Source organism: Gnatocerus cornutus, unplaced genomic scaffold (genome assembly GCF_029298725.1).
Source record: "Gnatocerus cornutus isolate USDA-ARS CGAHR unplaced genomic scaffold, icGnaCorn1.1 ctg00000106.1, whole genome shotgun sequence".
NCBI classification, from domain to species: Eukaryota; Metazoa; Arthropoda; class Insecta; order Coleoptera; family Tenebrionidae; genus Gnatocerus; species Gnatocerus cornutus.
In genome coordinates this window covers 90,526-162,278 of record NW_028275446.1, presented here as the reverse complement: position 1 = coordinate 162,278, position 71,753 = coordinate 90,526, and positions in this window count along the sequence as shown.

The following is a 71,753-nucleotide window of genomic DNA, read 5'->3' as shown; positions in this document are numbered from 1 at the left end:
TGTAGATTTCGTGCTCTTCTTTGCGAATTCAAGCCAGAAAACAACGAAAATCGGCGAGAAATCGTCGTTTTGCATCAAAATATGCGGTTTTCTGTAAGAATTTTGATGATTTCGTGCAGAGTTCTGCTGTTTTCTTGCAATTCAGCCGTTGAATCTTGGTAAAAAGTCATGATTTTGTAGATTCCGTGCTCTTCTTTGCGAATTCAAGATAGAAAACAACGAAAATCAGCGAGAAATCGTCGTTTTGCATCGAAATATGCGGTTTTCTCTAAGAATTTTGATGATTTCGTGCAGAATTCTGCTGTTTTCATGCAATTCAGCCGTTGAATCTTGGTAAAAAGTCATGATTTTGTAGATTTCGTGCTCTTCTTTGCGAATTCAAGCCAGAAGACAACGAAAATCGGCGAGAAATCGTCGTTTTGCATCGAAATATGCGGTTTTCTGTAAGAATTTTGATGATTTCGTGCAGAATTCTGCGGTTTTCTTGCAATTCAGCCGTTGAATCTTGGTAAAAAGTCATGATTTTGTAGATTTCGTGCTCTTCTTTGCGAATTCAAGCCAGAAAACAACGAAAATCGGCGAGAAATCGTCGTTTTGCATCGAAATATGCGGTTTTCTCTATGAATTTTGACGATTTCGTGCAGAATTCTGCTGTTTTCTTGCAATTCAGCTGTTGAATCTTAATAAAAAGTCATGATTTTGTAGATTTCGTGCTCTTCTTTGCGAACTCAAGCCAGAAAACCACGAAAATCGGCGAGAAATCGTCGTTTTGCATCGAAATATGCGGTTTTCTCTAAGAATTTTGATGATTTCGTGCAGAATTCTGCTGTTTTCTTGCAATTCAGCCGTTGAATCTTGGTAAAAAGTGATGATTTTGTTGATTTCGTGCTCTTCTTTGCGAATTCAAGCCAGAAAACAACGAAAATCGGCGAGAAATCGTCGTTTTGCATCGAAATATGCGGTTTTCTCTCAAAATTTTGATGATTTCGTGCAGAACTCTGCTGTTTTCTTACAATTCAGCCATTGAATCTTGGTAAAAAGTGATGATTTTGTAGATTTCGTGCTCTTCTTTGCGAATTAAAGCCAGAAAACAACGAAAATCGGCGAGAAATTGTCGTTTTGCATCGAAATATGCGGTTTTCTCTAAGAATTTTGACGATTTCGTGCAGAATTCTGCTGTTTACTTGCAATTCAGCCGTTGAATCTTGGTAAAAAGTCATGATTTTGTAGATTTCGTGCTCTTCTTTGCGAATTCAAGATAGAAAACAACGAAAATCAGCGAGAAATCGTCGTTTTGCATCGAAATATGCGGTTTTCTCTAAGAATTTTGATGATTTCGGGCAGAATTCTGCTGTTTTCTTGCAATTCAGCCGTTGAATCTTGGTAAAAAGTCATGATTTTGTAGATTTCGTGCTCTTCTTTGCGAATTCAAGCCAGAAAACAACGAAAATCGGCGAGAAATCGTCGTTTTGCATCGAAATATGCGGTTTTCTCTATGAATTTTGACGATTTCGTGCAGAATTCTGCTGTTTTCTTGCAATTCAGCCGTTGAATCTTAATAAAAAGTCATGATTTTGTAGATTTCGTGCTCTTCTTTGCGAACTCAAGCCAGAAAACCACGAAAATCGGCGAGAAATCGTCGTTTTGCATCGAAATATGCGGTTTTCTCTAAGAATTTTGATGATTTCGTGCAGAATTCTGCTGTTTTCTTGCAATTCAGCCGTTGAATCTTGGTAAAAAGTAATGATTTTGTGGATTTCGTGCTCTTCTTTGCGAATTCAAGCCAGAAAACAACGAAAATCGGCGAAAAATCGTCGTTTTGCATCGAAATATGCGGTTTTCTCTAAGAATTTTGACGATTTCGTGCAGAATTCTGCTGTTTTCTTGCAATTCAGCCGTTGAATCTTGGTAAAAAGTGATGATTTTGTTGATTTCGTGCTCTTCTTTGCGAATTCAAGCCAGAAAACAACGAAAATCGGCGAGAAATCGTCGTTTTGCATCGAAATATGCGGTTTTCTCTAAGAATTTTGATGATTTCGTGCAGAACTCTGCTGTTTTCTTACAATTCAGCCGTTGAATCTTGGTAAAAAGTGATGATTTTGTAGATTTCGTGCTCTTCTTTGCGAATTAAAGCCAGAAAACAACGAAAATCGGCGAGAAATTGTCGTTTTGCATCGAAATATGCGGTTTTCTCTAAGAATTTTGACGATTTCGTGCAGAATTCTGCTGTTTACTTGCAATTCAGCCGTTGAATCTTGGTAAAAAGTCATGATTTTGTAGATTTCGTGCTCTTCTTTGCGAATTCAAGATAGAAAACAACGAAAATCAGCGAGAAATCGTCGTTTTGCATCGAAATATGCGGTTTTCTCTAAGAATTTTGATGATTTCGGGCAGAATTCTGCTGTTTTCTTGCAATTCAGCCGTTGAATCTAGGTAAAAAGTCATGATTTTGTAGATTTCGTGCTCTTCTTGGCGAATTCAAGATAGAAAACAACGAAAATCGGCGAGAAATCGTTGTTTTGCATCGAAATATGCAGTTTTCTCCAAGAATTTTGATGATTTTGTGCAGAATTCTGCTGTTTTCTTGCAATTCAGACGTTGAATCTTGGTAAAACGTCATGATTTTGTAGATTTCGTGCTCTTCTTTGCGAATTCAAGATAGAAAACAACGAAAATCAGCGAGAAAACGTCGTTTTGCATCGAAATATGCGGTTTTCTCTAAGAATTTTGATGATTTCGTGCAGAATTCTGCTGTTTTCTTGCAATTCAGCCGTTGAATCTTGGTAAAAAGTCATAATTTTGTAGATTTCGTGCTCTTCTTTGCAAATTCATGCCAGAAAACAACGAAAATCGGCGAAAAATCGTCGTTTTGCATCGAAATATGCGGTTTTCTGTAAGAATTTTGATGATTTCGTGCAGAATTCTGCTGTTTTCTTGCAATTCAGCCGTTGAATCTTGGTAAAAAGTCATGATTTTGTAGATTTCGTGCTCTTCTTTGCAAATTCAAGCCAGAAAACAAGGAAAATCGGCGAGAAATCGTCGTTTTGCATCGAAATATGCGGTTTTTTGTAAGAATTTTGATGATTTCGTGCAGAATTCTGCTGTTTTCTTGTAATTCAGCCGTAGAATCTTGGTAAAAAGTGATGATTTTGTAGATTTCGTGCTCATCTTTGCGAACTCAAGCCAGAAAACAACGAAAATCGGCAAGAAATCGTTGTTTTGCATCGAAATATGCGGTTTTCTGTAAGAATTTTGATGATTTCGTGCAGAATTCTGCTGTTTTCTTGCAATTCAGCCGTTGAATCTTGGTGAAAAGTCATGATTTTGTAGATTTCGTGCTCTTCTTTGCGAATTCAAGCCAGAAAACAACGAAAATCGGCGAGAAATCGTCGTTTTGCATCGAAAAATGCGGTTTTCTGTAAGAATTTTGATGATTTCGTGCAGAATTCTGCTGTTTTCTTGCAATTCAGCCGTTGAATCTTGGTAAAAAGTCATGATTTTGTAGATTTCGTGCTCTTCTTTGCGAATTCAAGCCAGAAAACAACGAAAATCGACGAGAAATCGTCGTTTTGCATCGAAATATGCGGTTTTCTCTAAGAATTTTGATGATTTCGTGCAGAATTCTCCTGTTTTCTTGCAATTCAGCCGTTGAATCTTGGTAAAAAGTCATGATTTTGTAGATTTCGTGCTCTTCTTTGCGAATTCAAGCCAGAAAACAACGAAAATCGGCGAGAAATCGTTGTTTTGCATCGAAATATGCGGTTTTCTGTAAGAATTTTGATGATTTCGTGCAGAATTCTGCTGTTTTCTTCCAATTCAGCCGTTGAATCTTGGTAAAAGGTCATGATTTTGTAGATTTCGTGCTCTTCTTTGCGAATTCAAGCCAGAAAACAACGAAAATCGGCGAGAAATCGTCGATTTGCATCGAAAAATGCGGTTTTCTGTAAGAATTTTGATGATTTCGTGCATAATTCTGCGGTTTTCTTGCAATTCAGCCGTTGAATCTTGGTAAAAAGTCACGATTTTGTAGATTTCGTGCTCTTCTTTGCGAATTCAAGCCAGAAAACAACGAAAATCGGCGAGAAATCGTCGTTTTGCATCGAAATATGCGGTTTTCTGTAAGAATTTTGATGATTTCGTGCAGAATTCTGCTGTTTTCTTGCAATGCAGCCGTTGAATCTTGGTAAAAAGTGATGATTTTGTAGATTTCGTGCTCTTCTTTGCGAATTCAAGCCAGAAAACAACGAAAATCGGCGAGAAATCGTCGTTTTGCATCGAAATATGCAGTTTTCTCTAAGAATTTTGATGATTTCGTGCAGAATTCTGCTGTTTTCTTGCAATTCAGCCGTTGAATCTTGGTAAAAAGTCATAATTTTGTAGATTTCGTGCTCTTCTTTGCGAATTCAAGCCAGAAAACAACGAAAATCGGCGAAAAATCGTCGTTTTGCATCGAAATATGCGGTTTTCTGTAAGAATTTTGATGATTTCGTGCAGAATTCTGCTGTTTTCTTGCAATTCAGCCGTAGAATCTTGGTAAAAAGTGATGATTTTGTAGATTTCGTGCTCTTCTTTGCGAATTCAAGCCAGAAAACAACGAAAATCGGCGAGAAATCGTTGTTTTGCATCGAAATATGCGGTTTTCTGTAAGAATTTTGATGATTTCGTGCAGAATTCTGCTGTTTTCTTGCAATTCAGCCGTAGAATCTTGGTAAAAAGTGATGATTTTGTAGATTTCGTGCTCTTCTTTGCAAATTCATGCCAGAAAACAACGAAAATCGGCGAGAAATCGTCGTTTTGCATCGAAATATGCGGTTTTCTCTAAGAATTTTGATGATTTCGTGCAGAATTCTGCTGTTTTCTTGCAATTCAGCCGTTGAATCTTGGTAAAAAGTCATGATTTTGTAGATTTCGTGCTCTTCTTTGCAAATTCATGCCAGAAAACAACGAAAATCGGCGAGAAATCGTCGTTTTGCATCGAAATATGCGGTTTTCTGTAAGAATTTTGATGATTTCGTGCAGAATTCTGCGGTTTTCTTGCAATTCAGCCGTTGAATCTTGGTAAAAAGTCATGATTTTGTAGATTTCGTGCTCTTCTTTGCGAATTCAAGCCAGAAAACAACGAAAATCGGCGAGAAATCGTCGTTTTGCATCGAAATATGCGGTTTTCTCTATGAATTTTGACGATTTCGTGCAGAATTCTGCTGTTTTCTTGCAATTCAGCTGTTGAATCTTAATAAAAAGTCATGATTTTGTAGATTTCGTGCTCTTCTTTGCGAACTCAAGCCAGAAAACCACGAAAATCGGCGAGAAATCGTCGTTTTGCATCGAAATATGCGGTTTTCTCTAAGAATTTTGATGATTTCGTGCAGAATTCTGCTGTTTTCTTGCAATTCAGCCGTTGAATCTTGGTAAAAAGTGATGATTTTGTTGATTTCGTGCTCTTCTTTGCGAATTCAAGCCAGAAAACAACGAAAATCGGCGAGAAATCGTCGTTTTGCATCGAAATATGCGGTTTTCTCTCAAAATTTTGATGATTTCGTGCAGAACTCTGCTGTTTTCTTACAATTCAGCCGTTGAATCTTGGTAAAAAGTGATGATTTTGTAGATTTCGTGCTCTTCTTTGCGAATTAAAGCCAGAAAACAACGAAAATCGGCGAGAAATTGTCGTTTTGCATCGAAATATGCGGTTTTCTCTAAGAATTTTGACGATTTCGTGCAGAATTCTGCTGTTTACTTGCAATTCAGCCGTTGAATCTTGGTAAAAAGTCATGATTTTGTAGATTTCGTGCTCTTCTTTGCGAATTCAAGATAGAAAACAACGAAAATCAGCGAGAAATCGTCGTTTTGCATCGAAATATGCGGTTTTCTCTAAGAATTTTGATGATTTCGGGCAGAATTCTGCTGTTTTCTTGCAATTCAGCCGTTGAATCTTGGTAAAAAGTCATGATTTTGTAGATTTCGTGCTCTTCTTTGCGAATTCAAGCCAGAAAACAACGAAAATCGGCGAGAAATCGTCGTTTTGCATCGAAATATGCGGTTTTCTCTATGAATTTTGACGATTTCGTGCAGAATTCTGCTGTTTTCTTGCAATTCAGCCGTTGAATCTTAATAAAAAGTCATGATTTTGTAGATTTCGTGCTCTTCTTTGCGAACTCAAGCCAGAAAACCACGAAAATCGGCGAGAAATCGTCGTTTTGCATCGAAATATGCGGTTTTCTCTAAGAATTTTGATGATTTCGTGCAGAATTCTGCTGTTTTCTTGCAATTCAGCCGTTGAATCTTGGTAAAAAGTAATGATTTTGTGGATTTCGTGCTCTTCTTTGCGAATTCAAGCCAGAAAACAACGAAAATCGGCGAAAAATCGTCGTTTTGCATCGAAATATGCGGTTTTCTCTAAGAATTTTGACGATTTCGTGCAGAATTCTGCTGTTTTCTTGCAATTCAGCCGTTGAATCTTGGTAAAAAGTGATGATTTTGTTGATTTCGTGCTCTTCTTTGCGAATTCAAGCCAGAAAACAACGAAAATCGGCGAGAAATCGTCGTTTTGCATCGAAATATGCGGTTTTCTCTAAGAATTTTGATGATTTCGTGCAGAACTCTGCTGTTTTCTTACAATTCAGCCGTTGAATCTTGGTAAAAAGTGATGATTTTGTAGATTTCGTGCTCTTCTTTGCGAATTAAAGCCAGAAAACAACGAAAATCGGCGAGAAATTGTCGTTTTGCATCGAAATATGCGGTTTTCTCTAAGAATTTTGACGATTTCGTGCAGAATTCTGCTGTTTACTTGCAATTCAGCCGTTGAATCTTGGTAAAAAGTCATGATTTTGTAGATTTCGTGCTCTTCTTTGCGAATTCAAGATAGAAAACAACGAAAATCAGCGAGAAATCGTCGTTTTGCATCGAAATATGCGGTTTTCTCTAAGAATTTTGATGATTTCGGGCAGAATTCTGCTGTTTTCTTGCAATTCAGCCGTTGAATCTTGGTAAAAAGTCATGATTTTGTAGATTTCGTGCTCTTCTTTGCGAATTCAAGCCAGAAAACAACGAAAATCGGCGAGAAATCGTCGTTTTGCATCGAAATATGCGGTTTTCTCTATGAATTTTGACGATTTCGTGCAGAATTCTGCTGTTTTCTTGCAATTCAGCCGTTGAATCTTAATAAAAAGTCATGATTTTGTAGATTTCGTGCTCTTCTTTGCGAACTCAAGCCAGAAAACCACGAAAATCGGCGAGAAATCGTCGTTTTGCATCGAAATATGCGGTTTTCTCTAAGAATTTTGATGATTTCGTGCAGAATTCTGCTGTTTTCTTGCAATTCAGCCGTTGAATCTTGGTAAAAAGTGATGATTTTGTGGATTTCGTGCTCTTCTTTGCGAATTCAAGCCAGAAAACAACGAAAATCGGCGAAAAATCGTCGTTTTGCATCGAAATATGCGGTTTTCTCTAAGAATTTTGACGATTTCGTGCAGAATTCTGCTGTTTTCTTGCAATTCAGCCGTTAAATCTTGGTAAAAAGTCATGATTTTGTAGATTTCGTGCTCTTCTTGGCGAATTCAAGATAGAAAACAACGAAAATCGGCGAGAAATCGTTGTTTTGCATCGAAATATGCAGTTTTCTCAATGAATTTTGATGATTTCGTGCAGAATTCTGCTATTTTCTTGCAATTCAGCCGTTGAATCTTGGTAAAAAGTCATGATTTTGTAGATTTCGTGCTCTTCTTTGCGAATTCAAGCCAGAAAACAACGAAAATCGGCGATAAATCGTCGTTTTGCATCGAAATATGCGGTTTTCTGTAAGAATTTTGATGATTTCGTGCAGAATTCTGCTGTTTTCTTGCAATTCAGCCGTTGAATCTTGGTAAAAAGTCATGATTTTGTAGATTTCGTGCTCTTCTTTGCGAATTCAAGCCAGAAAACAACGAAAATCGGCGAGAAATCGTCGTTTTGCATCGAAATATGCGGTTTTCTGTAAGAATTTTGATGATTTCGTGCAGAATTCTGCTGTTTTCTTGCAATTCAGCCGTAGAATCTTGGTAAAAAGTGATGATTTTGTAGATTTCGTGCTCTTCTTTGCGAATTCAAGCCAGAAAACAACCAAAATCGGCGAGAAATCGTCGCTTTGCGTCGAAATAAGCGGTTTTCTGTAAGAATTTTGATGATTTCGTGCAGAATTCTGCGGTTTTCTTGCAATTCAGCCGTTGAATCTTGGTAAAAAGTCATGATTTTGTAGATTTCGTGCTCTTCTTTGCGAATTCAAGCCAGAAAACAACGAAAATCGGCGAGAAATCGTCGTTTTGCATCGAAATATGCGATTTTCTGTAAGAATTTTGATGATTTCGTGCAGAATTCTGCTGTTTTCTTGCAATTCAGCCGTTGAATCTTAATAAAAAGTCATGATTTTGTAGATTTCGTGCTCTTCTTTGCGAACTCAAGCCAGAAAACCACGAAAATCGGCGAGAAATCGTCGTTTTGCATCGAAATATGCGGTTTTCTCTAAGAATTTTGATGATTTCGTGCAGAATTCTGCTGTTTTCCTGCGATTCAGCCGTTGAATCTTGGTAAAAAGTCATGATTTTGTAGATTTCGTGCTCTTCTTTGCGAATTCAAGCCAGAAAACAACGAAAATCGGCGAGAAATCGTCGTTTTGCATCGAAATATGCGGTTTTCTCTAAGAATTTTGACGATTTCGTGCAGAATTCTGCTGTTTTCTTGCAATTCAGCTGTTGAATCTTGGTAAAAAGTCATGATTTTGTAGATTTCGTGCTCTTCTTTGCGAATTCATGCCAGAAAACAACGAAAATCGGCGAGAAATCGGCGAGAAATCGTCGTTTTGCATCGAAATATGCGGTTTTATCTAAGAATTTTGACGATTTCGTGCAGAATTCTGCTGTTTTCTTGCAATTCAGCCGTTGAATCTTGGTAAAAAGTCATGATTTTGTAGATTTCGTGCTCTTCTTTGCAAATTCATGCCAGAAAACAACGAAAATCGGCGAGAAATCGTCGTTTTGCATCGAAATATGCGGTTTTCTGTAAGAATTTTGATGATTTCGTGCAGAATTCTGCTGTTTTCTTGCAATTCAGCCGTTGAATCTTGGTAAAAAGTCATGATTTTGTAGATTTCGTGCTCTTCTTTGCGAATTTAAGCCAGGAAACAACGAAAATCGGCGAGAAATCGTCGTTTTGCATCGAAATATGCGGTTTTCTGTAAGAATTTTGATGATTTCGTGCAGAATTCTGCTGTTTTCTTGCAATTCAGCCGTTGAATCTAGGTAAAAAGTCATGATTTTGTAGATTTCGTGCTCTTCTTTGCGAATTCAAGCCAGAAAACAACCAAAATCGGCGAGAAATCGTCGTTTTGCGTCGAAATAAGCGGTTTTCTGTAAGAATTTTGATGATTTCGTGCAGAATTCTGCGGTTTTCTTGCAATTCAGCCGTTGAATCTTGGTAAAAAGTCATGATTTTGTAGATTTCGTGCTCTTCTTTGCGAATTCAAGCCAGAAAACAACGAAAATCGGCGAGAAATCGTCGTTTTGCATCGAAATATGCGATTTTCTGTAAGAATTTTGATGATTTCGTGCAGAATTCTGCTGTTTTCTTGCAATTCAGCCGTTGAATCTTAATAAAAAGTCATGATTTTGTAGATTTCGTGCTCTTCTTTGCGAACTCAAGCCAGAAAACCACGAAAATCGGCGAGAAATCGTCGTTTTGCATCGAAATATGCGGTTTTCTCTAAGAATTTTGATGATTTCGTGCAGAATTCTGCTGTTTTCTTGCAACTCAGCCGTTGAATCTTGGTAAAAAGTGATGATTTTGTTGATTTCGTGCTCTTCTTTGCAAATTCAAGCCAGAAAACCACGAAAATCGGCGAGAAATCGTCGTTTTGCATCGAAATATGCGGTTTTCTCTAAGAATTTTGATGATTTCGTGCAGAATTCTGCTGTTTTCTTGCAACTCAGCCGTTGAATCTTGGTAAAAAGTGATGATTTTGTTGATTTCGTGCTCTTCTTTGCGAATTCAAGCCAGAAAACAACGAAAATCGGCGAGAAATCGTCGTTTTGCATCGAAATATGCGGTTTTCTCTAAGAATTTTGACGATTTCGTGCAGAATTCTGCCGTTTTCTTGCAATTCAGCCGTTGAATCTTGGTAAAAAGTCATGATTTTGTAGATTTCGTGCTCTTCTTGGCGAATTCAAGATAGAAAACAACGAAAATCGGCGAGAAATCGTTGTTTTGCATCGAAATATGCAGTTTTCTCTAAGAATTTTGATGATTTCGTGCAGAATTCTGCTGTTTTCTTCCAATTCAGCCGTTGAATCTTGGTAAAAAGTCATGATTTTGTAGATTTCGTGCTCTTCTTTGCGAATTCAAGCCAGAAAACAACGAAAATCGTCGTTTTGCATCGAAATATGCGGTTTTCTGTAAGAATTTTGATGATTTCGTGCAGAATTCTGCTCTTTTCTTGCAATTCAGCCGTAGAATTTTGGTAAAAAGTGATGATTTTGTAGATTTCGTGCTATTCTTTGCGAATTCAAGCCAGAAAACAACGAAAATCGGCGAGAAATCGTGGTTTTGCATCGAAATATGCGGTTTTCTGTAAGAATTTTGATGATTTCGTGCAGAATTCTGCTGTTTTCTTGCAATTCAGCCGTTGAATCTTGGTAAAAAGTCTTGATTTTGTAGATTTCGTGCTCTTCTTTGCGAATTCAAGCCAGACAACAACGAAAATCGGCGAGAAATCGACGTTTTGCATCGAAAAATGCGGTTTTCTGTAAGAATTTTGATGATTTCGTGCAGAATTCTGCTGTTTTCTTGCGATTCAGCCGTTGAATCTTGGTAAAAAGTCATGATTTTGTAGATTTCGTGCTCTTCTTTGCGAATTCAAGTCAGAAAACAACGAAAATCGGCGAGAAATCGTCGTTTTGCATCGAAATATGCGGTTTTCTCTAAGAATTTTGACGATTTCGTGCAGAATTCTGCTGTTTTCTTGCAATTCAGCCGTTGAATCTTGGTAAAAAGTCATGATTTTGTAGATTTCGTACTCTTCTTTGCGAATTCATGCCAGAAAACAACGAAAATCGGCGAGAAATCGTCGTTTTGCATCGAAATATGCGGTTTTCTGTAAGAATTTTGATGATTTCGTGCAGAATTCTGCTGTTTTCTTGCAATTCAGCCGTTGAATCTTGGTAAAAAGTCATGATTTTGTAGATTTTGTACTCTTCTGTGCGAATTCATGCCAGAAAACAACGAAAATCGGCGAGAAATCGTCGTTTTGCATCGAAATATGCGGTTTTCTGTAAGAATTTTGATGATTTCGTGCAGAATTCTGCTGTTTTCTTGCAATTCAGCCGTTGAATCTTGGTAAAATGTCATGATTTTGTAGATTTCGTGCTCTTCTTTGCGAATTCAAGCCAGAAAACAACGAAAATCGGCGAGAAATCGTCGTTTTGCATCGAAATATGCGGTTTTCTCTAAGAATTTTGATGATTTCGTGCAGAATTCTGCTGTTTTCTTGCAATTCAGAAGTTGAATCTTAGTAAAAAGTGATGATTTTGTAGATTTTGTGCTCTTCTTTGCGAATTCAAGCCAGAAAACAACGAAAATCGGCGAGAAATCGTCGTTTTGCATCGAAATATGCGGTTTTCTCTAAGAATTTTGACGATTTCGTGCAGAATTCTGCTGTTTTCTTGCAATTCAGCCGTTGAATCTTGGTAAAAAGTCATGATTTTGTAGATTTCGTGCTCTTCTTTGCGAATTCAAGCCAGAAAACAACGAAAATCGGCGAGAAATCGTCGTTTTGCATCGAAATATGCGGTTTTCTGTAAGAATTTTGATGATTTCGTGCAGAATTCTGCTGTTTTCTTGCAATTCAGCCGTTGAATCTAGGTAAAAAGTCATGATTTTGTAGATTTCGTGCTCTTCTTGGCGAATTCAAGATAGAAAACAACGAAAATCGGCGAGAAATCGTTGTTTTGCATCGAAATATGCGGTTTTCTGTAAGAATTTTGATGATTTCGTGCAGAATTCTGCTGTTTTCTTGCAATTCAGCAGTTGAATCTATGTAAAAAGTCATGATTTTGTAGATTTCGTGCTCTTCTTGGCGAATTCAAGATAGAAAACAACGAAAATCGGCGAGAAATCGTCGTTTTGCATCGAAATATGCGGTTTTCTGTAAGAATTTTGATGATTTCGTGCAGAATTCTGCTGTTTTCTTGCAATTCAGCCGTTGAATCTTGGTTAAAAGTCATGATTTTGTAGATTTCGTACTCTTCTTTGCGAATTCATGCCAGAAAACAACGAAAATCGGCGAGAAATCGTCGTTTTGCATCGAAATATGCGGTTTTCTGTAAGAATTTTGATGATTTCGTGCAGAATTCTGCTGTTTTCTTGCAATTCAGCCGTTGAATCTTGGTAAAATGTCATGATTTTGTAGATTTCGTGCTCTTCTTTGCGAATTCAAGCCAGAAAACAACGAAAATCGGCGAGAAATCGTCGTTTTGCATCGAAATATGCGGTTTTCTCTAAGAATTTTGATGATTTCGTGCAGCATTCTGCTGTTTTCTTGCAATTCAGAAGTTGAATCTTAGTAAAAAGTGATGATTTTGTAGATTTTGTGCTCTTCTTTGCGAATTCAAGCCAGAAAACAACGAAAATCGGCGAGAAATCGTCGTTTTGCATCGAAATATGCGGTTTTCTCTAAGAATTTTGACGATTTCGTGCAGAATTCTGCTGTTTTCTTGCAATTCAGCCGTTGAATCTTGGTAAAAAGTCATGATTTTGTAGATTTCGTGCTCTTCTTTGCGAATTCAAGCCAGAAAACAACGAAAATCGGCGAGAAATCGTCGTTTTGCATCGAAATATGCGGTTTTCTGTAAGAATTTTGATGATTTCGTGCAGAATTCTGCTGTTTTCTTGCAATTCAGCCGTTGAATCTAGGTAAAAAGTCATGATTTTGTAGATTTCGTGCTCTTCTTGGCGAATTCAAGATAGAAAACAACGAAAATCGGCGAGAAATCGTTGTTTTGCATCGAAATATGCGGTTTTCTGTTAGAATTTTGATGATTTCGTGCAGAATTCTGCTGTTTTCTTGCAATTCAGCCGTTGAATCTAGGTAAAAAGTCATGATTTTGTAGATTTCGTGCTCTTCTTGGCGAATTCAAGATAGAAAACAACGAAAATCGGCGAGAAATCGTTGTTTTGCATCGAAATATGCGGTTTTCTGTAAGAATTTTGATGATTTCGTGCAGAATTCTGCTGTTTTCTTGCAATTCAGCAGTTGAATCTATGTAAAAAGTCATGATTTTGTAGATTTCGTGCTCTTCTTGGCGAATTCAAGATAGAAAACAACGAAAATCGGCGAGAAATCGTCGTTTTGCATCGAAATATGCGGTTTTCTGTAAGAATTTTGATGATTTCGTGCAGAATTCTGCTGTTTTCCTTGCAATTCAGCCGTTGAATCTTGGTTAAAAGTCATGATTTTGTAGATTTCGTACTCTTCTTTGCGAATTCATGCCAGAAAACAACGAAAATCGGCGAGAAATCGTCGTTTTGCATCGAAATATGCGGTTTTCTGTAAGAATTTTGATGATTTCGTGCAGAATTCTGCTGTTTTCTTGCAATTCAGCCGTTGAATCTTGGTAAAATGTCATGATTTTGTAGATTTCGTGCTCTTCTTTGCGAATTCAAGCCAGAAAACAACGAAAATCGGCGAGAAATCGTCGTTTTGCATCGAAATATGCGGTTTTCTCTAAGAATTTTGATGATTTCGTGCAGCATTCTGCTGTTTTCTTGCAATTCAGAAGTTGAATCTTAGTAAAAAGTGATGATTTTGTAGATTTTGTGCTCTTCTTTGCGAATTCAAGCCAGAAAACAACGAAAATCGGCGAGAAATCGTCGTTTTGCATCGAAATATGCGGTTTTCTCTAAGAATTTTGACGATTTCGTGCAGAATTCTGCTGTTTTCTTGCAATTCAGCCGTTGAATCTTGGTAAAAAGTCATGATTTTGTAGATTTCGTGCTCTTCTTTGCGAATTCAAGCCAGAAAACAACGAAAATCGGCGAGAAATCGTCGTTTTGCATCGAAATATGCGGTTTTCTGTAAGAATTTTGATGATTTCGTGCAGAATTCTGCTGTTTTCTTGCAATTCAGCCGTTGAATCTAGGTAAAAAGTCATGATTTTGTAGATTTCGTGCTCTTCTTGGCGAATTCAAGATAGAAAACAACGAAAATCGGCGAGAAATCGTTGTTTTGCATCGAAATATGCGGTTTTCTGTTAGAATTTTGATGATTTCGTGCAGAATTCTGCTGTTTTCTTGCAATTCAGCCGTTGAATCTATGTAAAAAGTCATGATTTTGTAGATTTCGTGCTCTTCTTGGCGAATTCAAGATAGAAAACAACGAAAATCGGCGAGAAATCGTTGTTTTGCATCGAAATATGCAGTTTTCTCTAAGAATTTTGATGATTTCGTGCAGAATTCTGCTGTTTTCTTGCAATTCAGCTGTTGAATCTTGGTAAAAAGTCATGATTTTGTAGATTTTGTGCTCTTCTTTGCGAATTCAAGCCAGAAAACAACGAAAATCGGCGAGAAATCGTCGTTTTGCATCGAAATATGCGGTTTTCTGTAAGAATTTTGATGATTTCGTGCAGAATTCTGCTGTTTTCTTGCAATTCAGCCGTAGAATCTTGGTAAAAAGTGATGATTTTGTAGATTTCGTGCTCTTCTTTGCGAATTCAAGCCAGAAAACAACGAAAATCGGCGAGAAATCGTCGTTTTGCATCGAAATATGCGGTTTTCTGTAAGAATTTTGATGATTTCGTGCAGAATTCTGCTGTTTTCTTGCAATTCAGCCGTTGAATCTAGGTAAAAAGTCATGATTTTGTAGATTTCGTGCTCTTCTTGGCGAATTCAAGATAGAAAACAACGAAAATCGGCGAGAAATCGTTGTTTTGCATCGAAATATGCAGTTTTCTCTAAGAATTTTGATGATTTCGTGCAGAATTCTGCTGTTTTCATGCAATTCAGCCGTTGAATCTTGGTAAAAAGTGATGATTTTGTAGATTTCGTGCTCTTCTTTGCGAATTCAAGCCAGAAAACAACGAAAATCGGCAAGAAATCGTTGTTTTGCATCGAAATATGCAGTTTTCTCTAAGAAATTTGATGATTTCGTGCAGAATTCTGCTGTTTTCATGCAATTCAGCCGTTGAATCTTGGTAAAAAGTGATGATTTTGTAGATTTCGTGCTTTTCTTTGCGAATTCAAGCCAGAAAACAACGAAAATCGGCGAGAAATCGTCGTTTTGCATCAAAATATGAGGTTTTCTGTAAGAATTTTGATGATTTCGTGCAGAATTCTGCTGTTTTCTTGCAATTCAGCCGTTGAATCTTGGTAAAAAGTCATGATTTTGTAGATTTCGTGCTCTTCTTTGCGAATTCAAGCCAGAAAACAACGAAAATCGGCGAGAAATCGTCGTTTTGCATCGAAATATGCGGTTTTCTGTAAGAATTTTGATGATTTCGTGCAGAATTCTGCTGTTTTCTTGCAATTCAGCCGTTGAATCTAGGTAAAAAGTCATGATTTTGCAGATTTCGTGCTCTTCTTGGCGAATTCAAGATAGAAAACAACGAAAATCGGCAAGAAATCGTTGTTTTGCATCGAAATATGCAGTTTTCTCTAAGAATTTTGATGATTTCGTGCAGAATTCTGCTGTTTTCATGCAATTCAGCTGTTGAATCTTGGTAAAAAGTGATGATTTTGTAGATTTCGTGCTCTTCTTTGCGAATTCAAGCCAGAAAACAACGAAAATCGGCAAGAAATCGTCGTTTTGCATCGAAATATGCGGTTTTCTCTAAGAATTTTGATGATTTCGTGCAGAATTCTGCTGTTTTCTTGCTATTCAGCCGTTGAATCTTGGTAAAAAGTCATGATTTTGTAGATTTCGTGCTCTTCTTTGCAAATTCTAGATAGAAAACAACGAAAATCGGCGAGAAATCGTTGTTTTGCATCGAAATATGCGGTTTTCTGTAAGAATTTTGATGATTTCGTGCAGAATTCTGCTGTTTTCTTGCAATTCAGCCGTTGACTCTTGGTAAAAAGTCATGATTTTGTAGATTTCGTACTCTTCTTTGCGAATTCATGCCAGAAAACAACGAAAATCGGCGAGAAATCGTCGTTTTGCATCGAAATATGCGGTTTTCTGTAAGAATTTTGATGATTTCGTGCAGAATTCTGCTGTTTTCTTGCAATTCAGCCGTTGAATCTTGGTAAAAAGTCATGATTTTGTAGATTTTGTACTCTTCTGTGCGAATTCATGCCAGAAAACAACGAAAATCGGCGAGAAATCGTCGTTTTGCATCGAAATATGCGGTTTTCTGTAAGAATTTTGATGATTTCGTGCAGAATTCTGCTGTTTTCTTGCAATTCAGCCGTTGAATCTTGGTAAAATGTCATGATTTTGTAGATTTCGTGCTCTTCTTTGCGAATTCAAGCCAGAAAACAACGAAAATCGGCGAGAAATCGTCGTTTTGCATCGAAATATGCGGTTTTCTCTAAGAATTTTGATGATTTCGTGCAGAATTCTGCTGTTTTCTTGCAATTCAGAAGTTGAATCTTAGTAAAAAGTGATGATTTTGTAGATTTTGTGCTCTTCTTTGCGAATTCAAGCCAGAAAACAACGAAAATCGGCGAGAAATCGTCGTTTTGCATCGAAATATGCGGTTTTCTCTAAGAATTTTGACGATTTCGTGCAGAATTCTGCTGTTTTCTTGCAATTCAGCCGTTGAATCTTGGTAAAAAGTCATGATTTTGTAGATTTCGTGCTCTTCTTTGCGAATTCAAGCCAGAAAACAACGAAAATCGGCGAGAAATCGTCGTTTTGCATCGAAATATGCGGTTTTCTGTAAGAATTTTGATGATTTCGTGCAGAATTCTGCTGTTTTCTTGCAATTCAGCCGTTGAATCTAGGTAAAAAGTCATGATTTTGTAGATTTCGTGCTCTTCTTGGCGAATTCAAGATAGAAAACAACGAAAATCGGCGAGAAATCGTTGTTTTGCATCGAAATATGCGGTTTTCTGTAAGAATTTTGATGATTTCGTGCAGAATTCTGCTGTTTTCTTGCAATTCAGCCGTTGAATCTATGTAAAAAGTCATGATTTTGTAGATTTCGTGCTCTTCTTGGCGAATTCAAGATAGAAAACAACGAAAATCGGCGAGAAATCGTCGTTTTGCATCGAAATATGCGGTTTTCTGTAAGAATTTTGATGATTTCGTGCAGAATTCTGCTGTTTTCTTGCAATTCAGCCGTTGAATCTTGGTTAAAAGTCATGATTTTGTAGATTTCGTACTCTTCTTTGCGAATTCATGCCAGAAAACAACGAAAATCGGCGAGAAATCGTCGTTTTGCATCGAAATATGCGGTTTTCTGTAAGAATTTTGATGATTTCGTGCAGAATTCTGCTGTTTTCTTGCAATTCAGCCGTTGAATCTTGGTAAAATGTCATGATTTTGTAGATTTCGTGCTCTTCTTTGCGAATTCAAGCCAGAAAACAACGAAAATCGGCGAGAAATCGTCGTTTTGCATCGAAATATGCGGTTTTCTCTAAGAATTTTGATGATTTCGTGCAGCATTCTGCTGTTTTCTTGCAATTCAGAAGTTGAATCTTAGTAAAAAGTGATGATTTTGTAGATTTTGTGCTCTTCTTTGCGAATTCAAGCCAGAAAACAACGAAAATCGGCGAGAAATCGTCGTTTTGCATCGAAATATGCGGTTTTCTCTAAGAATTTTGACGATTTCGTGCAGAATTCTGCTGTTTTCTTGCAATTCAGCCGTTGAATCTTGGTAAAAAGTCATGATTTTGTAGATTTCGTGCTCTTCTTTGCGAATTCAAGCCAGAAAACAACGAAAATCGGCGAGAAATCGTCGTTTTGCATCGAAATATGCGGTTTTCTGTAAGAATTTTGATGATTTCGTGCAGAATTCTGCTGTTTTCTTGCAATTCAGCCGTTGAATCTAGGTAAAAAGTCATGATTTTGTAGATTTCGTGCTCTTCTTGGCGAATTCAAGATAGAAAACAACGAAAATCGGCGAGAAATCGTTGTTTTGCATCGAAATATGCGGTTTTCTGTTAGAATTTTGATGATTTCGTGCAGAATTCTGCTGTTTTCTTGCAATTCAGCCGTTGAATCTATGTAAAAAGTCATGATTTTGTAGATTTCGTGCTCTTCTTGGCGAATTCAAGATAGAAAACAACGAAAATCGGCGAGAAATCGTTGTTTTGCATCGAAATATGCAGTTTTCTCTAAGAATTTTGATGATTTCGTGCAGAATTCTGCTGTTTTCTTGCAATTCAGCTGTTGAATCTTGGTAAAAAGTCATGATTTTGTAGATTTTGTGCTCTTCTTTGCGAATTCAAGCCAGAAAACAACGAAAATCGGCGAGAAATCGTCGTTTTGCATCGAAATATGCGGTTTTCTGTAAGAATTTTGATGATTTCGTGCAGAATTCTGCTGTTTTCTTGCAATTCAGCCGTAGAATCTTGGTAAAAAGTGATGATTTTGTAGATTTCGTGCTCTTCTTTGCGAATTCAAGCCAGAAAACAACGAAAATCGGCGAGAAATCGTCGTTTTGCATCGAAATATGCGGTTTTCTGTAAGAATTTTGATGATTTCGTGCAGAATTCTGCTGTTTTCTTGCAATTCAGCCGTTGAATCTAGGTAAAAAGTCATGATTTTGTAGATTTCGTGCTCTTCTTGGCGAATTCAAGATAGAAAACAACGAAAATCGGCGAGAAATCGTTGTTTTGCATCGAAATATGCAGTTTTCTCTAAGAATTTTGATGATTTCGTGCAGAATTCTGCTGTTTTCATGCAATTCAGCCGTTGAATCTTGGTAAAAAGTGATGATTTTGTAGATTTCGTGCTCTTCTTTGCGAATTCAAGCCAGAAAACAACGAAAATCGGCAAGAAATCGTTGTTTTGCATCGAAATATGCAGTTTTCTCTAAGAATTTTGATGATTTCGTGCAGAATTCTGCTGTTTTCATGCAATTCAGCCGTTGAATCTTGGTAAAAAGTGATGATTTTGTAGATTTCGTGCTTTTCTTTGCGAATTCAAGCCAGAAAACAACGAAAATCGGCGAGAAATCGTCGTTTTGCATCAAAATATGAGGTTTTCTGTAAGAATTTTGATGATTTCGTGCAGAATTCTGCTGTTTTCTTGCAATTCAGCCGTTGAATCTTGGTAAAAAGTCATGATTTTGTAGATTTCGTGCTCTTCTTTGCGAATTCAAGCCAGAAAACAACGAAAATCGGCGAGAAATCGTCGTTTTGCATCGAAATATGCGGTTTTCTGTAAGAATTTTGATGATTTCGTGCAGAATTCTGCTGTTTTCTTGCAATTCAGCCGTTGAATCTAGGTAAAAAGTCATGATTTTGCAGATTTCGTGCTCTTCTTGGCGAATTCAAGATAGAAAACAACGAAAATCGGCAAGAAATCGTTGTTTTGCATCGAAATATGCAGTTTTCTCTAAGAATTTTGATGATTTCGTGCAGAATTCTGCTGTTTTCATGCAATTCAGCTGTTGAATCTTGGTAAAAAGTGATGATTTTGTAGATTTCGTGCTCTTCTTTGCGAATTCAAGCCAGAAAACAACGAAAATCGGCAAGAAATCGTCGTTTTGCATCGAAATATGCGGTTTTCTCTAAGAATTTTGATGATTTCGTGCAGAATTCTGCTGTTTTCTTGCTATTCAGCCGTTAATCTTGGTAAAAAGTCATGATTTTGTAGATTTCGTGCTCAACGAAAATCGGCGAGAAATCGTCGTTTTGCATCGAAATATGCAGTTTTCTCTAAGAATTTTGATGATTTCGTGCAGAATTCTGCTGTTTTCTTGCAATTCAGCCGTTGAATCTTGGTAAAAAGTCATGATTTTGTAGATTTCGTGCTCTTCTTTGCGAATTCAAGCCAGAAAACAACGAAAATCGGCGAGAAATCGTCGTTTTGCATCGAAATATGCGGTTTTCTCTAAGAATTTTGACGATTTCGTGCAGAATTCTGCTGTTTTCTTGCAATTCAGCCGTTGAATCTTGGTAAAAAGTCATGATTTTGTAGATTTTGTGCTCTTCTTTGCGAATTCAAGATAGAAAACAACGAAAATCAGCGAGAAATCGTCGTTTTGCATCGAAATATGCGGTTTTCTCTAAGAATTTTGATGATTTCGTGCAGAATTCTGCTGTTTTCTTGCAATTCAGCCGTTGAATCTTGGTAAAAAGTCATGATTTTGTAGATTTCGTGCTCTTCTTTGCAAATTCATGCCAGAAAACAACGAAAATCGGCGAGAAATCGTTGTTTTGCATCGAAATATGCGGTTTTCTGTAAGAATTTTGATGATTTCGTGCAGAATTCTGCTGTTTTCTTGCAATTCAGCCGTTGAATCTAGGTAAAAAGTCATGATTTTGTAGATTTCGTGCTCTTCTTGGCGAATTCAAGATAGAAAACAACGAAAATCGGCGAGAAATCGTTGTTTTGCATCGAAATATGCAGTTTTCTCTAAGAATTTTGATGATTTTGTGCAGAATTCTGCTGTTTTCTTGCAATTCAGCCGTTGAATCTTGGTAAAACGTCATGATTTTGTAGATTTCGTGCTCTTCTTTGCGAATTCAAGATAGAAAACAACGAAAATCAGCGAGAAAACGTCGTTTTGCATCGAAATATGCGGTTTTCTCTAAGAATTTTGATGATTTCGTGCAGAATTCTGCTGTTTTCTTGCAATTCAGCCGTTGAATCTTGGTAAAAAGTCATAATTTTGTAGATTTCGTGCTCTTCTTTGCAAATTCATGCCAGAAAACAACGAAAATTGGCGAAAAATCGTCGTTTTGCATCGAAATATGCGGTTTTCTGTAAGAATTTTGATGATTTCGTGCAGAATTCTGCTGTTTTCTTGTAATTCAGCCGTAGAATCTTGGTAAAAAGTGATGATTTTGTAGATTTCGTGCTCATCTTTGCGAATTCAAGCCAGAAAACTTTTCTGTAAGAATTTTGATGATTTCGTGCAGAATTCTGCTGTTTTCTTGCAATTCAGCCGTTGAATCTTGGTAAAAAGTCATGATTTTGTAGATTTCGTGCTCTTCTTTGCAAATTCATGCCAGAAAACAACGAAAATCGGCGAGAAATCGTTGTTTTGCATCGAAATATGCGGTTTTCTGTAAGAATTTTGATGATTTCGTGCAGAATTCTGCTGTTTTCTTGCAATTCAGCCGTTGAATCTAGGTAAAAAGTCATGATTTTGTAGATTTCGTGCTCTTCTTGGCGAATTCAAGATAGAAAACAACGAAAATCGGCGAGAAATCGTTGTTTTGCATCGAAATATGCAGTTTTCTCTAAGAATTTTGATGATTTTGTGCAGAATTCTGCTGTTTTCTTGCAATTCAGCCGTTGAATCTTGGTAAAACGTCATGATTTTGTAGATTTCGTGCTCTTCTTTGCGAATTCAAGATAGAAAACAACGAAAATCAGCGAGAAAACGTCGTTTTGCATCGAAATATGCGGTTTTCTCTAAGAATTTTGATGATTTCGTGCAGAATTCTGCTGTTTTCTTGCAATTCAGCCGTTGAATCTTGGTAAAAAGTCATAATTTTGTAGATTTCGTGCTCTTCTTTGCAAATTCATGCCAGAAAACAACGAAAATTGGCGAAAAATCGTCGTTTTGCATCGAAATATGCGGTTTTCTGTAAGAATTTTGATGATTTCGTGCAGAATTCTGCTGTTTTCTTGTAATTCAGCCGTAGAATCTTGGTAAAAAGTGATGATTTTGTAGATTTCGTGCTCATCTTTGCGAATTCAAGCCAGAAAACTTTTCTGTAAGAATTTTGATGATTTCGTGCAGAATTCTGCTGTTTTCTTGCAATTCAGCCGTTGAATCTTGGTGAAAAGTCATGATTTTGTAGATTTCGTGCTCTTCTTTGCGAATTCAAGCCAGAAAACAACGAAAATCGGCGAGAAATCGTCGTTTTGCATCGAAAAAAGCGGTTTTCTGTATGAATTTTGATGATTTCGTGCAGAATTCTGCTGTTTTCTTGCAATTCAGCCGTTGAATCTTGGTAAAAAGTCATGATTTTGTAGATTTCGTGCTCTTCTTTGCGAATTCAAGCCAGAAAACAACGAAAATCGACGAGAAATCGTCGTTTTGCATCGAAATATGCGGTTTTCTCTAAGAATTTTGATGATTTCGTGCAGAATTCTGCTGTTTTCTTGCAATTCAGCCGTTGAATCTTGGTAAAAAGTGATGATTTTGTAGATTTCGTGCTCTTCTTTGCGAATTCAAGCCAGAAAACAACGAAAATCGGCGAGAAATCGTTGTTTTGCATCGAAATATGCGGTTTTCTGTAAGAATTTTGATGATTTCGTGCATAACTCTGCGGTTTTCTTGCAATTCAGCCGTTGAATCTTGGTAAAAAGTCACGATTTTGTAGATTTCGTGCTCTTCTTTGCGAATTCAAGCCAGAAAACAACGAAAATCGGCGAGAAATCGTCGTTTTGCATCGAAATATGCGGTTTTCTGTAAGAATTTTGATGATTTCGTGCAGAATTCTGCTGTTTTCTTGCAATTCAGCCGTTGAATCTTGGTAAAAAGTCATGATTTTGTAGATTTCGTGCTCTTCTTTGCAAATTCATGCCAGAAAACAACGAAAATCGGCGAGAAATCGTTGTTTTGCATCGAAATATGCGGTTTTCTGTAAGAATTTTGATGATTTCGTGCAGAATTCTGCTGTTTTCTTGCAATTCAGCCGTTGAATCTAGGTAAAAAGTCATGATTTTGTAGATTTCGTGCTCTTCTTGGCGAATTCAAGATAGAAAACAACGAAAATCAGCGAGAAATCGTCGTTTTGCATCGAAAAAAGCGGTTTTCTGTATGAATTTTGATGATTTCGTGCAGAATTCTGCTGTTTTCTTGCTATTCAGCCGTTAATCTTGGTAAAAAGTCATGATTTTGTAGATTTCGTGCTCAACGAAAATCGGCGAGAAATCGTCGTTTTGCATCGAAATATGCAGTTTTCTCTAAGAATTTTGATGATTTCGTGCAGAATTCTGCTGTTTTCTTGCAATTCAGCCGTTGAATCTTGGTAAAAAGTCATGATTTTGTAGATTTCGTGCTCTTCTTTGCGAATTCAAGCCAGAAAACAACGAAAATCGGCGAGAAATCGTCGTTTTGCATCGAAATATGCGGTTTTCTCTAAGAATTTTGACGATTTCGTGCAGAATTCTGCTGTTTTCTTGCAATTCAGCCGTTGAATCTTGGTAAAAAGTCATGATTTTGTAGATTTTGTGCTCTTCTTTGCGAATTCAAGATAGAAAACAACGAAAATCAGCGAGAAATCGTCGTTTTGCATCGAAATATGCGGTTTTCTCTAAGAATTTTGATGATTTCGTGCAGAATTCTGCTGTTTTCTTGCAATTCAGCCGTTGAATCTTGGTAAAAAGTCATGATTTTGTAGATTTCGTGCTCTTCTTTGCAAATTCATGCCAGAAAACAACGAAAATCGGCGAGAAATCGTTGTTTTGCATCGAAATATGCGGTTTTCTGTAAGAATTTTGATGATTTCGTGCAGAATTCTGCTGTTTTCTTGCAATTCAGCCGTTGAATCTAGGTAAAAAGTCATGATTTTGTAGATTTCGTGCTCTTCTTGGCGAATTCAAGATAGAAAACAACGAAAATCGGCGAGAAATCGTTGTTTTGCATCGAAATATGCAGTTTTCTCTAAGAATTTTGATGATTTTGTGCAGAATTCTGCTGTTTTCTTGCAATTCAGCCGTTGAATCTTGGTAAAACGTCATGATTTTGTAGATTTCGTGCTCTTCTTTGCGAATTCAAGATAGAAAACAACGAAAATCAGCGAGAAAACGTCGTTTTGCATCGAAATATGCGGTTTTCTCTAAGAATTTTGATGATTTCGTGCAGAATTCTGCTGTTTTCTTGCAATTCAGCCGTTGAATCTTGGTAAAAAGTCATAATTTTGTAGATTTCGTGCTCTTCTTTGCAAATTCATGCCAGAAAACAACGAAAATTGGCGAAAAATCGTCGTTTTGCATCGAAATATGCGGTTTTCTGTAAGAATTTTGATGATTTCGTGCAGAATTCTGCTGTTTTCTTGTAATTCAGCCGTAGAATCTTGGTAAAAAGTGATGATTTTGTAGATTTCGTGCTCATCTTTGCGAATTCAAGCCAGAAAACTTTTCTGTAAGAATTTTGATGATTTCGTGCAGAATTCTGCTGTTTTCTTGCAATTCAGCCGTTGAATCTTGGTAAAAAGTCATGATTTTGTAGATTTCGTGCTCTTCTTTGCAAATTCATGCCAGAAAACAACGAAAATCGGCGAGAAATCGTTGTTTTGCATCGAAATATGCGGTTTTCTGTAAGAATTTTGATGATTTCGTGCAGAATTCTGCTGTTTTCTTGCAATTCAGCCGTTGAATCTAGGTAAAAAGTCATGATTTTGTAGATTTCGTGCTCTTCTTGGCGAATTCAAGATAGAAAACAACGAAAATCGGCGAGAAATCGTTGTTTTGCATCGAAATATGCAGTTTTCTCTAAGAATTTTGATGATTTTGTGCAGAATTCTGCTGTTTTCTTGCAATTCAGCCGTTGAATCTTGGTAAAACGTCATGATTTTGTAGATTTCGTGCTCTTCTTTGCGAATTCAAGATAGAAAACAACGAAAATCAGCGAGAAAACGTCGTTTTGCATCGAAATATGCGGTTTTCTCTAAGAATTTTGATGATTTCGTGCAGAATTCTGCTGTTTTCTTGCAATTCAGCCGTTGAATCTTGGTAAAAAGTCATAATTTTGTAGATTTCGTGCTCTTCTTTGCAAATTCATGCCAGAAAACAACGAAAATTGGCGAAAAATCGTCGTTTTGCATCGAAATATGCGGTTTTCTGTAAGAATTTTGATGATTTCGTGCAGAATTCTGCTGTTTTCTTGTAATTCAGCCGTAGAATCTTGGTAAAAAGTGATGATTTTGTAGATTTCGTGCTCATCTTTGCGAATTCAAGCCAGAAAACTTTTCTGTAAGAATTTTGATGATTTCGTGCAGAATTCTGCTGTTTTCTTGCAATTCAGCCGTTGAATCTTGGTGAAAAGTCATGATTTTGTAGATTTCGTGCTCTTCTTTGCGAATTCAAGCCAGAAAACAACGAAAATCGGCGAGAAATCGTCGTTTTGCATCGAAAAAAGCGGTTTTCTGTATGAATTTTGATGATTTCGTGCAGAATTCTGCTGTTTTCTTGCAATTCAGCCGTTGAATCTTGGTAAAAAGTCATGATTTTGTAGATTTCGTGCTCTTCTTTGCGAATTCAAGCCAGAAAACAACGAAAATCGACGAGAAATCGTCGTTTTGCATCGAAATATGCGGTTTTCTCTAAGAATTTTGATGATTTCGTGCAGAATTCTGCTGTTTTCTTGCAATTCAGCCGTTGAATCTTGGTAAAAAGTGATGATTTTGTAGATTTCGTGCTCTTCTTTGCGAATTCAAGCCAGAAAACAACGAAAATCGGCGAGAAATCGTTGTTTTGCATCGAAATATGCGGTTTTCTGTAAGAATTTTGATGATTTCGTGCATAACTCTGCGGTTTTCTTGCAATTCAGCCGTTGAATCTTGGTAAAAAGTCACGATTTTGTAGATTTCGTGCTCTTCTTTGCGAATTCAAGCCAGAAAACAACGAAAATCGGCGAGAAATCGTCGTTTTGCATCGAAATATGCGGTTTTCTGTAAGAATTTTGATGATTTCGTGCAGAATTCTGCTGTTTTCTTGCAATTCAGCCGTTGAATCTTGGTAAAAAGTGATGATTTTGTAGATTTCGTGCTCTTCTTTGCGAATTCAAGCCAGAAAACAACGAAAATCGGCGAGAAATCGTCGTTTTGCATCGAAATATGCAGTTTTCTCTAAGAATTTTGATGATTTCGTGCAGAATTCTGCTGTTTTCTTGCAATTCAGCCGTTGAATCTTGGTAAAAAGTCATGATTTTGTAGATTTCGTGCTCTTCTTTGCGAATTCAAGCCAGAAAACAACGAAAATCGGCGAAAAATCGTCGTTTTGCATCGAAATATGCGGTTTTCTGTAAGAATTTTGATGATTTCGTGCAGAATTCTGCTGTTTTCTTGCAATTCAGCCGTAGAATCTTGGTAAAAAGTGATGATTTTGTAGATTTCGTGCTCTTCTTTGCGAATTCAAGCCAGAAAACAACGAAAATCGGCGAGAAATCGTTGTTTTGCATCGAAATATGCGGTTTTCTGTAAGAATTTTGATGATTTCGTGCAGAATTCTGCTGTTTTCTTGCAATTTAGCCGTAGAATCTTGGTAAAAGGTGATGATTTTGTAGATTTCGTGCTCTTCTTTGCAAATTCATGCCAGAAAACAACGAAAATCGGCGAGAAATCGTCGTTTTGCATCGAAATATGCGGTTTTCTCTAAGAATTTTGATGATTTCGTGCAGAATTCTGCTGTTTTCTTGCAATTCAGCCGTTGAATCTTGGTAAAAAGTCATGATTTTGCAGATTTCGTGCTCTTCTTTGCAAATTCATGCCAGAAAACAACGAAAATCGGCGAGAAATCGTCGTTTTGCATCGAAATATGCGGTTTTCTGTAAGAATTTTGATGATTTCGTGCAGAATTCTGCTGTTCTCTTGCAATTCAGCCGTTGAATTTTGGTAAAAAGTGATGATTTTGTAGATTTCGTGCTCTTCTTTGCGAATTCAAGCCAGAAAACAACGAAAATCGGCGAGAAATCGTCGTTTTGCATCGAAATATGCGGTTTTCTCTAAGAATTTTGACGATTTCGTGCAGAATTCTGCTGTTTTCTTGCAATTCAGCCGTTGAATCTTGGTAAAAAGTCATGATTTTGTAGATTTTGTGCTCTTCTTTGCGAATTCAAGATAGAAAACAACGGAAATCAGCGAGAAATCGTCGTTTTGCATCGAAATATGCGGTTTTTTCTAAGAATTTTGATGATGATTTTGTAGATTTCGTGCTCTTCTTGGCGAATTCAAGATAGAAAACAACGAAAATCGGCGAGAAATCGTTGTTTTGCATCGAAATATGCAGTTTTCTCTAAGAATTTTGATGATTTCGTGCAGAATTCTGCTGTTTTCTTGAAATTCAGCCGTTGAATCTTGGTAAAAAGTGATGATTTTGTAGATTTCGTACTCTTTTGCGAATTCAAGCCAGAAAACAACGAAAATCGGCAAAAAATCGTCGTTTTGCATCGAAATATGCGGTTTTCTCTAAGAATTTTGATGATTTCGTGCAGAATTCTGCTGTTTTCTTGCAATTCAGCCGTTGAATCTTGGTAAAAAGTGATGATTTTGTAGATTTCGTGCTCTTCTTTGCGAATTCAAGCCAGAAAACAACGAAAATCGGCGAGAAATCTTCGTTTTGCATCGAAATATGCGGTTTTCTCTAAGAATTTTGACGATTTCGTGCAGAATTCTGCTGTTTTCTTGCAATTCAGCCGTTGAATCTTGGTAAAAAGTCATGATTTTGTAGATTTCGTGCTCTTCTTTGCGAATTCAAGCCAGAAAACATCGAAAATCGGCGAGAAATCGTCGTTTTGCATCGAAATATGCGGTTTTCTCTAAGAATTTTGACGATTTCGTGCAGAATTCTGCTGTTTTCTTGCAATTCAGCCGTTGAATCTTGGTAAAAAGTCATGATTTTGTAGATTTTGTGCTCTTCTTTGCGAATTCAAGATAGAAAACAACGAAAATCAGCGAGAAATCGTCGTTTTGCATCGAAATATGCGGATTTCTCTAAGAATTTTCATGATTTCGTGCAGAATTCTGCTGTTTTCTTGCAATTCAGCCGTTGAATCTTGGTAAAAAGTCATGATTTTGTGGATTTCGTGCTCTTCTTTTCTCTAAGAATTTTGATGATTTCGTGCAGAATTCTGCTGTTTTCTTGCAATTCAGCCGTTGAATCTTGGTAAAATGTCATGATTTTGTGGATTTCGTGCTCTTCTTTGCAAATTCATGCCAGAAAACAACGAAAATCGGCGAGAAATCGTCGTTTTGCATCGAAATATGCGGGTTTCTGTAAGAATTTTGATGATTTCGTGCAGAATTCTGCTGTTTTCTTGCAATTCAGCCGTTGAATCTTGGTAAAAAGTCATGATTTTGTAGATTTCGTGCTCTTCTTTGCGAATTCAAGCCAGAAAACAACGAAAATCGGCGAAAAATCGTCGTTTTGCATCTAAATATGCGGTTTTCTGTAAGAATTTTGATGATTTCGTGGAGAATTCTGCTGTTTTCCTGCAATTCAGCCGTTGAATCTAGGTAAAAAGTCATGATTTTGTAGATTTCGTGCTCTTCTTGGCGAATTCAAGATAGAAAACAACGAAAATCGGCGAGAAATCGTTGTTTTGCATCGAAATATGCGGTTTTCTGTAAGAATTTTGATGATTTCGTGCAGAATTCTGCTGTTTTCTTCCAATTCAGCCGTTGAATCTAGGTAAAAAGTCATGATTTTGTAGATTTCGTGCTCTTCTTGGCGAATTCAAGATAGAAAACAACGAAAATCGGCGAGAAATCGTTGTTTTGCATCGAAATATGCAGTTTTCTCTAAGAATTTTGATGATTTCGTGCAGAATTCTGCTGTTTTCTTGCAATTCAGCCGTTGAATCCTGGTAAAGATGATTTTGTAGATTTCGTGCTCTTTTGCGAATTCAAGCCAGAAAACAACGAAAATCGGCGAGAAATCGTCGTTTTGCATCGAAATATGCGGTTTTCTCTAAGAATTTTGATGATTTCGTGCAGAATTCTGCTGTTTTCTTGCAATTCAGCCGTTGAATCTTGGTAAAAAGTGATGATTTTGTAGATTTCGTGCTCTTCTTTGCGAATTCAAGCCAGAAAACATCGAAAATCGGCGAGAAATCCTCGTTTTGCATCGAAATATGCGGTTTTCTCTAAGAATTTTGACGATTTCGTGCATAATTCTGCTGTTTTCTTGCAATTCAGCAGTTGTATCTTGGTAAAAAGTCATGATTTTGTAGATTTTGTGCTCTTCTTTGCGAATTCAAGATAGAAAACAACGAAAATCAGCGAGAAATCGTCGTTTTGCATCGAAATATGCGGTTTTCTCTAAGAATTTTGATGATTTCGTGCAGAATTCTGCTGTTTTCTTGCAATTCAGCCGTTGAATCTTGGTAAAAAGTCATGATTTTGTGGATTTCGTGCTCTCCTTTGCAAATTCATCCCAGAAAACAACGAAAATCGGCGAGAAATCGTCGTTTTGCGTCGAAATATGCGGTTTTCTGTAAGAATTTTGATGATTTCGTGCAGAATTCTGCTGTTTTCTTGCAATTCAGCCGTTGAATCTTGGTAAAAAGTCATGATTTTGTAGATTTCGTGCTCTTCTTTGCGAATTCAAGCCAGAAAACAACGAAAATCGGCGAGAAATCTTCGTTTTGCATCGAAATATGCGGTTTTCTCTAAGAATTTTGACGATTTCGTGCAGAATTCTGCTGTTTTCTTGCAATTCAGCCGTTGAATCTTGGTAAAAAGTCATGATTTTGTAGATTTCGTGCTCTTCTTTGCGAATTCAAGCCAGAAAACATCGAAAATCGGCGAGAAATCGTCGTTTTGCATCGAAATATGCGGTTTTCTCTAAGAATTTTGACGATTTCGTGCAGGATTCTGCTGTTTTCTTGCAATTCAGCCGTTGAATCTTGGTAAAAAGTCATGATTTTGTAGATTTTGTGCTCTTCTTTGCAAATTCAAGATAGAAAACAACGAAAATCAGCGAGAAATCGTCGTTTTGCATCGAAATATGCGGTTTTCTCTAAGAATTTTGATGATTTCGTGCAGAATTCTGCTGTTTTCTTGCAATTCAGCCGTTGAATCTTGGTAAAAAGTCATGATTTTGTGGATTTCGTGCTCTTCTTTGCAAATTCATGCCAGAAAACAACGAAAATCGGCGAGTAATCGTCGTTTTGCATCGAAATATGCGGTTTTCTGTAAGAATTTTGATGATTTCGTGCAGAATTCTGCTGTTTTCTTGCAATTCAGCCGTTGAATCTTGGTAAAAAGTCATGATTTTGTAGATTTCGTGCTCTTCTTTGCGAATTCAAGCCAGAAAACAACGAAAATCGGCGAAAAATCGTCGTTTTGCATCGAAATATGCGGTTTTCTGTAAGAATTTTGATGATTTCGTGGAGAATTCTGCTGTTTTCCTGCAATTCAGCCGTTGAATCTAGGTAAAAAGTTATGATTTTGTAGATTTCGTGCTCTTCTTGGCGAATTCAAGATAGAAAACAACAAAAATCGGCGAGAAATCGTTGTTTTGCATCGAAATATGCGGTTTTCTGTAAGAATTTTGATGATTTCGTGCAGAATTCTGCTGTTTTCTTGCAATTCAGCCGTTGAATCTAGGTAAAAAGTCATGATTTTGTAGATTTCGTGCTCTTCTTGGCGAATTCAAGATAGAAAACAACGAAAATCGGCGAGAAATCGTTGTTTTGCATCGAAATATGCAGTTTTCTCTAAGAATTTTGATGATTTCGTGCAGAATTCTGCTGTTTTCTTGCAATTCAGCCGTTGAATCTTGGTAAAAAGTGATGATTTTGTAGATTTCGTGCTCTTTTGCGAATTCAAGCCAGAAAACAACGAAAATCGGCGAGAAATCGTCGTTTTGCATCGAAATATGCGGTTTTCTCTAAGAATTTTGATGATTTCGTGCAGAATTCTGCTGTTTTCTTGCAATTCAGCCGTTGAATCTTGGTAAAAAGTGATGATTTTGTAGATTTCGTGCTCTTCTTTGCAAATTCAAGCCAGAAAACAACGAAAATCGGCGAGAAATCTTCGTTTTGTATCGAAATATGCGGTTTTCTCTAAGAATTTTGACGATTTCGTGCAGAATTCTGCTGTTTTCTTGCAATTCAGCCGTTGAATCTTGGTAAAAAGTCATGATTTTGTGGATTTCGTGCTCTTCTTTGCAAATTCATGCCAGAAAACAACGAAAATCGGCGAGAAATCGTCGTTTTGCATCGAAATATGCGGTTTTCTGTAAGAATTTTGATGATTTCGAGCAGAATTCTGCTGTTTTCTTGCAATTCAGCCGTTGAATCTTGGTAAAAAGTCATGATTTTGTAGATTTCGTGCTCTTCTTTGCGAATTCAAGCCAGAAAACAACGAAAATCGGCGAAAAATCGTCGTTTTGCATCGAAATATGCGGTTTTCTGTAAGAATTTTGATGATTTCGTGCAGAATTCTGCTGTTTTCTTGCAATTCAGCCGTTGAATATAGGTAAAAAGTCATGATTTTGTAGATTTCGTGCTCTTCTTGGCGAATTCAAGATAGAAAACAACGAAAATCGGCGAGAAATCGTTGTTTTGCATCGAAATATGCAGTTTTCTCTAAGAATTTTGATGATTTCGTGCAGAATTCTGCTGCTTTCTTGCAATTCAGCCGTTGAATCTTGGTAAAAAGTGATGATTTTGTAGATTTCGTGCTCTTTTGCGAATTCAAGCCAGAAAACAACGAAAATCGGCGAGAAATCGTCGTTTTGCATCGAAATATGCGGTTTTCTCTAAGAATTTTGATGATTTCGTGCAGAATTCTGCTGTTTTCTTGCAATTCAGCCGTTGAATCTTGGTAAAAAGTGATGATTTTGTAGATTTCGTGCTCTTCTTTGCAAATTCAAGCCAGAAAACAACGAAAATCGGCGAGAAATCTTCGTTTTGCATCGAAATATGCGGTTTTCTCTAAGAATTTTGACGATTTCGTGCAGAAGTTTGCTGTTTTCTTGCAATTCAGCCGTTGAATCTTGGTAAAAAGTCATGATTTTGTGGATTTCGTGCTCTTCTTTGCAAATTCATGCCAGAAAACAACGAAAATCGGCGAGAAATCGTCGTTTTGCATCGAAATATGCGGTTTTCTGTAAGAATTTTGATGATTTCGAGCAGAATTCTGCTGTTTTCTTGCAATTTAGCCGTTGAATCTTGGTAAAAAGTCATGATTTTGTAGATTCCGTGCTCTTCTTTGCGAATTCAAGCCAGAAAACAACGAAAATCGGCGAAAAATCGTCGTTTTGCATCGAAATATGCGGTTTTCTGTAAGAATTTTGATGATTTCGTGCAGAATTCTGCTGTTTTCTTGCAATTCAGCCGTTGAATCTTGGTAAAAAGTCATGATTTTGTAGATTTTGTGCTCTTCTTTGCGAATTCAAGATAGAAAACAACGAAAATCAGCGAGAAATCGTCGTTTTGCATCGAAATATGCGGATTTCTCTAAGAATTTTGATGATTTCGTGCAGAATTCTGCTGTTTTCTTGCAATTCAGCCGTTGAATCTTGGTAAAAAGTCATGATTTTGTGGATTTCGTGCTCTTCTTTTCTCTAAGAATTTTGATGATTTCGTGCAGAATTCTGCTGTTTTCTTGCAATTCAGCCGTTGAATCTTGGTAAAATGTCATGATTTTGTGGATTTCGTGCTCTTCTTTGCAAATTCATGCCAGAAAACAACGAAAATCGGCGAGAAATCGTCGTTTTGCATCGAAATATGCGGGTTTCTGTAAGAATTTTGATGATTTCGTGCAGAATTCTGCTGTTTTCTTGCAATTCAGCCGTTGAATCTTGGTAAAAAGTCATGATTTTGTAGATTTCGTGCTCTTCTTTGCGAATTCAAGCCAGAAAACAACGAAAATCGGCGAAAAATCGTCGTTTTGCATCTAAATATGCGGTTTTCTGTAAGAATTTTGATGATTTCGTGGAGAATTCTGCTGTTTTCCTGCAATTCAGCCGTTGAATCTAGGTAAAAAGTCATGATTTTGTAGATTTCGTGCTCTTCTTGGCGAATTCAAGATAGAAAACAACGAAAATCGGCGAGAAATCGTTGTTTTGCATCGAAATATGCGGTTTTCTGTAAGAATTTTGATGATTTCGTGCAGAATTCTGCTGTTTTCTTCCAATTCAGCCGTTGAATCTAGGTAAAAAGTCATGATTTTGTAGATTTCGTGCTCTTCTTGGCGAATTCAAGATAGAAAACAACGAAAATCGGCGAGAAATCGTTGTTTTGCATCGAAATATGCAGTTTTCTCTAAGAATTTTGATGATTTCGTGCAGAATTCTGCTGTTTTCTTGCAATTCAGCCGTTGAATCCTGGTAAAGATGATTTTGTAGATTTCGTGCTCTTTTGCGAATTCAAGCCAGAAAACAACGAAAATCGGCGAGAAATCGTCGTTTTGCATCGAAATATGCGGTTTTCTCTAAGAATTTTGATGATTTCGTGCAGAATTCTGCTGTTTTCTTGCAATTCAGCCGTTGAATCTTGGTAAAAAGTGATGATTTTGTAGATTTCGTGCTCTTCTTTGCGAATTCAAGCCAGAAAACATCGAAAATCGGCGAGAAATCCTCGTTTTGCATCGAAATATGCGGTTTTCTCTAAGAATTTTGACGATTTCGTGCATAATTCTGCTGTTTTCTTGCAATTCAGCAGTTGTATCTTGGTAAAAAGTCATGATTTTGTAGATTTTGTGCTCTTCTTTGCGAATTCAAGATAGAAAACAACGAAAATCAGCGAGAAATCGTCGTTTTGCATCGAAATATGCGGTTTTCTCTAAGAATTTTGATGATTTCGTGCAGAATTCTGCTGTTTTCTTGCAATTCAGCCGTTGAATCTTGGTAAAAAGTCATGATTTTGTGGATTTCGTGCTCTCCTTTGCAAATTCATCCCAGAAAACAACGAAAATCGGCGAGAAATCGTCGTTTTGCGTCGAAATATGCGGTTTTCTGTAAGAATTTTGATGATTTCGTGCAGAATTCTGCTGTTTTCTTGCAATTCAGCCGTTGAATCTTGGTAAAAAGTCATGATTTTGTAGATTTCGTGCTCTTCTTTGCGAATTCAAGCCAGAAAACAACGAAAATCGGCGAGAAATCTTCGTTTTGCATCGAAATATGCGGTTTTCTCTAAGAATTTTGACGATTTCGTGCAGAATTCTGCTGTTTTCTTGCAATTCAGCCGTTGAATCTTGGTAAAAAGTCATGATTTTGTAGATTTCGTGCTCTTCTTTGCGAATTCAAGCCAGAAAACATCGAAAATCGGCGAGAAATCGTCGTTTTGCATCGAAATATGCGGTTTTCTCTAAGAATTTTGACGATTTCGTGCAGGATTCTGCTGTTTTCTTGCAATTCAGCCGTTGAATCTTGGTAAAAAGTCATGATTTTGTAGATTTTGTGCTCTTCTTTGCAAATTCAAGATAGAAAACAACGAAAATCAGCGAGAAATCGTCGTTTTGCATCGAAATATGCGGTTTTCTCTAAGAATTTTGATGATTTCGTGCAGAATTCTGCTGTTTTCTTGCAATTCAGCCGTTGAATCTTGGTAAAAAGTCATGATTTTGTGGATTTCGTGCTCTTCTTTGCAAATTCATGCCAGAAAACAACGAAAATCGGCGAGTAATCGTCGTTTTGCATCGAAATATGCGGTTTTCTGTAAGAATTTTGATGATTTCGTGCAGAATTCTGCTGTTTTCTTGCAATTCAGCCGTTGAATCTTGGTAAAAAGTCATGATTTTGTAGATTTCGTGCTCTTCTTTGCGAATTCAAGCCAGAAAACAACGAAAATCGGCGAAAAATCGTCGTTTTGCATCGAAATATGCGGTTTTCTGTAAGAATTTTGATGATTTCGTGGAGAATTCTGCTGTTTTCCTGCAATTCAGCCGTTGAATCTAGGTAAAAAGTTATGATTTTGTAGATTTCGTGCTCTTCTTGGCGAATTCAAGATAGAAAACAACAAAAATCGGCGAGAAATCGTTGTTTTGCATCGAAATATGCGGTTTTCTGTAAGAATTTTGATGATTTCGTGCAGAATTCTGCTGTTTTCTTGCAATTCAGCCGTTGAATCTAGGTAAAAAGTCATGATTTTGTAGATTTCGTGCTCTTCTTGGCGAATTCAAGATAGAAAACAACGAAAATCGGCGAGAAATCGTTGTTTTGCATCGAAATATGCAGTTTTCTCTAAGAATTTTGATGATTTCGTGCAGAATTCTGCTGTTTTCTTGCAATTCAGCCGTTGAATCTTGGTAAAAAGTGATGATTTTGTAGATTTCGTGCTCTTTTGCGAATTCAAGCCAGAAAACAACGAAAATCGGCGAGAAATCGTCGTTTTGCATCGAAATATGCGGTTTTCTCTAAGAATTTTGATGATTTCGTGCAGAATTCTGCTGTTTTCTTGCAATTCAGCCGTTGAATCTTGGTAAAAAGTGATGATTTTGTAGATTTCGTGCTCTTCTTTGCGAATTCAAGCCAGAAAACAACGAAAATCGGCGAGAAATCTTCGTTTTGTATCGAAATATGCGGTTTTCTCTAAGAATTTTGACGATTTCGTGCAGAATTCTGCTGTTTTCTTGCAATTCAGCCGTTGAATCTTGGTAAAAAGTCATGATTTTGTGGATTTCGTGCTCTTCTTTGCAAATTCATGCCAGAAAACAACGAAAATCGGCGAGAAATCGTCGTTTTGCATCGAAATATGCGGTTTTCTGTAAGAATTTTGATGATTTCGAGCAGAATTCTGCTGTTTTCTTGCAATTCAGCCGTTGAATCTTGGTAAAAAGTCATGATTTTGTAGATTTCGTGCTCTTCTTTGCGAATTCAAGCCAGAAAACAACGAAAATCGGCGAAAAATCGTCGTTTTGCATCGAAATATGCGGTTTTCTGTAAGAATTTTGATGATTTCGTGCAGAATTCTGCTGTTTTCTTGCAATTCAGCCGTTGAATATAGGTAAAAAGTCATGATTTTGTAGATTTCGTGCTCTTCTTGGCGAATTCAAGATAGAAAACAACGAAAATCGGCGAGAAATCGTTGTTTTGCATCGAAATATGCAGTTTTCTCTAAGAATTTTGATGATTTCGTGCAGAATTCTGCTGCTTTCTTGCAATTCAGCCGTTGAATCTTGGTAAAAAGTGATGATTTTGTAGATTTCGTGCTCTTTTGCGAATTCAAGCCAGAAAACAACGAAAATCGGCGAGAAATCGTCGTTTTGCATCGAAATATGCGGTTTTCTCTAAGAATTTTGATGATTTCGTGCAGAATTCTGCTGTTTTCTTGCAATTCAGCCGTTGAATCTTGGTAAAAAGTGATGATTTTGTAGATTTCGTGCTCTTCTTTGCAAATTCAAGCCAGAAAACAACGAAAATCGGCGAGAAATCTTCGTTTTGCATCGAAATATGCGGTTTTCTCTAAGAATTTTGACGATTTCGTGCAGAAGTTTGCTGTTTTCTTGCAATTCAGCCGTTGAATCTTGGTAAAAAGTCATGATTTTGTGGATTTCGTGCTCTTCTTTGCAAATTCATGCCAGAAAACAACGAAAATCGGCGAGAAATCGTCGTTTTGCATCGAAATATGCGGTTTTCTGTAAGAATTTTGATGATTTCGAGCAGAATTCTGCTGTTTTCTTGCAATTCAGCCGTTGAATCTTGGTAAAAAGTCATGATTTTGTAGATTCCGTGCTCTTCTTTGCGAATTCAAGCCAGAAAACAACGAAAATCGGCGAAAAATCGTCGTTTTGCATCGAAATATGCGGTTTTCTGTAAGAATTTTGATGATTTCGTGCAGAATTCTGCTGTTTTCTTGCAATTCAGCCGTTGAATCTAGGTAAAAAGTCATGATTTTGTAGATTTCGTGCTCTTCTTGGCGAATTCAAGATAGAGAACAACGAAAAACGGCGAGAAATCGTTGTTTTGCATCGAAATATGCAGTTTTCTCTAAGAATTTTGATGATTTCGTGCAGAATTCTGCTGTTTTCTTGCATGTCAGCCGTTGAATCTTGGTAAAAAGTGATGATTTTGTAGATTTCGTGCTCTTCTTTGCGAATTCAAGATAGAAAACAGCGAAAATCAGCGAGAAATCGTCGTTTTGCATCGAAATATGCGGTTTTCTCTAAGAATTTTGATGATTTCGTGCAGAATTCTGCTGTTTTCTTGCAATTCAGTAGTTGAATCTTGATAAAAAGTCATGATTTTGTAGATTTCGTGCTCTTCTTTGCAAATTCATGCCAGAAAACAACGAAGATCGGCGAGAAATCGTCGTTTTGCATCGAAATATGCGGTTTTCTGTAAGAATTTTGATGATTTCGTGCAGAATTCTGCTGTTTTCTTGCAATTCAGCCATGAATCTTGGTAAAAAGTCATGATTTTGTAGATTTCGTGCTCTTCTTTGCGAATTCAAGCCAGAAAACAACGAAAATCGGCGAGAAATCGTCGTTTTGCATCGAAATATCCGGTTTTCTGTAAGAATTTTGATGATTTCGTGCAGAATTCTGCTGTTTTCTTGCAATTCAGCCGTTGAATCTAGGTAAAAAGTCATGATTTTGTAGATTTCGTGCTCTTCTTGGCAAATTCAAGATAGAGAACAACGAAAATCGGCGAGAAATCGTTGTTTTGCATCGAAATATGCGGTTTTCTGTAAGAATTTTGATGATTTCGTGCAGAATTCTGCTGTTTTCTTGCAATTCAGCCGTTGAATCTATGTAAAAAGTCATGATTTTGTAGATTTCGTGCTCTTCTTGGCGAATTCAAGATAGAGAACAACGAAAATCGGCGAGAAATCGTTGTTTTGCATCGAAATATGCGGTTTTCTGTAAGAATTTTGATGATTTCGTGCAGAATTCTGCTGTTTTCTTGCAATTCAGCCGTTGAATCTATGTAAAAAGTCATGATTTTGTAGATTTCGTGCTCTTCTTGGCGAATTCAAGATAGAAAACAACGAAAATCGGCGAGAAATCGTTGTTTTGCATCGAAATATGCAGTTTTCTCTAAGAATTTTGATGATTTCGTGCAGAATTCTGCTGTTTTCTTGCAATTCAGCCGTTGAATCTTGGTAAAAAGTCTTGATTTTGTAGATTTCGTGCTCTTCTTTGCGAATTCAAGCCAGAAAACAACGAAAATCGGCGAGAAATCGTCGTTTTGCATCGAAATATGCGATTTTCTGTAAGAATTTTGATGATTTCGTGCAGAATTCTGCTGTTTTCTTGCAATTCAGGCGTAGAATCTTGGTAAAAAGTGATGATTTTGTAGATTTCGTGCTCTTCTTTGCGAATTCAAGCCAGAAAACAACGAAAATCGGCGAGAAATCGTTGTTTTGCATCGAATAATGCGGTTTTCTGTAAGAATTTTGATGATTTCGTGCAGAATTCTGCTGTTTTCTTGCAATTCAGCCCTTGAATCTTGGTAAAAAGTCATGATTTTGTAGATTTCGTGCTCTTCTTTGCGAATTCAAGCCAGAAAACAACGAAAATCGGCGAGAAATCGTCGTTTTGCATCGAAAAATGCGGTTTTCTGTAAGAATTTTGATGATTTCGTGCAGAATTCTGCTGTTTTCTTGCAATTCAGCCGTTGAATCTTGGTAAAAAGTCATGATTTTGTAGATTTCGTGCTCTTCTTTGCGAATTCAAGCCAGAAAACAACGAAAATCGGCGAGAAATCGTCGTTTTGCATCGAAATATGCGGTTTTCTGTAAGAATTTTGATGATTTCGTGCAGAATTCTGCTGTTTTCTTGCAATTCAGCCGTTGAATCTTGGTAAAAAGTCATGATTTTGTAGATTTCGTGCTCTTCTTTGCGAATTCAAGCCAGAAAACATCGAAAATCGGCGAGAAATCCTCGTTTTGCATCGAAATATGCGGTTTTCTCTAAGAATTTTGACGATTTCGTGCAGAATTCTGCTGTTTTCTTGCAATTCAGCCGTTGAATCTTGGTAAAAAGTCATGATTTTGTAGATTTTGTGCTCTTCTTTGCAAATTCAAGATAGAAAACAACGAAAATCAGCGAGAAATCGTCGTTTTGCATCGAAATATGCGGTTTTCTCTAAGAATTTTGATGATTTCGTGCAGAATTCTGCTGTTTTCTTGCAATTCAGCCGTTGAATCTAGGTAAAAAGTCATGATTTTGTAGATTTCGTGCTCTTCTTGGCGAATTCAAGATAGAAAACAACGAAAATCGGCGAGAAATCGTTGTTTTGCATCGAAATATGCAGTTTTCTCTAAGAATTTTGATGATTTCGTGCAGAATTCTGCTGTTTTCTTGCATTTCAGCCGTTGAATCTTGGTAAAAAGTGATGATTTTGTAGATTTCGTGCTCTTATGCGAATTCAAGCCAGAAAACAACGAAAATCGGCGAGAAATCGTCGTTTTGCATCAAAATATGCGGTTTTCTCTAAGAATTTTGATGATTTCGTGCAGAATTCTGCTGTTTTCTTGCAATTCAGCCGTTGAATCTTGGTAAAAAGTGATGATTTTGTAGATTTCGTGCTCTTCTTTGCGAATTCAAGATAGAAAACAGCGAAAATCAGCGAGAAATCGTCGTTTTGCATCGAAATATGCGGTTTTCTCTAAGAATTTTGATGATTTCGTGCAGAATTCTGCTGTTTTCTTGCAATTCAGTAGTTGAATCTTGATAAAAAGTCATGATTTTGTAGATTTTGTGCTCTTCTTTGCAAATTCATGCCAGAAAACAACGAAGATCGGCGAGAAATCGTCGTTTTGCATCGAAATATGCGGTTTTCTGTAAGAATTTTGATGATTTCGTGCAGAATTCTGCTGTTTTCTTGCAATTCAGCCATGAATCTTGGTAAAAAGTCATGATTTTGTAGATTTCGTGCTCTTTTTTGAGAATTCAAGCCAGAAAACAACGAAAATCGGCGAGAAATCGTCGTTTTGCATCGAAATATCCGGTTTTCTGTAAGAATTTTGATGATTTCGTGCAGAATTCTGCTGTTTTCTTGCAATTCAGCCGTTGAATCTAGGTAAAAAGTCATGATTTTGTAGATTTCGTGCTCTTCTTGGCGAATTCAAGATAGAAAACAACGAAAATCGGCGAAAAATCGTCGTTTTGCATCGAAATATGCGGTTTTCTGTAAGAATTTTGATGATTTCGTGCAGAATTCTGCTGTTTTCTTGCAATTCAGCCGTTGAATATAGGTAAAAAGTCATGATTTTGTAGATTTCGTGCTCTTCTTGGCGAATTCAAGATAGAAAACAACGAAAATCGGCGAGAAATCGTTGTTTTGCATCGAAATATGCAGTTTTCTCTAAGAATTTTGATGATTTCGTGCAGAATTCTGCTGCTTTCTTGCAATTCAGCCGTTGAATCTTGGTAAAAAGTGATGATTTTGTAGATTTCGTGCTCTTTTGCGAATTCAAGCCAGAAAACAACGAAAATCGGCGAGAAATCGTCGTTTTGCATCGAAATATGCGGTTTTCTCTAAGAATTTTGATGATTTCGTGCAGAATTCTGCTGTTTTCTTGCAATTCAGCCGTTGAATCTTGGTAAAAAGTGATGATTTTGTAGATTTCGTGCTCTTCTTTGCGAATTCAAGCCAGAAAACAACGAAAATCGGCGAGAAATCTTCGTTTTGCATCGAAATATGCGGTTTTCTCTAAGAATTTTGACGATTTCGTGCAGAATTTTGCTGTTTTCTTGCAATTCAGCCGTTGAATCTTGGTAAAAAGTCATGATTTTGTGGATTTCGTGCTCTTCTTTGCAAATTCATGCCAGAAAACAACGAAAATCGGCGAGAAATCGTCGTTTTGCATCGAAATATGCGGTTTTCTGTAAGAATTTTGATGATTTCGAGCAGAATTCTGCTGTTTTCTTGCAATTCAGCTGTTGAATCTTGGTAAAAAGTCATGATTTTGTAGATTTCGTGCTCTTCTTTGCGAATTCAAGCCAGAAAACAACGAAAATCGGCGAAAAATCGTCGTTTTGCATCGAAATATGCGGTTTTCTGTAAGAATTTTGATGATTTCGTGCAGAATTCTGCTGTTTTCTTGCAATTCAGCCGTTGAATCTAGGTAAAAAGTCATGATTTTGTAGATTTCGTGCTCTTCTTGGCGAATTCAAGATAGAAAACAACGAAAATCGGCGAGAAATCGTTGTTTTGCATCGAAATATGCAGTTTTCTCTAAGAATTTTGATGATTTCGTGCAGAATTCTGCTGTTTTCTTGCATTTCAGCCGTTGAATCTTGGTAAAAAGTGATGATTTTGTAGATTTCGTGCTTTTATGCGAGTTCAAGCCAGAAAACAACGAAAATCGGCGAGAAATCGTCGTTTTGCATCAAAATATGCGGTTTTCTCTAAGAATTTTGATGATTTCGTGCAGAATTCTGCTGTTTTCTTGCAATTCAGCCGTTGAATCTATGTAAAAAGTCATGATTTTGTAGATTTCGTGCTCTTCTTGGCGAATTCAAGATAGAAAACAACGAAAATCGGCGAGAAATCGTTGTTTTGCATCGAAATATGCAGTTTTCTCTAAGAATTTTGATGATTTCGTGCAGAATTCTGCTGTTTTCTTGCAATTCAGCTGTTGAATCTTGGTAAAAAGTCATGATTTTGTGGATTTCGTGCTCTTCTTTGCAAATTCATGCCAGAAAACAACGAAAATCGGCGAGAAATCGTCGTTTTGCATCGAAATATGCGGTTTTCTGTAAGAATTTTGATGATTTCGAGCAGAATTCTGCTGTTTTCTTGCAATTCAGCTGTTGAATCTTGGTAAAAAGTCATGATTTTGTAGATTTCGTGCTCTTCTTTGCGAATTCAAGCCAGAAAACAACGAAAATCGGCGAAAAATCGTCGTTTTGCATCGAAATATGCGGTTTTCTGTAAGAATTTTGATGATTTCGTGCAGAATTCTGCTGTTTTTTTGCAATTCAGCCGTTGAATATAGGTAAAAAGTCATGATTTTGTAGATTTCGTGCTCTTCTTGGCGAATTCAAGATAGAAAACAACGAAAATCGGCGAGAAATCGTTGTTTTGCATCGAAATATGCAGTTTTCTCTAAGAATTTTGATGATTTCGTGCAGAATTCTGCTGCTTTCTTGCAATTCAGCCGTTGAATCTTGGTAAAAAGTGATGATTTTGTAGATTTCGTGCTCTTTTGCGAATTCAAGCCAGAAAACAACGAAAATCGGCGAGAAATCGTCGTTTTGCATCGAAATATGCAGTTTTATCTAAGAATTTTGATGATTTCGTGCTGAATTCTGCTGTTTTCTTGCAATTCAGCCGTTGAATCTTGGTAAAAAGTGATGATTTTGTAGATTTCGTGCTCTTCTTTGCGAATTCAAGCCAGAAAACAACGAAAATCGGCGAGAAATCTTCGTTTTGCATCGAAATATGCGGTTTTCTCTAAGAATTTTGACGATTTCGTGCAGAATTTTGCTGTTTTCTTGCAATTCAGCCGTTGAATCTTGGTAAAAAGTCATGATTTTGTGGATTTCGTGCTCTTCTTGGCGAATTCAAGATAGAAAACAACGAAAATCGGCGAGAAATCGTTGTTTTGCATCGAAATATGCAGTTTTCTCTAAGAATTTTGATGATTTCGTTGTTTTCTGGCTTGAATTCGCAAAGAAAAGCACGAAATCTACAAAATCATCACTTTTTACAAAGATTCAACAGCTGAATTGCAAGAAAACAGCAGAATTCTGCACGAAATCATCAAAATTCTTAGAGAAAACCGCATATTTCGATGCAAAACGATTATTTCTCGCCGATTTTCGTTGTTTTCTGGCTTGATTTCGCAAAGAAGAGCACGAAATCTACAAAATCATGACTTTTTACCAAGATTCAACGGCTGAATTGCAAGAAAACAGCAGAATTCTGCACGAAATCATCAAAATTCTTACAGAAAACCGCATATTTCGATGCAAAACGACGATTTCTCGCCGATTTTCGTTGTTTTCTGGCATGAATTCGCCAAGAAGAGCACGAAATCTACAAAATCATGACTTTTTACCAAGATTCAACGGCTGAATTGCAAGAAAACAGCAGAATTCTGCACGAAAACATCAAAATTCTTAGAGAAAACCGCATATTTCGTTGAATCTTGGTGAAAAGTCATGATTTTGTAGATTTCGTGCTCTTCTTTGCGAATTCAAGCCAGAAAACAACGAAAATCGGCGAGAAATCGTCGTTTTGCATCGAAAAATGCGGTTTTCTGTAGGAATTTTGATGATTTCGTGCAGAATTCTGCTGTTTTCTTGCAATTCAGCCGTTGAATCTTGGTAAAAAGTCATGATTTTGTAGATTTCGTGCTCTTCTTTGCGAATTCAAGCCAGAAAACAACGAAAATCGACGAGAAATCGTCGTTTTGCATCGAAATATGCGGTTTTCTCTAAGAATTTTGATGATTTCGTGCAGAATTCTGCTGTTTTCTTGCAATTCAGCCGTTGAATCTTGGTAAAAAGTGATGATTTTGTAGATTTCGTGCTCTTCTTTGCGAATTCAAGCCAGAAAACAACGAAAATCGGCGAGAAATCGTCGTTTTGCATCGAAATATGCAGTTTTCTCTAAGAATTTTGATGATTTCGTGCAGAATTCTGCTGTTTTCTTGCAATTCAGCCGTTGAATCTTGGTAAAAAGTCATGATTTTGTAGATTTCGTGCTTTTCTTTGCGAATTCAAGCCAGAAAACAACGAAAATCGGCGAAAAATCGTCGTTTTGCATCGAAATATGCGGTTTTCTGTAAGAATTTTGATGATTTCGTGCAGAATTCTGCTGTTTTCTTGCAATTCAGCCGTAGAATCTTGGTAAAAAGTGATGATTTTGTAGATTTCGTGCTCTTCTTTGCGAATTCAAGCCAGAAAACAACGAAAATCGGCGAGAAATCGTTGTTTTGCATCGAAATATGCGGTTTTCTGTAAGAATTTTGATGATTTCGTGCGGAATTCTGCTGTTTTCTTGCAATTCAGCCGTAGAATCTTGGTAAAAAGTGATGATTTTGTAGATTTCGTGCTCTTCTTTGCAAATTCATGCCAGAAAACAACGAAAATCGGCGAGAAATCGTCGTTTTGCATCGAAATATGCGGTTTTCTCTAAGAATTTTGATGATTTCGTGCAGAATTCTGCTGTTTTCTTGCAATTCAGCCGTTGAATCTTGGTAAAAAGTCATGATTTTGTAGATTTCGTGCTCTTCTTTGCAAATTCATGCCAGAAAACAACGAAAATCGGCGAGAAATCGTCGTTTTGCATCGAAATATGCGGTTTTCTGTGAGAATTTTGATGATTTCGTGCAGAATTCTGCTGTTTTCTTGCAATTCAGCTGTTGAATCTTGGTAAAAAGTCATGATTTTGTAGATTTCGTGCTCTTCTTTGCAAATTCAAGCCAGAAAACAACGAAAATCGGCGAGAAATCGTTGTTTTGCATCGAAATATGCAGTTTTCTCTAAGAATTTTGATGATTTCGTGCAGAATTCTGCTGTTTTCTTGCAATTCAGCCGTTGAATCTTGGTAAAAAGTCATGATTTTGTAGATTTCGTGCTCTTCTTTGCGAATTCAAGCCAGAAAACAACGAAAATCGGCGAGAAATCGTCGTTTTGCATCGAAAAATGCGGTTTTCTGTAAGAATTTTGATGATTTCGTGCAGAATTCTGCTGTTTTCTTACAATTCAGCCGTTGAATCTTGGTAAAAAGTCATGATTTTGTAGATTTCGTGCTCTTCTTTGCAAATTCAAGCCAGAAAACAACGAAAATCGGCGAGAAATCGTCGTTTTGCATCAAAATATGCGGTTTTCTGTAAGAATTTTGATGATTTCGTGCAGAATTCTGCTGTTTTCTTGCAATTCAGCCGTTGAATCTTGGTAAAAAGTCATGATTTTGTAGATTCCGTGCTCTTCTTTGCGAATACAAGATAGAAAACAACGAAAATCAGCGAGAAATCGTCGTTTTGCATCGAAATATGCGGTTTTCTCTAAGAATTTTGATGATTTCGTGCAGAATTCTGCTGTTTTCTTGCAATTCAGCCGTAGAATCTTAGTAAAAAGTGATGATTTTGTAGATTTCGTGCTCTTCTTTGCGAATTCAAGCCAGAAAACAACGAAAATCGGCGAGAAATCGTTGTTTTGCATCGAAATATGCGGTTTTCTGTAAGAATTTTGATGATTTCGTGCAGAATTCTGCTGTTTTCTTGCAATTCAGCCGTAGAATCTTAGTAAAAAGTGATGATTTTGTAGATTTCGTGCTCTTCTTTGCGAATTCAAGCCAGAAAACAACGAAAATCGGCGAGAAATCGTTGTTTTGCATCGAAATATGCGGTTTTCTGTAAGAATTTTGATGATTTCGTGCAGAATTCTGCTGTTTTCTTGCAATTCTGCCGTTGAATCTTGGTAAAAAGTCATGATTTTGTAGATCTCGTGCTCTTCTTTGCGAATTCAAGCCAGAAAACAACGAAAATCGGCGAGAAATCGTCGTTTTGCATCGAAAAATGCGGTTTTCTGTAAGAATTTTGATGATTTCGTGCAGAATTCTGCTGTTTTCTTACAATTCAGCCGTTGAATCTTGGTAAAAAGTCATGATTTTGTAGATTTCGTGCTCTTCTTTGCGAATACAAGATAGAAAACAACGAAAATCAGCGAGAAATCGTCGTTTTGCATCAAAATATGCGGTTTTCTCTAAGAATTTTGATGATTTCGTGCAGAATTCTGTTGTTTTCTTGCAATTCAGCCGTTGAATCTTGGTAAAAAGTGATGATTTTGTAGATTTCGTGCACTTCTTTGCGAATTCAAGCCAGAAAACAACGAAAATCAGCGAGAAATCGTCGTTTTGCATCGAAATATGCGGTTTTCACTGAGAATTTTGATGATTTCGTGCAGAATTCTGCTGTTTTCATGCAATTCAGCCGTTGAATCTTGGTAAAAAGTCATGATTTTGTAGATTTCGTGCTCTTCTTTGCGAATTCAAGCCAGAAAACAACGAAAATCGGCGAGAAATCGTCGTTTTGCATCGAAATATGCGGTTTTCTGTAAGAATTTTGATGATTTCGTGCAGAATTCTGCGGTTTTCTTGCAATTCAGCTGTTGAATCTTGGTAAAAAGTCATGATTTTGTAGATTTCGTGCTCTTCTTTGCGAATTCAAGATAGAAAACAACGAAAATCAGCGAGAAATCGTCGTTTTGCATCGAAATATGCGGTTTTCTCTAAGAATTTTGATGATTTCGTGCAGAATTCTGCTGTTTTCTTGCAATTCAGCCGTTGAATCTTGGTAAAAAGTGATGATTTTGTAGATTTCGTGCACTTCTTTGCGAATTCAAGCCAGAAAACAACGAAAATCAGCGAGAAATCGTCGTTTTGCATCGAAATATGCGGTTTTCTCTAAGAATTTTGATGATTTCGTGCAGAATTCTGCTGTTTTCTTGCAATTCAGCCGTTGAATCTTGGTAAAAAGTCATGATTTTGTAGATTTCGTGCTCTTCTTTGCGAATTCAAGCCAGAAAACAACGAAAATCGGCGAGAAATCGTCGTTTTGCATCGAAAAATGCGGTTTTCTGTAAGAATTTTGATGATTTCGTGCAGAATTCTGCTGTTTTCTTACAATTCAGCTGTTGAATCTTGGTAAAAAGTCATGATTTTGTAGATTTCGTGCTCTTCTTTGCAAATTCAAGCCAGAAAACAACGAAAATCGGCGAGAAATCGTTGTTTTGCATCGAAATATGCAGTTTTCTCTAAGAATTTTGATGATTTCGTGCAGAATTCTGCTGTTTTCTTGCAATTCAGCCGTTGAATCTTGGTAAAAAGTCATGATTTTGTAGATTTCGTGCTCTTCTTTGCGAATTCAAGCCAGAAAACAACGAAAATCGGCGAGAAATCGTCGTTTTGCATCGAAATATGCGGTTTTCTGTAAGAATTTTGATGATTTCGTGCAGAATTCTGCTGTTTTCTTGCAATTCAGCCGTAGAATCTTAGTAAAAAGTGATGATTTTGTAGATTTCGTGCTCTTCTTTGCGAATTCAAGCCAGAAAACAACGAAAATCGGCGAGAAATCGTTGTTTTGCATCGAAATATGCGGTTTTCTGTAAGAATTTTGATGATTTCGTGCAGAATTCTGCTGTTTTCTTGCAATTCAGCCGTAGAATCTTAGTAAAAAGTGATGATTTTGTAGATTTCGTGCTCTTCTTTGCGAATTCAAGCCAGAAAACAACGAAAATCGGCGAGAAATCGTTGTTTTGCATCGAAATATGCGGTTTTCTGTAAGAATTTTGATGATTTCGTGCAGAATTCTGCTGTTTTCTTGCAATTCAGCCGTTGAATCTTGGTAAAAAGTCATGATTTTGTAGATTTCGTGCTCTTCTTTGCGAATTCAAGCCAGAAAACAACGAAAATCGGCGAGAAATCGTCGTTTTGCATCGAAAAATGCGGTTTTCTGTAAGAATTTTGATGATTTCGTGCAGAATTCTGCTGTTTTCTTACAATTCAGCCGTTGAATCTTGGTAAAAAGTCATGATTTTGTAGATTTCGTGCTCTTCTTTGCAAATTCAAGCCAGAAAACAACGAAAATCGGCGAGAAATCGTCGTTTTGCATCAAAATATGCGGTTTTCTGTAAGAATTTTGATGATTTCGTGCAGAATTCTGCTGTTTTCTTGCAATTCAGCCGTTGAATCTTGGTAAAAAGTCATGATTTTGTAGATTCCGTGCTCTTCTTTGCGAATACAAGATAGAAAACAACGAAAATCAGCGAGAAATCGTCGTTTTGCATCGAAATATGCGGTTTTCTCTAAGAATTTTGATGATTTCGTGCAGAATTCTGTTGTTTTCTTGCAATTCAGCCGTTGAATCTTGGTAAAAAGTGATGATTTTGTAGATTTCGTGCACTTCTTTGCGAATTCAAGCCAGAAAACAACGAAAATCAGCGAGAAATCGTCGTTTTGCATCGAAATATGCGGTTTTCACTGAGAATTTTGATGATTTCGTGCAGAATTCTGCTGTTTTCATGCAATTCAGCCGTTGAATCTTGGTAAAAAGTCATGATTTTGTAGATTTCGTGCTCTTCTTTGCGAATTCAAGCCAGAAAACAACGAAAATCGGCGAGAAATCGTCGTTTTGCATCGAAATATGCGGTTTTCTGTAAGAATTTTGATGATTTCGTGCAGAATTCTGCGGTTTTCTTGCAATTCAGCTGTTGAATCTTGGTAAAAAGTCATGATTTTGTAGATTTCGTGCTCTTCTTTGCGAATTCAAGATAGAAAACAACGAAAATCAGCGAGAAATCGTCGTTTTGCATCGAAATATGCGGTTTTCTCTAAGAATTTTGATGATTTCGTGCAGAATTCTGCTGTTTTCTTGCAATTCAGCCGTTGAATCTTGGTAAAAAGTGATGATTTTGTAGATTTCGTGCACTTCTTTGCGAATTCAAGCCAGAAAACAACGAAAATCAGCGAGAAATCGTCGTTTTGCATCGAAATATGCGGTTTTCTCTAAGAATTTTGATGATTTCGTGCAGAATTCTGCTGTTTTCATGCAATTCAGCCGTTGAATCTTGGTAAAAAGTCATGATTTTGTAGATTTCGTGCTCTTCTTTGCGAATTCAAGCCAGAAAACAACGAAAATCGGCGAGAAATCGTCGTTTTGCATCGAAATATGCGGTTTTCTGTAAGAATTTTGATGATTTCGTGCAGAATTCTGCGGTTTTCTTGCAATTCAGCCGTTGAATCTTGGTAAAAAGTCATGATTTTGTAGATTTCGTACTCTTCTTTGCGAATTCAAGCCAGAAAACAACGAAAATCGGCGAGAAATCGTCGTTTTGCATCGAAATATGCGGTTTTCTCTATGAATTTTGACGATTTCGTGCAGAATTCTGCTGTTTTCTTGCAATTCAGCTGTTGAATCTTAATAAAAAGTCATGATTTTGTAGATTTCGTGCTCTTCTTTGCGAACTCAAGCCAGAAAACCACGAAAATCGGCGAGAAATCGTCGTTTTGCATCGAAATATGCGGTTTTCTCTAAGAATTTTGATGATTTCGTGCAGAATTCTGCTGTTTTCTTGCAATTCAGCCGTTGAATCTTGGTAAAAAGTGATGATTTTGTTGATTTCGTGCTCTTCTTTGCGAATTCAAGCCAGAAAACAACGAAAATCGGCGAGAAATCGTCGTTTTGCATCGAAATATGCGGTTTTCTCTAAGAATTTTGATGATTTCGTGCAGAACTCTGCTGTTTTCTTACAATTCAGCCGTTGAATCTTGGTAAAAAGTGATGATTTTGTAGATTTCGTGCTCTTCTTTGCGAATTAAAGCCAGAAAACAACGAAAATCGGCGAGAAATTGTCGTTTTGCATCGAAATATGCGGTTTTCTCTAAGAATTTTGACGATTTCGTGCAGAATTCTGCTGTTTACTTGCAATTCAGCCGTTGAATCTTGGTAAAAAGTCATGATTTTGTCCATTTCGTGCTCTTCTTTGCGAATTCAAGATAGAAAACAACGAAAATCAGCGAGAAATCGTCGTTTTGCATCGAAATATGCGGTTTTCTCTAAGAATTTTGATGATTTCGTGCAGAATTCTGCTGTTTTCTTGCAATTCAGCCGTTGAATCTTGGTAAAAAGTCATGATTTTGTAGATTTCGTGCTCTTCTTTGCGAATTCAAGCCAGAAAACAACGAAAATCGGCGAGAAATCGTCGTTTTGCATCGAAATATGCGGTTTTCTGTAAGAATTTTGATGATTTCGTGCAGAATTCTGCGGTTTTCTTGCAATTCAGCCGTTGAATCTTGGTAAAAAGTCATGATTTTGTAGATTTCGTGCTCTTCTTTGCGAATTCAAGCCAGAAAACAACGAAAATCGGCGAGAAATCGTCGTTTTGCATCGAAATATGCGGTTTTCTCTAAGAATTTTGACGATTTCGTGCAGAATTCTGCTGTTTTCTTGCAATCCAGCCGTTAAATCTTGGTAAAAAGTCATGATTTTGTAGATTTCGTGCTCTTCTTGGCGAATTCAAGATAGAAAACAACGAAAATCGGCGAGAAATCGTTGTTTTGCATCGAAATATGCAGTTTTCTCAAAGAATTTTGATGATTTCGTGCAAAATTCTGCTATTTTCTTGCAATTCAGCCGTTGAATCTTGGTAAAAAGTCATGATTTTGTAGATTTCGTGCTCTTCTTTGCGAATTCAAGCCAGAAAATAACGAAAATCGGCGAGAAATCGTCGTTTTGCATCGAAATATGCGGTTTTCTGTAAGAATTTTGATGATTTCGTGCAGAATTCTGCTGTTTTCTTGCAATTCAGCCGTTGAATCTTGGTAAAAAGTGATGATTTTGTAGATTTCGTGCTCTTCTTTGCGAATTCAAGCCAGAAAACAACGAAAATCGGCGAGAAATCGTTGTTTTGCATCGAAATATGCGGTTTTCTGTAAGAATTTTGATGATTTCGTGCAGAATTCTGCTGTTTTCTTGCAATTCAGCCGTTGAATCTTGGTAAAAAGTCATGATTTTGTAGATTTCGTGCTCTTCTTTGCGAATTCAAGCCTGAAAACAACGAAAATCGGCGAGAAATCGTCGTTTTGCATCGAAATATGCGGTTTTCTCTATGAATTTTGACGATTTCGTGCAGAATTCTGTTGTTTTCTTGCAATTCAGCTGTTGAATCTTAATAAAAAGTCATGATTTTGTAGATTTCGTGCTCTTCTTTGCGAACTCAAGCCAGAAAACCACGAAAATCGGCGAGAAATCGTCGTTTTGCATCGAAATATGCGGTTTTCTCTAAGAATTTTGATGATTTCGTGCAGAATTCTGCTGTTTTCTTGCAATTCAGCCGTTGAATCTTGGTAAAATGTGATGATTTTGTTGATTTCGTGCTCTTCTTTGCGAATTCAAGCCAGAAAACAACGAAAATCGGCGAGAAATCGTTGTTTTGCATCGAAATATGCGGTTTTCTGTAAGAATTTTGATGATTTCGTGCAGAGTTCTGCTGTTTTCTTGCAATTCAGCCGTAGAATCTAGGTAAAAAGTTATGATTTTGTAGATTTCGTCTCTTCTTGGCGAATTCAAGATAGAAAACAACGAAAATCGGCGAGAAATCGTTGTTTTGCATCGAAATATGCAGTTTTCTCTAAGAATTTTGATGATTTCGTGCAGAATTCTGCTGTTTTCTTGCAATTCAGCCGTTGAATCTTGGTAAAAAGTCATGATTTTGTAGATTTCGTGCTCTTCTTTGCGAATTCAAGCCAGATAACAACGAAAATCGGCGAGAAATCGTTGTTTTGCATCGAAATATGGGGTTTTCTGTAAGAATTTTGATGATTTCGTGCAGAATTCTGCTGTTTTCTTGCAATTCAGCCGTTGAATCTAGGTAAAAAGTCATGATTTTGTAGATTTCGTGCTCTTCTTGGCGAATTCAAGATAGAAAACAACGAAAATCGGCGAGAAATCGTTGTTTTGCATCGAAATATGCAGTTTTCTCCAAGAATTTTGATGATTTTGTGCAGAATTCTGCTGTTTTCTTGCAATTCAGCCGTTGAATCTTGGTAAAACGTCATGATTTTGTAGATTTCGTGCTCTTCTTTGCGAATTCAAGATAGAAAACAACGAAAATCAGCGAGAAAACGTCGTTTTGCATCGAAATATGCGGTTTTCTCTAAGAATTTTGATGATTTCGTGCAGAATTCTGCTGTTTTCTTGCAATTCAGCCGTTGAATCTTGGTAAAAAGTCATAATTTTGTAGATTTCGTGCTCTTCTTTGCAAATTCATGCCAGAAAACAACGAAAATCGGCGAAAAATCGTCGTTTTGCATCGAAATATGCGGTTTTCTGTAAGAATTTTGATGATTTCGTGCAGAATTCTGCTGTTTTCTTGCAATTCAGCCGTTGAATCTTGGTAAAAAGTCATGATTTTGTAGATTTCGTGCTCTTCTTTGCAAATTCAAGCCAGAAAACAAGGAAAATCGGCGAGAAATCGTCGTTTTGCATCGAAATATGCGGTTTTTTGTAAGAATTTTGATGATTTCGTGCAGAATTCTGCTGTTTTCTTGTAATTCAGCCGTAGAATCTTGGTAAAAAGTGATGATTTTGTAGATTTCGTGCTCATCTTTGCGAACTCAAGCCAGAAAACAACGAAAATCGGCAAGAAATCGTTGTTTTGCATCGAAATATGCGGTTTTCTGTAAGAATTTTGATGATTTCGTGCAGAATTCTGCTGTTTTCTTGCAATTCAGCCGTTGAATCTTGGTGAAAAGTCATGATTTTGTAGATTTCGTGCTCTTCTTTGCGAATTCAAGCCAGAAAACAACGAAAATCGGCGAGAAATCGTCGTTTTGCATCGAAAAATGCGGTTTTCTGTAAGAATTTTGATGATTTCGTGCAGAATTCTGCTGTTTTCTTGCAATTCAGCCGTTGAATCTTGGTAAAAAGTCATGATTTTGTAGATTTCGTGCTCTTCTTTGCGAATTCAAGCCAGAAAACAACGAAAATCGACGAGAAATCGTCGTTTTGCATCGAAATATGCGGTTTTCTCTAAGAATTTTGATGATTTCTTGCAGAATTCTCCTGTTTTCTTGCAATTCAGCCGTTGAATCTTGGTAAAAAGTCATGATTTTGTAGATTTCGTGCTCTTCTTTGCGAATTCAAGCCAGAAAACAACGAAAATCGGCGAGAAATCGTTGTTTTGCATCGAAATATGCGGTTTTCTGTAAGAATTTTGATGATTTCGTGCAGAATTCTGCTGTTTTCTTCCAATTCAGCCGTTGAATCTTGGTAAAAGGTCATGATTTTGTAGATTTCGTGCTCTTCTTTGCGAATTCAAGCCAGAAAACAACGAAAATCGGCGAGAAATCGTCGATTTGCATCGAAAAATGCGGTTTTCTGTAAGAATTTTGATGATTTCGTGCATAATTCTGCGGTTTTCTTGCAATTCAGCCGTTGAATCTTGGTAAAAAGTCACGATTTTGTAGATTTCGTGCTCTTCTTTGCGAATTCAAGCCAGAAAACAACGAAAATCGGCGAGAAATCGTCGTTTTGCATCGAAATATGCGGTTTTCTGTAAGAATTTTGATGATTTCGTGCAGAATTCTGCTGTTTTCTTGCAATGCAGCCGTTGAATCTTGGTAAAAAGTGATGATTTTGTAGATTTCGTGCTCTTCTTTGCGAATTCAAGCCAGAAAACAACGAAAATCGGCGAGAAATCGTCGTTTTGCATCGAAATATGCAGTTTTCTCTAAGAATTTTGATGATTTCGTGCAGAATTCTGCTGTTTTCTTGCAATTCAGCCGTTGAATCTTGGTAAAAAGTCATAATTTTGTAGATTTCGTGCTCTTCTTTGCGAATTCAAGCCAGAAAACAACGAAAATCGGCGAAAAATCGTCGTTTTGCATCGAAATATGCGGTTTTCTGTAAGAATTTTGATGATTTCGTGCAGAATTCTGCTGTTTTCTTGCAATTCAGCCGTAGAATCTTGGTAAAAAGTGATGATTTTGTAGATTTCGTGCTCTTCTTTGCGAATTCAAGCCAGAAAACAACGAAAATCGGCGAGAAATCGTTGTTTTGCATCGAAATATGCGGTTTTCTGTAAGAATTTTGATGATTTCGTGCAGAATTCTGCTGTTTTCTTGCAATTCAGCCGTAGAATCTTGGTAAAAAGTGATGATTTTGTAGATTTCGTGCTCTTCTTTGCAAATTCATGCCAGAAAACAACGAAAATCGGCGAGAAATCGTCGTTTTGCATCGAAATATGCGGTTTTCTCTAAGAATTTTGATGATTTCGTGCAGAATTCTGCTGTTTTCTTGCAATTCAGCCGTTGAATCTTGGTAAAAAGTCATGATTTTGTAGATTTCGTGCTCTTCTTTGCAAATTCATGCCAGAAAACAACGAAAATCGGCGAGAAATCGTCGTTTTGCATCGAAATATGCGGTTTTCTGTAAGAATTTTGATGATTTCGTGCAGAATTCTGCTGTTTTCTTGCAATTCAGCCGTTGAATCTTGGTAAAACGTCATGATTTTGTAGATTTCGTGCTCTTCTTTGCGAATTCAAGATAGAAAACAACGAAAATCAGCGAGAAAACGTCGTTTTGCATCGAAATATGCGGTTTTCTCTAAGAATTTTGATGATTTCGTGCAGAATTCTGCTGTTTTCTTGCAATTCAGCCGTTGAATCTTGGTAAAAAGTCATAATTTTGTAGATTTCGTGCTCTTCTTTGCAAATTCATGCCAGAAAACAACGAAAATCGGCGAAAAATCGTCGTTTTGCATCGAAATATGCGGTTTTCTGTAAGAATTTTGATGATTTCGTGCAGAATTCTGCTGTTTTCTTGCAATTCAGCCGTTGAATCTTGGTAAAAAGTCATGATTTTGTAGATTTCGTGCTCTTCTTTGCAAATTCAAGCCAGAAAACAAGGAAAATCGGCGAGAAATCGTCGTTTTGCATCGAAATATGCGGTTTTTTGTAAGAATTTTGATGATTTCGTGCAGAATTCTGCTGTTTTCTTGTAATTCAGCCGTAGAATCTTGGTAAAAAGTGATGATTTTGTAGATTTCGTGCTCATCTTTGCGAACTCAAGCCAGAAAACAACGAAAATCGGCAAGAAATCGTTGTTTTGCATCGAAATATGCGGTTTTCTGTAAGAATTTTGATGATTTCGTGCAGAATTCTGCTGTTTTCTTGCAATTCAGCCGTTGAATCTTGGTGAAAAGTCATGATTTTGTAGATTTCGTGCTCTTCTTTGCGAATTCAAGCCAGAAAACAACGAAAATCGGCGAGAAATCGTCGTTTTGCATCGAAAAATGCGGTTTTCTGTAAGAATTTTGATGATTTCGTGCAGAATTCTGCTGTTTTCTTGCAATTCAGCCGTTGAATCTTGGTAAAAAGTCATGATTTTGTAGATTTCGTGCTCTTCTTTGCGAATTCAAGCCAGAAAACAACGAAAATCGACGAGAAATCGTCGTTTTGCATCGAAATATGCGGTTTTCTCTAAGAATTTTGATGATTTCTTGCAGAATTCTCCTGTTTTCTTGCAATTCAGCCGTTGAATCTTGGTAAAAAGTCATGATTTTGTAGATTTCGTGCTCTTCTTTGCGAATTCAAGCCAGAAAACAACGAAAATCGGCGAGAAATCGTTGTTTTGCATCGAAATATGCGGTTTTCTGTAAGAATTTTGATGATTTCGTGCAGAATTCTGCTGTTTTCTTCCAATTCAGCCGTTGAATCTTGGTAAAAGGTCATGATTTTGTAGATTTCGTGCTCTTCTTTGCGAATTCAAGCCAGAAAACAACGAAAATCGGCGAGAAATCGTCGATTTGCATCGAAAAATGCGGTTTTCTGTAAGAATTTTGATGATTTCGTGCATAATTCTGCGGTTTTCTTGCAATTCAGCCGTTGAATCTTGGTAAAAAGTCACGATTTTGTAGATTTCGTGCTCTTCTTTGCGAATTCAAGCCAGAAAACAACGAAAATCGGCGAGAAATCGTCGTTTTGCATCGAAATATGCGGTTTTCTGTAAGAATTTTGATGATTTCGTGCAGAATTCTGCTGTTTTCTTGCAATGCAGCCGTTGAATCTTGGTAAAAAGTGATGATTTTGTAGATTTCGTGCTCTTCTTTGCGAATTCAAGCCAGAAAACAACGAAAATCGGCGAGAAATCGTCGTTTTGCATCGAAATATGCAGTTTTCTCTAAGAATTTTGATGATTTCGTGCAGAATTCTGCTGTTTTCTTGCAATTCAGCCGTTGAATCTTGGTAAAAAGTCATAATTTTGTAGATTTCGTGCTCTTCTTTGCGAATTCAAGCCAGAAAACAACGAAAATCGGCGAAAAATCGTCGTTTTGCATCGAAATATGCGGTTTTCTGTAAGAATTTTGATGATTTCGTGCAGAATTCTGCTGTTTTCTTGCAATTCAGCCGTAGAATCTTGGTAAAAAGTGATGATTTTGTAGATTTCGTGCTCTTCTTTGCGAATTCAAGCCAGAAAACAACGAAAATCGGCGAGAAATCGTTGTTTTGCATCGAAATATGCGGTTTTCTGTAAGAATTTTGATGATTTCGTGCAGAATTCTGCTGTTTTCTTGCAATTCAGCCGTAGAATCTTGGTAAAAAGTGATGATTTTGTAGATTTCGTGCTCTTCTTTGCAAATTCATGCCAGAAAACAACGAAAATCGGCGAGAAATCGTCGTTTTGCATCGAAATATGCGGTTTTCTCTAAGAATTTTGATGATTTCGTGCAGAATTCTGCTGTTTTCTTGCAATTCAGCCGTTGAATCTTGGTAAAAAGTCATGATTTTGTAGATTTCGTGCTCTTCTTTGCAAATTCATGCCAGAAAACAACGAAAATCGGCGAGAAATCGTCGTTTTGCATCGAAATATGCGGTTTTCTGTAAGAATTTTGATGATTTCGTGCAGAATTCTGCTGTTTTCTTGCAATTCAGCTGTTGAATCTTGGTAAAATGTCATGATTTTGTAGATTTCGTGCTCTTCTTTGCAAATTCAAGCCAGAAAACAACGAAAATCGGCGAGAAATCGTCGTTTTGCATCGAAATATGCGGTTTTCTGTAAAAATTTTGATGATTTCGTGCAGAATTCTGCTGTTTTCTTGCAATTCAGCCGTTGAATCTAGGTAAAAAGTCATGATTTTGTAGATTTCGTGCTCTTCTTGGCGAATTCAAGATAGAAAACAACGAAAATCGGCGAGAAATCGTTGTTTTGCATCGAAATATGCAGTTTTCTCTAAGAATTTTGATGATTTCGTGCAGAATTCTGCTGTTTTCTTGCAATTCAGCCGTTGAATCTTGGTAAAAAGTCATGATTTTGTAGATTTAGTGCTCTTCTTTGCGAATTCAAGCCAGAAAACAACGAAAATCGGCGAGAAATCGTCGTTTTGCATCGAAATATGCGGTTTTCTGTAAGAATTTTGATGATTTCGTGCAGAATTCTGCTGTTTTCTTGCAATTCAGCCGTAGAATCTTAGTAAAAAGTGATGATTTTGTAGATTTCGTGCTCTTCTTTGCGAATTCAAGCCAGAAAACAACGAAAATCGGCGAGAAATCGTTGTTTTGCATCGAAATATGCGGTTTTCTGTAAGAATTTTGATGATTTCGTGCAGAATTCTGCTGTTTTCTTGCAATTCAGCCGTTGAATCTTGGTAAAAAGTCATGATTTTGTAGATTTCGTGCTCTTCTTTGCGAATTCAAGCCAGAAAACAACGAAAATCGGCGAGAAATCGTCGTTTTGCATCGAAAAATGCGGTTTTCTGTAAGAATTTTGATGATTTCGTGCAGAATTCTGCTGTTTTCTTGCAATTCAGCCGTTGAATCTTGGTAAAAAGTCATGATTTTGTAGATTTCGTGCTCTTCTTTGCGAATTCAAGCCAGAAAACAACGAAAATCGGCGAGAAATCGTCGTTTTGCATCAAAATATGCGGTTTTCTGTAAGAATTTTGATGATTTCGTGCAGAGTTCTGCTGTTTTCTTGCAATTCAGCCGTTGAATCTTGGTAAAAAGTCATGATTTTGTAGATTCCGTGCTCTTCTTTGCGAATTCAAGATAGAAAACAACGAAAATCAGCGAGAAATCGTCGTTTTGCATCGAAATATGCGGTTTTCTCTAAGAATTTTGATGATTTCGTGCAGAATTCTGCTGTTTTCTTGCAATTCAGCCGTTGAATCTTGGTAAAAAGTGATGATTTTGTAGATTTCGTGCACTTCTTTGCGAATTCAAGCCAGAAAACAATGAAAATCAGCGAGAAATCGTCGTTTTGCATCCAAATATGCGGTTTTCTCTAAGAATTTTGATGATTTCGTGCAGAATTCTGCTGTTTTCATGCAATTCAGCCGTTGAATCTTGGTAAAAAGTCATGATTTTGTAGATTTCGTGCTCTTCTTTGCGAATTCAAGCCAGAAGACAACGAAAATCGGCGAGAAATCGTCGTTTTGCATCGAAATATGCGGTTTTCTGTAAGAATTTTGATGATTTCGTGCAGAATTCTGCGGTTTTCTTGCAATTCAGCCGTTGAATCTTGGTAAAAAGTCATGATTTTGTAGATTTCGTGCTCTTCTTTGCGAATTCAAGCCAGAAAACAACGAAAATCGGCGAGAAATCGTCGTTTTGCATCGAAATATGCGGTTTTCTCTATGAATTTTGACGATTTCGTGCAGAATTCTGCTGTTTTCTTGCAATTCAGCTGTTGAATCTTAATAAAAAGTCATGATTTTGTAGATTTCGTGCTCTTCTTTGCGAACTCAAGCCAGAAAACCACGAAAATCGGCGAGAAATCGTCGTTTTGCATCGAAATATGCGGTTTTCTCTAAGAATTTTGATGATTTCGTGCAGAATTCTGCTGTTTTCTTGCAATTCAGCCGTTGAATCTTGGTAAAAAGTGATGATTTTGTTGATTTCGTGCTCTTCTTTGCGAATTCAAGCCAGAAAACAACGAAAATCGGCGAGAAATCGTCGTTTTGCATCGAAATATGCGGTTTTCTCTCAAAATTTTGATGATTTCGTGCAGAACTCTGCTGTTTTCTTACAATTCAGCCGTTGAATCTTGGTAAAAAGTGATGATTTTGTAGATTTCGTGCTCTTCTTTGCGAATTAAAGCCAGAAAACAACGAAAATCGGCGAGAAATTGTCGTTTTGCATCGAAATATGCGGTTTTCTCTAAGAATTTTGACGATTTCGTGCAGAATTCTGCTGTTTACTTGCAATTCAGCCGTTGAATCTTGGTAAAAAGTCATGATTTTGTAGATTTCGTGCTCTTCTTTGCGAATTCAAGATAGAAAACAACGAAAATCAGCGAGAAATCGTCGTTTTGCATCGAAATATGCGGTTTTCTCTAAGAATTTTGATGATTTCGGGCAGAATTCTGCTGTTTTCTTGCAATTCAGCCGTTGAATCTTGGTAAAAAGTCATGATTTTGTAGATTTCGTGCTCTTCTTTGCGAATTCAAGCCAGAAAACAACGAAAATCGGCGAGAAATCGTCGTTTTGCATCGAAATATGCGGTTTTCTCTATGAATTTTGACGATTTCGTGCAGAATTCTGCTGTTTTCTTGCAATTCAGCCGTTGAATCTTAATAAAAAGTCATGATTTTGTAGATTTCGTGCTCTTCTTTGCGAACTCAAGCCAGAAAACCACGAAAATCGGCGAGAAATCGTCGTTTTGCATCGAAATATGCGGTTTTCTCTAAGAATTTTGATGATTTCGTGCAGAATTCTGCTGTTTTCTTGCAATTCAGCCGTTGAATCTTGGTAAAAAGTAATGATTTTGTGGATTTCGTGCTCTTCTTTGCGAATTCAAGCCAGAAAACAACGAAAATCGGCGAAAAATCGTCGTTTTGCATCGAAATATGCGGTTTTCTCTAAGAATTTTGACGATTTCGTGCAGAATTCTGCTGTTTTCTTGCAATTCAGCCGTTGAATCTTGGTAAAAAGTGATGATTTTGTTGATTTCGTGCTCTTCTTTGCGAATTCAAGCCAGAAAACAACGAAAATCGGCGAGAAATCGTCGTTTTGCATCGAAATATGCGGTTTTCTCTAAGAATTTTGATGATTTCGTGCAGAACTCTGCTGTTTTCTTACAATTCAGCCGTTGAATCTTGGTAAAAAGTGATGATTTTGTAGATTTCGTGCTCTTCTTTGCGAATTAAAGCCAGAAAACAACGAAAATCGGCGAGAAATTGTCGTTTTGCATCGAAATATGCGGTTTTCTCTAAGAATTTTGACGATTTCGTGCAGAATTCTGCTGTTTACTTGCAATTCAGCCGTTGAATCTTGGTAAAAAGTCATGATTTTGTAGATTTCGTGCTCTTCTTTGCGAATTCAAGATAGAAAACAACGAAAATCATCGAGAAATCGTCGTTTTGCATCGAAATATGCGGTTTTCTCTAAGAATTTTGATGATTTCGGGCAGAATTCTGCTGTTTTCTTGCAATTCAGCCGTTGAATCTAGGTAAAAAGTCATGATTTTGTAGATTTCGTGCTCTTCTTGGCGAATTCAAGATAGAAAACAACGAAAATCGGCGAGAAATCGTTGTTTTGCATCGAAATATGCAGTTTTCTCCAAGAATTTTGATGATTTTGTGCAGAATTCTGCTGTTTTCTTGCAATTCAGCCGTTGAATCTTGGTAAAACGTCATGATTTTGTAGATTTCGTGCTCTTCTTTGCGAATTCAAGATAGAAAACAACGAAAATCAGCGAGAAAACGTCGTTTTGCATCGAAATATGCGGTTTTCTCTAAGAATTTTGATGATTTCGTGCAGAATTCTGCTGTTTTCTTGCAATTCAGCCGTTGAATCTTGGTAAAAAGTCATAATTTTGTAGATTTCGTGCTCTTCTTTGCAAATTCATGCCAGAAAACAACGAAAATCGGCGAAAAATCGTCGTTTTGCATCGAAATATGCGGTTTTCTGTAAGAATTTTGATGATTTCGTGCAGAATTCTGCTGTTTTCTTGCAATTCAGCCGTTGAATCTTGGTAAAAAGTCATGATTTTGTAGATTTCGTGCTCTTCTTTGCAAATTCAAGCCAGAAAACAAGGAAAATCGGCGAGAAATCGTCGTTTTGCATCGAAATATGCGGTTTTTTGTAAGAATTTTGATGATTTCGTGCAGAATTCTGCTGTTTTCTTGTAATTCAGCCGTAGAATCTTGGTAAAAAGTGATGATTTTGTAGATTTCGTGCTCATCTTTGCGAACTCAAGCCAGAAAACAACGAAAATCGGCAAGAAATCGTTGTTTTGCATCGAAATATGCGGTTTTCTGTAAGAATTTTGATGATTTCGTGCAGAATTCTGCTGTTTTCTTGCAATTCAGCCGTTGAATCTTGGTGAAAAGTCATGATTTTGTAGATTTCGTGCTCTTCTTTGCGAATTCAAGCCAGAAAACAACGAAAATCGGCGAGAAATCGTCGTTTTGCATCGAAAAATGCGGTTTTCTGTAAGAATTTTGATGATTTCGTGCAGAATTCTGCTGTTTTCTTGCAATTCAGCCGTTGAATCTTGGTAAAAAGTCATGATTTTGTAGATTTCGTGCTCTTCTTTGCGAATTCAAGCCAGAAAACAACGAAAATCGACGAGAAATCGTCGTTTTGCATCGAAATATGCGGTTTTCTCTAAGAATTTTGATGATTTCGTGCAGAATTCTCCTGTTTTCTTGCAATTCAGCCGTTGAATCTTGGTAAAAAGTCATGATTTTGTAGATTTCGTGCTCTTCTTTGCGAATTCAAGCCAGAAAACAACGAAAATCGGCGAGAAATCGTTGTTTTGCATCGAAATATGCGGTTTTCTGTAAGAATTTTGATGATTTCGTGCAGAATTCTGCTGTTTTCTTCCAATTCAGCCGTTGAATCTTGGTAAAAGGTCATGATTTTGTAGATTTCGTGCTCTTCTTTGCGAATTCAAGCCAGAAAACAACGAAAATCGGCGAGAAATCGTCGATTTGCATCGAAAAATGCGGTTTTCTGTAAGAATTTTGATGATTTCGTGCATAATTCTGCGGTTTTCTTGCAATTCAGCCGTTGAATCTTGGTAAAAAGTCACGATTTTGTAGATTTCGTGCTCTTCTTTGCGAATTCAAGCCAGAAAACAACGAAAATCGGCGAGAAATCGTCGTTTTGCATCGAAATATGCGGTTTTCTGTAAGAATTTTGATGATTTCGTGCAGAATTCTGCTGTTTTCTTGCAATGCAGCCGTTGAATCTTGGTAAAAAGTGATGATTTTGTAGATTTCGTGCTCTTCTTTGCGAATTCAAGCCAGAAAACAACGAAAATCGGCGAGAAATCGTCGTTTTGCATCGAAATATGCAGTTTTCTCTAAGAATTTTGATGATTTCGTGCAGAATTCTGCTGTTTTCTTGCAATTCAGCCGTTGAATCTTGGTAAAAAGTCATAATTTTGTAGATTTCGTGCTCTTCTTTGCGAATTCAAGCCAGAAAACAACGAAAATCGGCGAAAAATCGTCGTTTTGCATCGAAATATGCGGTTTTCTGTAAGAATTTTGATGATTTCGTGCAGAATTCTGCTGTTTTCTTGCAATTCAGCCGTAGAATCTTGGTAAAAAGTGATGATTTTGTAGATTTCGTGCTCTTCTTTGCGAATTCAAGCCAGAAAACAACGAAAATCGGCGAGAAATCGTTGTTTTGCATCGAAATATGCGGTTTTCTGTAAGAATTTTGATGATTTCGTGCAGAATTCTGCTGTTTTCTTGCAATTCAGCCGTAGAATCTTGGTAAAAAGTGATGATTTTGTAGATTTCGTGCTCTTCTTTGCAAATTCATGCCAGAAAACAACGAAAATCGGCGAGAAATCGTCGTTTTGCATCGAAATATGCGGTTTTCTCTAAGAATTTTGATGATTTCGTGCAGAATTCTGCTGTTTTCTTGCAATTCAGCCGTTGAATCTTGGTAAAAAGTCATGATTTTGTAGATTTCGTGCTCTTCTTTGCAAATTCATGCCAGAAAACAACGAAAATCGGCGAGAAATCGTCGTTTTGCATCGAAATATGCGGTTTTCTGTAAGAATTTTGATGATTTCGTGCAGAATTCTGCTGTTTTCTTGCAATTCAGCTGTTGAATCTTGGTAAAATGTCATGATTTTGTAGATTACGTGCTCTTCTTTGCAAATTCAAGCCAGAAAACAACGAAAATCGGCGAGAAATCGTCGTTTTGCATCGAAATATGCGGTTTTCTGTAAGAATTTTGATGATTTCGTGCAGAATTCTGCTGTTTTCTTGCAATTCAGCCGTTGAATCTAGGTAAAAAGTCATGATTTTATAGATTTCGTGCTCTTCTTGGCGAATTCAAGATAGAAAACAACGAAAATCGGCGAGAAATCGTTGTTTTGCATCGAAATATGCAGTTTTCTCTAAGAATTTTGATGATTTCGTGCAGAATTCTGCTGTTTTCTTGCAATTCAGCCGTTGAATCTTGGTAAAAAGTCATGATTTTGTAGATTTCGTGCTCTTCTTTGCGAATTCAAGCCAGAAAACAACGAAAATCGGCGAGAAATCGTCGTTTTGCATCGAAATATGCGGTTTTCTGTAAGAATTTTGATGATTTCGTGCAGAATTCTGCTGTTTTCTTGCAATTCAGCCGTAGAATCTTAGTAAAAAGTGATGATTTTGTAGATTTCGTGCTTTTCTTTGCGAATTCAAGCCAGAAAACAACGAAAATCGGCGAGAAATCGTTGTTTTGCATCGAAATATGCGGTTTTCTGTAAGAATTTTGATGATTTCGTGCAGAATTCTGCTGTTTTCTTGCAATTCAGCCGTTGAATCTTGGTAAAAAGTCATGATTTTGTAGATTTCGTGCTCTTCTTTGCGAATTCAAGCCAGAAAACAACGAAAATCGGCGAGAAATCGTCGTTTTGCATCGAAAAATGCGGTTTTCTGTAAGAATTTTGATGATTTCGTGCAGAATTCTGCTGTTTTCTTGCAATTCAGCCGTTGAATCTTGGTAAAAAGTCATGATTTTGTAGATTTCGTGCTCTTCTTTGCGAATTCAAGCCAGAAAACAACGAAAATCGGCGAGAAATCGTCGTTTTGCATCAAAATATGCGGTTTTCTGTAAGAATTTTGATGATTTCGTGCAGAGTTCTGCTGTTTTCTTGCAATTCAGCCGTTGAATCTTGGTAAAAAGTCATGATTTTGTAGATTCCGTGCTCTTCTTTGCGAATTCAAGATAGAAAACAACGAAAATCAGCGAGAAATCGTCGTTTTGCATCGAAATATGCGGTTTTCTCTATGAATTTTGACGATTTCGTGCAGAATTCTGCTGTTTTCTTGCAATTCAGCTGTTGAATCTTAATAAAAAGTCATGATTTTGTAGATTTCGTGCTCTTCTTTGCGAACTCAAGCCAGAAAACCACGAAAATCGGCGAGAAATCGTCGTTTTGCATCGAAATATGCGGTTTTCTCTAAGAATTTTGATGATTTCGTGCAGAATTCTGCTGTTTTCTTGCAATTCAGCCGTTGAATCTTGGTAAAAAGTGATGATTTTGTTGATTTCGTGCTCTTCTTTGCGAATTCAAGCCAGAAAACAACGAAAATCGGCGAGAAATCGTCGTTTTGCATCGAAATATGCGGTTTTCTCTCAAAATTTTGATGATTTCGTGCAGAACTCTGCTGTTTTCTTACAATTCAGCCGTTGAATCTTGGTAAAAAGTGATGATTTTGTAGATTTCGTGCTCTTCTTTGCGAATTAAAGCCAGAAAACAACGAAAATCGGCGAGAAATTGTCGTTTTGCATCGAAATATGCGGTTTTCTCTAAGAAATTTGACGATTTCGTGCAGAATTCTGCTGTTTACTTGCAATTCAGCCGTTGAATCTTGGTAAAAAGTCATGATTTTGTAGATTTCGTGCTCTTCTTTGCGAATTCAAGATAGAAAACAACGAAAATCAGCGAGAAATCGTCGTTTTGCATCGAAATATGCGGTTTTCTCTAAGAATTTTGATGATTTCGGGCAGAATTCTGCTGTTTTCTTGCAATTCAGCCGTTGAATCTTGGTAAAAAGTCATGATTTTGTAGATTTCGTGCTCTTCTTTGCGAATTCAAGCCAGAAAACAACGAAAATCGGCGAGAAATCGTCGTTTTGCATCGAAATATGCGGTTTTCTCTATGAATTTTGACGATTTCGTGCAGAATTCTGCTGTTTTCTTGCAATTCAGCCGTTGAATCTTAATAAAAAGTCATGATTTTGTAGATTTCGTGCTCTTCTTTGCGAACTCAAGCCAGAAAACCACGAAAATCGGCGAGAAATCGTCGTTTTGCATCGAAATATGCGGTTTTCTCTAAGAATTTTGATGATTTCGTGCAGAATTCTGCTGTTTTCTTGCAATTCAGCCGTTGAATCTTGGTAAAAAGTAATGATTTTGTGGATTTCGTGCTCTTCTTTGCGAATTCAAGCCAGAAAACAACGAAAATCGGCGAAAAATCGTCGTTTTGCATCGAAATATGCGGTTTTCTCTAAGAATTTTGACGATTTCGTGCAGAATTCTGCTGTTTTCTTGCAATTCAGCCGTTGAATCTTGGTAAAAAGTGATGATTTTGTTGATTTCGTGCTCTTCTTTGCGAATTCAAGCCAGAAAACAACGAAAATCGGCGAGAAATCGTCGTTTTGCATCGAAATATGCGGTTTTCTCTAAGAATTTTGATGATTTCGTGCAGAACTCTGCTGTTTTCTTACAATTCAGCCGTTGAATCTTGGTAAAAAGTGATGATTTTGTAGATTTCGTGCTCTTCTTTGCGAATTAAAGCCAGAAAACAACGAAAATCGGCGAGAAATTGTCGTTTTGCATCGAAATATGCGGTTTTCTCTAAGAATTTTGACGATTTCGTGCAGAATTCTGCTGTTTACTTGCAATTCAGCCGTTGAATCTTGGTAAAAAGTCATGATTTTGTAGATTTCGTGCTCTTCTTTGCGAATTCAAGATAGAAAACAACGAAAATCAGCGAGAAATCGTCGTTTTGCATCGAAATATGCGGTTTTCTCTAAGAATTTTGATGATTTCGGGCAGAATTCTGCTGTTTTCTTGCAATTCAGCCGTTGAATCTTGGTAAAAAGTCATGATTTTGTAGATTTCGTGCTCTTCTTTGCGAATTCAAGCCAGAAAACAACGAAAATCGGCGAGAAATCGTCGTTTTGCATCGAAATATGCGGTTTTCTCTATGAATTTTGACGATTTCGTGCAGAATTCTGCTGTTTTCTTGCAATTCAGCCGTTGAATCTTAATAAAAAGTCATGATTTTGTAGATTTCGTGCTCTTCTTTGCGAACTCAAGCCAGAAAACCACGAAAATCGGCGAGAAATCGTCGTTTTGCATCGAAATATGCGGTTTTCTCTAAGAATTTTGATGATTTCGTGCAGAATTCTGCTGTTTTCTTGCAATTCAGCCGTTGAATCTTGGTAAAAAGTGATGATTTTGTGGATTTCGTGCTCTTCTTTGCGAATTCAAGCCAGAAAACAACGAAAATCGGCGAAAAATCGTCGTTTTGCATCGAAATATGCGGTTTTCTCTAAGAATTTTGACGATTTCGTGCAGAATTCTGCTGTTTTCTTGCAATTCAGCCGTTAAATCTTGGTAAAAAGTCATGATTTTGTAGATTTCGTGCTCTTCTTGGCGAATTCAAGATAGAAAACAACGAAAATCGGCGAGAAATCGTTGTTTTGCATCGAAATATGCAGTTTTCTCAATGAATTTTGATGATTTCGTGCAGAATTCTGCTATTTTCTTGCAATTCAGCCGTTGAATCTTGGTAAAAAGTCATGATTTTGTAGATTTCGTGCTCTTCTTTGCGAATTCAAGCCAGAAAACAACGAAAATCGGCGAGAAATCGTCGTTTTGCATCGAAATATGCGGTTTTCTGTAAGAATTTTGATGATTTCGTGCAGAATTCTGCTGTTTTCTTGCAATTCAGCCGTTGAATCTTGGTAAAAAGTCATGATTTTGTAGATTTCGTGCTCTTCTTTGCGAATTCAAGCCAGAAAACAACGAAAATCGGCGAGAAATCGTCGTTTTGCATCGAAATATGCGGTTTTCTGTAAGAATTTTGATGATTTCGTGCAGAATTCTGCTGTTTTCTTGCAATTCAGCCGTAGAATCTTGGTAAAAAGTGATGATTTTGTAGATTTCGTGCTCTTCTTTGCGAATTCAAGCCAGAAAACAACAAAAATCGGCGAGAAATCGTTGTTTTGCATCGAAATATGCGGTTTTCTGTAAGAATTTTGATGATTTCGTGCAGAATTCTGCTGTTTTCTTGCAATTCAGCCGTTGAATCTTGGTAAAAAGTCATGATTTTGTAGATTTCGTGCTCTTCTTTGCGAATTTAAGCCAGAAAACAACGAAAATCGGCGAGAAATCGTCGTTTTGCATCGAAAAATGCGGTTTTCTGTAAGAATTTTGATGATTTCGTGCAGAATTCTGCTGTTTTCTTGCAATTCAGCTGTTGAATCTTGGTAAAAAGTCATGATTTTGTAGATTTCGTGCTCTTCTTTGCGAATTCAAGCCTGAAAACAACGAAAATCGGCGAGAAATCGTCGTTTTGCATCGAAAAATGCGGTTTTCTCTTAGAATTTTGATGATTTCGTGCAGAATTCTGCTGTTTTCTTGCAATTCAGCCGTTGAATCTTGGTAAAATGTGATGATTTTGTTGATTTCGTGCTCTTCTTTGCGAATTCAAGCTAGAAAACAACGAAAATCGGCGAGAAATCGTCGTTTTGCATCGAAATATGCGGTTTTCTCTAAGAATTTTGACGATTTCGTGCAGAATTCTGCTGTTTTCTTGCATTCAGCCGTTAAATCTTGGTAAAAAGTCATGATTTTGTAGATTTCGTGCTCTTCTTGGCGAATTCAAGATAGAAAACAACGAAAATCGGCGAGAAATCGTTGTTTTGCATCGAAATATGCAGTTTTCTCAAAGAATTTTGATGATTTCGTGCAGAATTCTGCTGTTTTCTTGCAATTCAGCCGTTGAATCTTGATAAAAAGTCATGATTTTGTAGATTCCGTGCTCTTCTTTGCGAATTCAAGCCAGAAAACAACGAAAATCGGCGAGAAATCGTCGTTTTGCATCGAAATATGCGGTTTTCTGTAAGAATTTTGATGATTTCGTGCAGAATTCTGCTGTTTTCTTGCAATTCAGCCGTTGAATCTAGGTAAAAAGTCATGATTTTGTAGATTTCGTGCTCTTCTTTGCGAATTCAAGCCAAAAAACAACCAAAATCGGCGAGAAATCGTCGCTTTGCGTCGAAATAAGCGGTTTTCTGTAAGAATTTTGATGATTTCGTGCAGAATTCTGCGGTTTTCTTGCAATTCAGCCGTTGAATCTTGGTAAAAAGTCATGATTTTGTAGATTTCGTGCTCTTCTTTGCGAATTCAAGCCAGAAAACAACGAAAATCGGCGAGAAATCGTCGTTTTGCATCGAAATATGCGATTTTCTGTAAGAATTTTGATGATTTCGTGCAGAATTCTGCTGTTTTCTTGCAATTCAGCCGTTGAATCTTAATAAAAAGTCATGATTTTGTAGATTTCGTGCTCTTCTTTGCGAACTCAAGCCAGAAAACCACGAAAATCGGCGAGAAATCGTCGTTTTGCATCGAAATATGCGGTTTTCTCTAAGAATTTTGATGATTTCGTGCAGAATTCTGCTGTTTTCCTGCGATTCAGCCGTTGAATCTTGGTAAAAAGTCATGATTTTGTAGATTTCGTGCTCTTCTTTGCGAATTCAAGCCAGAAAACAACGAAAATCGGCGAGAAATCGTCGTTTTGCATCGAAATATGCGGTTTTCTCTAAGAATTTTGACGATTTCGTGCAGAATTCTGCTGTTTTCTTGCAATTCAGCTGTTGAATCTTGGTAAAAAGTCATGATTTTGTAGATTTCGTGCTCTTCTTTGCGAATTCATGCCAGAAAACAACGAAAATCGGCGAGAAATCGGCGAGAAATCGTCGTTTTGCATCGAAATATGCGGTTTTATCTAAGAATTTTGACGATTTCGTGCAGAATTCTGCTGTTTTCTTGCAATTCAGCCGTTGAATCTTGGTAAAAAGTCATGATTTTGTAGATTTCGTGCTCTTCTTTGCAAATTCATGCCAGAAAACAACGAAAATCGGCGAGAAATCGTCGTTTTGCATCGAAATATGCGGTTTTCTGTAAGAATTTTGATGATTTCGTGCAGAATTCTGCTGTTTTCTTGCAATTCAGCCGTTGAATCTTGGTAAAAAGTCATGATTTTGTAGATTTCGTGCTCTTCTTTGCGAATTTAAGCCAGGAAACAACGAAAATCGGCGAGAAATCGTCGTTTTGCATCGAAATATGCGGTTTTCTGTAAGAATTTTGATGATTTCGTGCAGAATTCTGCTGTTTTCTTGCAATTCAGCCGTTGAATCTTAATAAAAAGTCATGATTTTGTAGATTTCGTGCTCTTCTTTGCGAACTCAAGCCAGAAAACCACGAAAATCGGCGAGAAATCGTCGTTTTGCATCGAAATATGCGGTTTTCTCTAAGAATTTTGATGATTTCGTGCAGAATTCTGCTGTTTTCTTGCAACTCAGCCGTTGAATCTTGGTAAAAAGTGATGATTTTGTTGATTTCGTGCTCTTCTTTGCGAATTCAAGCCAGAAAACCACGAAAATCGGCGAGAAATCGTCGTTTTGCATCGAAATATGCGGTTTTCTCTAAGAATTTTGATGATTTCGTGCAGAATTCTGCTGTTTTCTTGCAACTCAGCCGTTGAATCTTGGTAAAAAGTGATGATTTTGTTGATTTCGTGCTCTTCTTTGCGAATTCAAGCCAGAAAACAACGAAAATCGGCGAGAAATCGTCGTTTTGCATCGAAATATGCGGTTTTCTCTAAGAATTTTGACGATTTCGTGCAGAATTCTGCCGTTTTCTTGCAATTCAGCCGTTGAATCTTGGTAAAAAGTCATGATTTTGTAGATTTCGTGCTCTTCTTGGCGAATTCAAGATAGAAAACAACGAAAATCGGCGAGAAATCGTTGTTTTGCATCGAAATATGCAGTTTTCTCTAAGAATTTTGATGATTTCGTGCAGAATTCTGCTGTTTTCTTCCAATTCAGCCGTTGAATCTTGGTAAAAAGTCATGATTTTGTAGATTTCGTGCTCTTCTTTGCGAATTCAAGCCAGAAAACAACGAAAATCGTCGTTTTGCATCGAAATATGCGGTTTTCTGTAAGAATTTTGATGATTTCGTGCAGAATTCTGCTCTTTTCTTGCAATTCAGCCGTAGAATTTTGGTAAAAAGTGATGATTTTGTAGATTTCGTGCTATTCTTTGCGAATTCAAGCCAGAAAACAACGAAAATCGGCGAGAAATCGTGGTTTTGCATCGAAATATGCGGTTTTCTGTAAGAATTTTGATGATTTCATGCAGAATTCTGCTGTTTTCTTGCAATTCAGCCGTTGAATCTTGGTAAAAAGTCTTGATTTTGTAGATTTCGTGCTCTTCTTTGCGAATTCAAGCCAGACAACAACGAAAATCGGCGAGAAATCGACGTTTTGCATCGAAAAATGCGGTTTTCTGTAAGAATTTTGATGATTTCGTGCAGAATTCTGCTGTTTTCTTGCGATTCAGCCGTTGAATCTTGGTAAAAAGTCATGATTTTGTAGATTTCGTGCTCTTCTTTGCGAATTCAAGTCAGAAAACAACGAAAATCGGCGAGAAATCGTCGTTTTGCATCGAAATATGCGGTTTTCTCTAAGAATTTTGACGATTTCGTGCAGAATTCTGCTGTTTTCTTGCAATTCAGCCGTTGAATCTTGGTAAAAAGTCATGATTTTGTAGATTTCGTACTCTTCTTTGCGAATTCATGCCAGAAAACAACGAAAATCGGCGAGAAATCGTCGTTTTGCATCGAAATATGCGGTTTTCTGTAAGAATTTTGATGATTTCGTGCAGAATTCTGCTGTTTTCTTGCAATTCAGCCGTTGAATCTTGGTAAAAAGTCATGATTTTGTAGATTTTGTACTCTTCTGTGCGAATTCATGCCAGAAAACAACGAAAATCGGCGAGAAATCGTCGTTTTGCATCGAAATATGCGGTTTTCTGTAAGAATTTTGATGATTTCGTGCAGAATTCTGCTGTTTTCTTGCAATTCAGCCGTTGAATCTTGGTAAAATGTCATGATTTTGTAGATTTCGTGCTCTTCTTTGCGAATTCAAGCCAGAAAACAACAAAAATCGGCGAGAAATCGTCGTTTTGCATCGAAATATGCGGTTTTCTCTAAGAATTTTGATGATTTCGTGCAGAATTCTGCTGTTTTCTTGCAATTCAGAAGTTGAATCTTAGTAAAAAGTGATGATTTTGTAGATTTTGTGCTCTTCTTTGCGAATTCAAGCCAGAAAACAACGAAAATCGGCGAGAAATCGTCGTTTTGCATCGAAATATGCGGTTTTCTCTAAGAATTTTGACGATTTCGTGCAGAATTCTGCTGTTTTCTTGCAATTCAGCCGTTGAATCTTGGTAAAAAGTCATGATTTTGTAGATTTCGTGCTCTTCTTTGCGAATTCAAGCCAGAAAACAACGAAAATCGGCGAGAAATCGTCGTTTTGCATCGAAATATGCGGTTTTCTGTAAGAATTTTGATGATTTCGTGCAGAATTCTGCTGTTTTCTTGCAATTCAGCCGTTGAATCTAGGTAAAAAGTCATGATTTTGTAGATTTCGTGCTCTTCTTGGCGAATTCAAGATAGAAAACAACGAAAATCGGCGAGAAATCGTTGTTTTGCATCGAAATATGCGGTTTTCTGTAAGAATTTTGATGATTTCGTGCAGAATTCTGCTGTTTTCTTGCAATTCAGCCGTTGAATCTATGTAAAAAGTCATGATTTTGTAGATTTCGTGCTCTTCTTGGCGAATTCAAGATAGAAAACAACGAAAATCGGCGAGAAATCGTCGTTTTGCATCGAAATATGCGGTTTTCTGTAAGAATTTTGATGATTTCGTGCAGAATTCTGCTGTTTTCTTGCAATTCAGCCGTTGAATCTTGGTTAAAAGTCATGATTTTGTAGATTTCGTACTCTTCTTTGCGAATTCATGCCAGAAAACAACGAAAATCGGCGAGAAATCGTCGTTTTGCATCGAAATATGCGGTTTTCTGTAAGAATTTTGATGATTTCGTGCAGAATTCTGCTGTTTTCTTGCAATTCAGCCGTTGAATCTTGGTAAAATGTCATGATTTTGTAGATTTCGTGCTCTTCTTTGCGAATTCAAGCCAGAAAACAACGAAAATCGGCGAGAAATCGTCGTTTTGCATCGAAATATGCGGTTTTCTCTAAGAATTTTGATGATTTCGTGCAGCATTCTGCTGTTTTCTTGCAATTCAGAAGTTGAATCTTAGTAAAAAGTGATGATTTTGTAGATTTTGTGCTCTTCTTTGCGAATTCAAGCCAGAAAACAACGAAAATCGGCGAGAAATCGTCGTTTTGCATCGAAATATGCGGTTTTCTCTAAGAATTTTGACGATTTCGTGCAGAATTCTGCTGTTTTCTTGCAATTCAGCCGTTGAATCTTGGTAAAAAGTCATGATTTTGTAGA